A 56,604-nucleotide genomic window follows, 5' to 3' on the forward strand; every position below is an offset into this window, starting at 1 on the left:
TTTTTTTTTTTTTTTTCTCTTACTCGACCATGTAGGAAGGACTATTGCCCAATCAATGTATATGAATCCGCTGTGTTCATTAAACAGTTACGTGTGATACCATAGTGTGACGGCGAACAGGTATTTTGAGAGTTCTTAAATACGCACGTCAATATTTCTTGTGAGAACTGAGATGGGGTCGGGTGAATCTACCTCTTGCAGACTGTTTTTCAAAAGTCATGACCATGACGAAATGTGAGCATTTCCCCTTCTTCATTAAACAGCCTGGAAAAAACGCTACTGAGTTTGGGTTGGTTTACGTTTAATAAATGAAACCACGAAAGGGCTTGTAAACGCACCGGCAACAAAAAAACAAAAAGGCCATAAGCAAGGGCAAATAAAAACCCAAGACAATCTTGTGCAGCCACCAGGGCAAACAATGGATTAAGAAGAGAAAGGGATTAATCTAGATTGTCTAGATCTGTCTTCCAGATTGTCCTCCACCACTCCAGCCCCACCTAGGAGATACTGTCAAAGCGATCCCTGGCAGCTCCATCCACCCTTCAATTCGCTCCTGCCTCCAGAGGGGCTCGGAAAGAGGCGGGGCTGTGTGGGCGGGACGGGGAGCGGTGGGCGGAACTAAATCTGAGGGGCGTGTCTAGTAGGCGGGGCCGTGGCGCCGAAGGCTTCACTGAGGCTCCCGCTGGGGGCGTGGTTATACTAGGGGCGGAGCTATGTCGGGGCGGGGCCCGCAGTGAATGGGTGTGGAGGGGGCGGAGCTGTGCGGGCTCGAGAAAGAGGGGCCGAGATTGAGGTCACCAGGGCCCGGCTTGATCTGGGAAACCCGAGGGCGGGGCGAGGGCGGGGCGAGGGCGGGGCGGACAGGGTTTCCTGCGGCCGGCTGGGCGCGCTAGTGCTCTGGTCCGGCGGTCCTGAGGCTCGCGCTCGTGCGGGTCAATCGGTCGTCTGGGCCTGCGCGGGGCCCGGGCCCATGGCGGCGTCAGCGGCTCTGTCAGCGGCGGCGGCGGCGGCGGCCCTGTCTGGCCTGGCGGTGCGTCTGTCGCGCTCGGCGGCGGCCCGCGGCTCGTACGGCGCCTTCTGCAAGGGGCTCACGCGCACGTTGCTCACCTTCTTCGACCTGGCCTGGCGGCTGCGCATGAACTTCCCCTACTTTTACATCGTGGCCTCGGTGATGCTCAACGTCCGCCTGCAGGTGCGGATTGAGTGAGCGGCGGCAGACGCCCGGCTGGAGGGGCGCCCTTGTCCCCGCCCGCCCCCGGCCGGGTCCCAGGCATGAAGGACAGCTGGGCCGCGGCGGGGGGCGGGGGCGGGGCAGCAAGGGCTCCTGGACTCTAGACCTCCGCCGCCCCAGCACGACCGCCCAGCCCTGGCCCTGGCCCCGGGGCCCAGCCCCGGCTTCAGCCCGGGGGGTACCGGATCGCGCAGAAACGCACTGAACAGGCCCCTGCCATCGGGCTCCAGAAACTACCTGGGCTCGGCCGACCTGTTGCCTCACATTGGCCAAAGAGGGGGAAACCGGAAGGAGGGAATTCTGCTGCGGCGACTTGACTTTCCAGGCCCCGAGCAGAAAGGTAGGAGGCGACAGGTTGGAATGAGGGAGGGGCGGTGGCTCTGCCCTCCAGATGTCTGGGCACCTTGGCGGTCAGGGGGAAATATGAAAGGTACCGAGGCAAACCAGCCCGAAGAGCTGTGGAGCCCAGCTGGGGAAAGGAAAGGCAGCCGCAGGCTCTCCTCTCCTCCCCAGTCACGATTCCAGGATAGGGTGAGGGGCGGCCCCCTCCCACCCAGGCCCCAGTGCCCGCCTCCCTTTCCGCACAGGCCTGGAGGGTATCCCCTGAACCCTGGGGAATGGAGGGGAATGGGCGGGGGGTGGCCCAGGGAAGGACCTAAAAAAGCAACGATGTCTCCACCCTTCTCCTCCCCCAATTCGGTGGGCATAGGGAGGTCAGTTCTCTTCTAGGCCAAGTCCCACGTCTGTTCTCTTAGCCATCAGCCCTGGGGCTCTCTGCAGCTCCTGCACAGCCCTTGGTCAAACTGCCTCCTGTCCTGTCTTTGAGGCCAGAGGACTGGTCTGTGCCTGCTCCTGCTGTCCCTCGTGTTCCCCTGCCCCTCCCTGAGTGCACCCCCCAAGCTCTGCATTTGGAAACAGGGAAGAGTGGGAGAGACTCATTCCTACCGTCCCCTCCCCCACAGTCTTGCTCTTCCGCCATGTCAGCCCATGCTCCCTAAGGCCCTTAGCAAGGCCCTCCCAGGGCCAGAGTCCCATCCTCCTGCCCCAGACGGCCTCTAGAAGCCCACTGTGTACTGAAGTGATCTGAGAAAAGGAGACCTGTCTGAGCACACAGCGGGTCTCAGCCTGGGCTGGGCAGAGCAGATGGAGGAGGGGCTTGCAGAGGACGCCATTCCTGGGGGAAGCAAGGACCTCTCTGGTGGCCAGGCAACTCAGGTCCCCATCTGTCTCTTTTTTTCTCTTTCAGGCATTGGCGTTTGTAGACCGTGACCCGCCCCTTCTCCGGCCTTGCCTGGGGGTACCTCTGGCCCTGGACCTGCCTGGGCAGAGGCCGAGTGAAGGGCCTGAACGGGAGGAGAGGAAGGGCCTAGTTCCTAGGAGAGGCACAGCACGGACAAAGGCTCATGGGGTGGGGGTGCCCAGTGATCCAGTCCTGGCTCGGGAAGGGAGGCCCGAGTTCCCTGGGAACTGAAATCTGCTAGCAGCACTGTGAAGGAGTGCATTTCCCCCTCCTAATGACAGAGGAAACTGAGGCTTCGGGGAGGTTGGGGATTTGCCCTTGACACGCAGATAGGAGGAGGAGGAATTGAGCGTGTCCCTGGGCCTGCAGGCCCCCACACCCCTCCCCAGTCTTCTACAAGACCTGGCATGGTGGGAGGAGAGAGGGGGAAGCAGAGAGGAAGCATAGGGCTCCTAGGGCACCAAGGGAGACAGGCGCCCGGGGGAGGGAATCTGGGGGTCTAGCTTTCCTTGGAGCAGTACGGAAGGTAACAGGGAAGATCAGGAGGACAGACAGCTGAGATGGGAGACCAGAGAGATGGGCTCCAGGACCCCTGGGGAGCCAAGCTCTCCCCCACAGAACCTAGCTTCCCCACCCCACCTGGAGCTTCACCAAGGGCTCCTCAGCAGTGAAGTGGCCCAAGCCTCCCAGTTTGGTGGCCGAGTGGAGGTGGTGGTGGTGTCGTGGCTCCTGGAGACACGACATAACCAGGAGGTGAGAAGGGATAAACCAGGGGTGGGCCTGGGCTGGGACTCATGGCATGACCCCAATTCTCTCTCCTGAAGCTCGACCCACCATCCCCAGGATCACACAGGAGAATCTCATCCTCACAGCTTGGATTGGTCCTGGGGGCCCCCTGGTGTGCTGCTAACTGGTGTACCACAATGGTCAGGAGCAGCCCAGAGGGGAGCCAGAAGAGACCCTTGCCCTCACCTTCTATCCCCATTTCTGCATCTTTTGCACTGGTATCCCGGGGTCCACATTCCCAGTTCCTGGGACTGAAAACCGCAGCAGTCCAGCCAGCTCCAGGGACAGAGTGGCCCAGCCACCTACCATGTACCCTCCTCAGCTGCCCACTGGACCCAGGTCCTGAATGAAGCTGTCCACCTGCCTCACCCCAGAAGAGGCTGGACGGTGGCTGCCTCGTGCCCCCTGCAGTCTCCCACAGCTAGGGCCTGATGGCGTGCCTCCTTGTGCTAAGTCTCCTGGGAACCCCTGACCCTGCTGGCCCCTCTCATCCACCCCTACCCTGTCCACCCTGGACACCCTCTGGGGACCTGTCAGCCTGCTGGTTCCCCCCACAGATCTCTAGGGGGCAGCCTCCGTGGGACAAGAGTGGCACAGTGCTGGAGGAGAGGAATGAGGGGCCTTCTGGTGTCTGATGCACAGATGTGGCCCTTTCAAACCCTGGTGTCACCCTCTGGGTGACTGGATCCCCAGCGCCAGCCTCTTCCTGGTCCAGTGAGGAAGGGTGGAGGAAAGCTCTTCTCTGAGTGCATGCGTGGGAGTTGGGGGGTGCCTGAGCCTTCCCCGTGCAAGGGGCTCCGCTTGGGACCCTGGAAACTGCTTCCCTACTGGGAGAAATGCGTGTTGGAGTCACAGGGGTCCCTACCCTCAGAGATCCCCCTCCCACTGCAGGGAGCCCCACCCCATAAGAGGGGCACGGAAGTCCACGTCTGCCCACCCCCGGTGGCCTCTGCTGTGGCTGTATTGGCCTAGAGGGGCTGGTTGGGGAGGGGCAGGGCTGAGCCCTCAGCATCTGCTCCTGTCCCTGCTTTTTCACTTCTGCTGCCTGAAGTGGTAGCCCCGCCTGCTGCTCCTCCACTCCCTCCCTTTCTCTTCTCTCCCCAACGGGGTCCATGCTGTGTGACAGGGTCTCCATGCACTTTATTTATTTGCAGTCTGTTTTCCAGGCAGCAGAGCTTCTACAAATGCAGACACCGACCGGAATGACTTATGCTTTTCTGTGTGTGATTTACTGTATACTGGTCAGCACAGGCTGGCCAGAGAGATGTTCTTGTTTCTGGTGTTGTCACAAGATGTTCTTGTTTCTGGTGATGTTCTTGTTTCTGGTGTTTTAACTTTTCTCTAAGTTAAAAAAAAAAAAAAAAGTCCTTGATTTAATACACTAAAATCCCAACTGGAGGCCTGTGTCTGGTGGGGGATGCAGTGGCCCCAGATGGAGAGAGGCCCCATGGTGAGGTCACCGGCTCCCCTGTCCAGGAGCTGGCAGGGAGAAGCCTCCGAGAGGGAGGGCTTGGGAAGGCTGTGGCAGGGACCGAGGATGTGCTGATACTGGACTTGACCGGGACCACTGCCCCATGAGAAGTTGGCAGCAGCCTAGCCTGGTCCTGAAAGGTGGCTTGTCCCATTGACAATCTCTGTTCAAACGACCCAAAATGTAAGTCCTCTTCCATTTTAGAGTCTAGGGATCAAAAGTGCCTAAGTCAGTGGAATCCCGAGGGTTGACTAGAGTAAAGTCAAATGAAGCAGCAGACTCCACGCAGGTCATTTTGTGTAGTGCTGAGACCCCCCCCCCGCCCCGCCCGAGGCCAACTCCCACTGCCTCCCTACCAGCCAGGTTACTGCAGAATCTTGGAGAAGATAAAGGACCTGGTCCCGGAAGCCTGCTTCCCTTCCCTGACCTTGGAGGCAAACTGTCCCATCAGAGCCCTCCTCCCTAGTGACTCCCACAGGAGAGAGAGCTCCCTAGTGGCTGCTGTAGGGGTTGGCAAGTAGGCAGAAGGCGAGGGAGGGAGGGCTGAGGGCAGTATTAGAGGAAGGCCCACAGGACCCCAGGAGGGAGGCATCAGAGGACACAGGGAGGTGGCAAAGACTCAGGAGTGCAGCCTGGGTTTAGGGGCCCTGGGGGCACTCCTGTTGCTAAGGGCTACCCAGGGGTCAGAGCACCCTGACAAGGAGGACCCCTCCAAAAGCACTGGTGCCAACACCCTATGGCATCTGCCACCATGGGAGAAATGGGCCCCAGTCCCTGAGCTTCCCACCCCTTTGTCTAGATGGTCCTCTTCAGTCCCTGATGGTCCCACTCCCCCTCCAGGGAACAAGTGACTTGGCAAACCAAGATGGGGGATGATCCTCCCAGAGCCTGGCTCCAAGGCCTCCTGAAGAGGGAGGACCACCCCTCCCATCCCTGCCACAGAGGAAGGGAAGGTGGGAAGGCCAGTTCTGCTCCGATGGGAGCCCAGGAGAACTGAGCCCTAAGCCCTGAGCCCAGCTCTTCCTACTGTGTGGTACCAGACAAACTGTGCACAACCTCGAGTAAGGCTCCTTTGGGATGCTTGTAAGCAGCGAATATGATGATGGCTGTTCAATGTTTATCATCAGATCTCGTCTGGAGCAGCCTTGTTACTGTGGGGAAAAGGAACCAAGTGAAGGTAACGGACCTCTGATGAGAGCCTGCCATGTGCCAGATGCCGTTCTAGGTGCTTTGCATTCTAATCTCATGATAATCCCACAACCACCTAATCATTATCCCCATTTTAAAGAGAAACCAAGGACAGGAACCAAGTCTGAAATAGAACCCCAAGCAGAAGCTCTTTTCCTGAGCTCCCAATCCCCCCTGGAGAGGCAGGGAATTGGGCTGGAGTAGTGATGAAATGGAATAGCAAAGATGTAAGATGAGCCTGTCCTTTTTGGGTGGGGTTCATGAGGCAGAAAAGAAATCCAAGGCTTGGATGAGGGGTATATTTGGGAGCTTTCTCCAAATGGAGCTCCCCAGTGGGAGCAGCTGGGGTCATCCTGAGATAGTCCCACCTGTCTTCCCTCCATTCCACCTCCAGAGATTGATTGGGACCTAAGAGACTGAGTCAGTAAAGGGCCAGAAAGCAGCCAAGTAGGCAGTTCCGGGGGCACCAGAGCAAATACACTGAGAAATGGGAAATATAAACAGCATGCAAAAACCCATCCTACTCCTACCCACCCCGCCTTCAAGGTAAATTGCTGGGTTTTGGACAAATTTTCACTTTGTGTGCATCTTTTACGTGTATAAAACTATAAACATACTACTTTGAAATCGGATTCCACTATTTCATGTTTGTCTTACCATGTTGTTATGTATTTTCCTACATCCAAAGCTACCTCGTAACTCTTTTGTATGAAGGTTTCATCATGTATCCCCCAGTCACTCTTGGTTGTTTTCCTTTGTTGTCATTTATTTGGAGGGTGGGGGTTGGTTTGCTTTCTGTTGTTATTTTTCCTTGTTTTCGTAAGTGACAGATGCCATTGTGGATAAATACTGTGGCGTAGTTATGATCAATTCCTTGATATATATTCCTAGAACGTGCACAAAAGGGTATGCATGGCTTAGGGCTTTTGAAACTCTCCAGCGTTGGGGTACCAAGTTACACCACTCACTCCAGTCAGGATGACAGTTTTTTTGAGACGATGGTGGCAATTCTGATTAAATAGATTAAAAACTTCATTACTGCCTTTCATTGCCTCAAGCTGGTTGCATCTCTCTTTCTTCAAGATCAATACAATATTTAACCCATCACTTCTGTAAAGTGTTTCCTTTTTTTCAAAAAAGCCTACAGCACCTGGTATTCCTGGATAGTCTCCCCTCCAAGTACTAACCAGGCCCAACCCTGCTTAGCTTCCAAGATCAGATGAGATTGGGCACATTCAGGGTGGTATGGCTATAGATGCATGTTTCCTTCTTAATCATCTCTATTTTAAGGCTAGAGCTAACTCTGTTTCCTAGGAGAGGGAACTTGATCCTTTCCTTCTACTCCCCTTTACCTATCCCTGAGTCTAACGACAGGTTTGTCAGTCTCTCAATTTGATAGGTTAAAATAGTTTATTTTGATCTTTTATGTTGTATTCCTTTGAATACATAATCAGGATTAAATATTTTCATATTCCTATTGCTTAGTTGTACTTCTGTTTTCAACTATAGGGAGTAATTTTTTTAAAAAAAGAGGAAATGAGGTGGGGCATGGTGGCTCATGCCTGTAATCCCAGCCCTTTGGGAGGCCGAGGCGGGTGGGTCACGAGGTCAGCAGTTCAAGACCAGCCTAGCCAAGATGGTGAAACCCCGTCTCTACTAAAAATACAAAATTTAGCCAGGCATGGTTGTGCGTGCATGTAATCTCAGCTACTCAGGAGGCTGAGGGAGGGAATTGCTTGAACCCGGGAGGCGGAGTTTGCAGTGAGCCGAGATCGTGCCACTGCACTCCAGCCTGGGCGACAGAGCAAGACTCTGTCTCAAAAAAAATGAAAAATAAATAAAAATAAAAGGAAATGAGATGTGCCTTTTATCATTCAGTAATGGGTAGCAACTTCGGGTCAGGAGGTCAGTTTGAACTAACTCTGAAAGAACATCACCCTAACCCATTGCTTCCCTACCTTCTTTTCCAAACACACCATAACAATGGACAGCATATTTTTAAAATAGTAGCCACTCTCAAAAGTAAAACAGGAAACCTCTAAGACCCAGAAGCAGAAGGAATGCAGAGCAGTAAATGGGACCTGATGCTTCACTGCCTTGGAGGCTAGCAAGGGAAACAGGTCTGAGAAGCTAGGAGAGCGATCTAAACTGTAGGCAGGCACTGCATGTGGTAAGGAGCCAGAACTAGGTGTTCTGTATGGATCTAGGAGGTATAAAAATGTTTCCAACATGAATAAAAATCAGAATATCTTGTGTCTTTTACTTCTTGTCTCCACACTAGCAGAGAGGGACTCACTGGACCCTGTAGGGCTGGACCCTACAGAAAGAAACAGGAAAATGTGGCACATTCAAAGGAAAAAATAAATCAACCAACAAAAACAGTCCCTGATCTAGTAGATATGACAGCAGAGCTACTAGACAAAGACTGTAAAACAACTCTCCTAAAAATGCTCAAGAAAGATGTGGATAAAATCAAGAAAGTCATGTATGAACAAAATGGAAATATCAAGAAAGAGATGGAAAGCCTAAGAAAGAAACCAAAAATAAACTGTGGCATTGAAAAGTACAAAATCTGAAATAAAAATTTCAGCAGAGGGGTTTAAAGGCAGAGTTGAGCAGCCAAAAGAAAGAATCAGCAATCTTGAAGATAGGACAATGGAAATTACCAAGTCTGAGGAACAGGTAGATAAAAGATTGAAAGAAGGATGAACAGATCCTAAGGGACCTGTGGACACCACCAAGCCAATCAGCATATGCACTGGAGAAGTCCAAAAAGGAAAAGAGACAGAGAAAGGGGCAAATAAAATATCTGAAGAAATAATGGCTAAAAACTTACCAAATTTTATGAAAGACATGAATATAAACCTCCAAGAATCTCAGTGAATGCCAAATAAGATGAGCTGACAGATACCCAAACCAGGGCACCTTATTATGCAACTTTCAATAGACAAAGACAGAAGAATTTTGAAAGCAGCAAGAGAAAAATGATTCATCACATACAAGTGATCCTCAATGAAACTGTCAGTTAATTTCTTTTTGGAAACTTTAGATGCCAGAAGGCTGTGGGCTGATATAGTCAAAGTACTAAAAATATGTTGACCAAGAATGCTATATCTGGCAACACTGTTCCTCAAAAGTGAGGGAGAAATTAAGATATTCCCAGATAAACAAAAGCTAATCGTTTGTTAGCACTACACCTGACCTGCAAGAACTGCTCAAGAGAGTTCTGCAAAATGAAATGAAAGGATACCAGATAGGAACTCAAAGCTGTATGAAGAAATAAAAATTCCCCCAACTCCTTTCCTCCTCATTCCCTCTTCTCTCTCCTCCCTCCCTTTCTCTACCTTCTCCTCCCCTCACCTTCATCCTTCCTCTTCCTTCTTCTTCCCTCGGCTACGCCCTGCCTCTCCTTCCCTTCTCTCCTGTCCTTGCCCATCCCCTCCCCGCTCAGCCCCCATCCTGCTCCTCCCATCACTGTGGTCACATGGGCGCACCGCTGGATTTAAACTTAATCTACCTGGTGCTCAACACAGTAGCTTGGCTGTGGGGCGTGCTGACTGAGCTAGTCTTGGGGTCCTGGAGAAGGGGGCTGGAGGGGTGCCCACAGCCACCCTCCCCGAATTAGTTTGGGGCTGGTGGGGACACAGGAGGCCCAGCTGACACTGGAAACAGTTATCCAGACACTGGAGAGCAAAGTCCTGTGCCAGGAGAAGTGCTTGGTCACGTGGGACCTGGCCCAGGACATTGAGCCGGTCAGCCTGCCTGCCTGCATTAGGGAGATTGTCACTCGTAACCTCTCCCGGCCTGAGATCCCAGTACCACTGCAGGCCACAGAGATGACACCACTGCTGTCTCTGCAGGAGGAGAACCAGCTGATGCATCAACAGGAGCTGTCCCACCTGGAGGACCTGCTGGCCCAGAGCCGAGCCAAGCGATGAGCTTGCCATTATGTACAATGTGCTGGAGTCTGGGGAGCTGGAGATGCAGGAGCCTAGGGGACTGGCAGGGTAGAGCGTGGAGTTGTGGAGGCAGCTGCAGGAGGAGCAGGCCTCTTACAGGCACAAGCTGCAGGCCTACCAGGAGGGCCAACAGCGACAGGCCCAGCTTGTGCAGCGGCTGCAGGCCAAGATTCTCCAGTACAAGAAGAGGTGCAAGGAGCTGGAGCAGCAGCTGCTGGAGAGGTCCAGAGAGCTGGAGCAGCAGCGGCTGAGGGGCACAGAGCACAGCCAATACCTGGAGAGGGCCCTCATCTGGCTAGAAGAGGAGCAGCAGAGGAGTGCCAGCCTAGCCCAGGTGAATGCCATGCTCTGACAGCAGCTGGACCAGGCAGGCTTAGCCAACCAGGCTCCGAGTGAGGACATACGAAAGGTGACCAGTGGTTGGACACATGCAGCCACAAGGAGCTGGAGCAGCGGGAGGTGGCATGGAGGCTCAAGGAGGAGTCCTTCAACGCTTACTTTTGCAACGAGCACAGCTGCATGCTACTCCTCTGAAGCCAGTGGTGGGGATCCGGTGGCTGGTCAGCAAGGTGAGGATGTCCACTGAGAGAGACCTGCTGCAGCTAAGAAGGGGGCTGGCTGGGCTATCATGCCCTGTCCAGTAGGCGGGCCTGCTACTGAGCACCAACCTGTGGCCGGCGGAGAGCTGGCCCAAAGCCACCTTGGAGAAGCAGGCCCTGCTGCAGGCCCAGCTGGAGGAGCAGTTAAGGGACAGGGTGCTCTGCTAGAAGGACAGACCAGCAGCAGACACAAAGTGACCTGGACAAGGACAACCTCAGTGCCAGAGTGACAGAGCTGGCCCTGGTAGTGGAGCCTCTTTGGAAGCAGAATCTGGAGAGGGATCAGGTTAACAAGGCCCTCACCAAGAAGCCTGAGGCCCTGGAATCCCTGCGGCAACAGGAGCAGGTGGCCCTGGAGACAGAGGACGGAGAGGGCCTGCAGAAGACCCTGAGGGACCTGGCACAGGCAGTCCTGTTGGACACTGAGAGCGGAGTCCAGCTGAGCGGCTACAAGCACACCGCGGATGCGTTGGAAGGCAGCCTGCAGAAGCTCTCAGGGCAGCAGATCCCATCCCCACCACAGCGCTCCTCGCTGGGCTGCAGCCATTAGGCCCGCTGAGGCCAGTCTCTGGCCAGGTCAAACTCCTCCTTGCTCGCCCTGATCCACTCCGCCCTGCACAAGCGCCAACTGCAGGTGCAGGACACGTGTGGGCGCTATGAGACAAGCCAGGACCTGCTGGGCACCCTGGGGAAGCAGCTTAGGGACAGTGAGGGTGAGCAGCGGGCCCCAGAGGAACAGCTGCACCACCTGTGGGACAAGACCAGTGGTGCCATGCAGGCCCACAAGGACACCCAGTGCAAGGTACAGCGGCTGCGGAGCACCAATGAGCTCCTGAGCAGGAAGAAGAGCACCCTGGTCTACCGCCTGCAGGTGGCCCAGCAGCAGTCCCAGGAGCTGCAGCAGGAGCAGGAGAAGCTGCAGGCTGCCCAGGAAGAGCTGTGGCGCTGGACCGGGTGGAGGAGGAGCAGGAGCGCACGATGCAGTATGGTGCAAGGGTGCGCCAGGAGCTTGAGCGCACCATAAACAACTAGAGCAGCTGGAAGAGAAGCGCTCAGGCCTGGCCAAGGAGCTGGTTGGGGTGAGGGAGACGCTGAGCTGCGTCACACTGCAGTGAGACATGCTGCAGGCTGAGAAGGTCGAGGTGGCTGAGGCGCTGACCAAGGCTGAGGCTGGCCGCATGGAGCTCGAGCTCTCCTTGATCAAGCTGACGGCAGAGGGGGCCTCCATGCAGGACTCCCTGTCCAAGCTGAGAGCCCTCAACGAGAGCCTCACTCAGGACAAATTGGATCTGAACAGCCTTGTCACCCAGCTGAAGGAAGAAAGGGCAGCCCTGCAGGGCCGGCAGCAGCAGGCGGAGCAGGAGGCCACAGTGGCGCAGGAAGAGCAGGAGGCGGCTGGAGGAGCTGCGGTTGGAGCAGGAGGTGGCGGGACAGGGCCTGAAGGGCTCCCTACGAGTGGCGGAGCAGGTCCAGGAAGCTCTGGAACAGCAGCTCCCCACGCTGCATCATAAACGTAGCCGGCTGCAGGAGCAGCTACCCCAGCTCTCCCGGCAGCTGAGCCTGCGGGAGCAGGAGCTGGAGCAAGCCCGGCGGGAGGCACAGCGGCAGGCGGAGGCGCTGGAGCGAGCGGCCTGTGAGAAGGAGGCGCTAGCCAAGGAGCTTACTGGCCCGGCCATGCAACTGGCGGCCGTGGAGCGCGAAGGCAGGACCGTGTCAGAGAAGGTCACAGGACTGCGCTTGGAGAAGGAAGCCCTGGAGGGCAGCCTGTTTGAGGTGCAACGGCAGCTGGCTCAGCTCGAGGCCTGCCGGGAGCAGCTGGAAGCCGATGGGCAGGCCCTGCTGCTGGCCAAGGGGACCCTGACTGCGGAGCTGGCGGGTCTGTGGCAGCAAGTAACAGCTACACAGGAGAAAGTCAATCTAGACAAGGAGCTGATGGCCCAGAAGCTGGTGCAGGCTGAGGAGGAGGCCCAGGCTCCTCTGCAGGAGCAGCGGGCAGCCCACGCAAAGGACTTGCAGCGACTCCAGCATGAAAAGGAGGCAGCATGGCAGGAGCTGGAGGCCGAGCGGGCCCAGCTGCAGAGTCACCTGCAGCACCAATAGGAGGAGCTGTTGTCCTGGCTGGAGGCGAAGAAGGAAGAGGTGAGCGAGAAGATCTCTGTCCTGCAGCAGGAGCACGACGAGGGCCTGACCTAGAGCAAGAAGCAGCAGGCCTTATCTCTGAAGGAGTCCCAGAAGGCGGTGCTGTCAGAGAAGTTGATGGGTACACGGCACAGCCTGGCCACCGTCCTCTGGAGATGGAGTGGCAGAAACCAGATGCCCAGAGCCGGCAGTAGACCGGAGCACCGTGAACGCTATGATGTCCAGGACGTACGGACCCATCTGAAGGAGGCTGCTGTGACCCACGCCCAGGAGGTGAGGAGGCTGCAAGAGCAGGCGAGACCTGGGTAAGCAGCCGGACTCCTGTCTTCGCGAGGCAGAAGAGCTTCAGACCCAGTTGTGCCTGCTGGAGGATGCCCGTGACCGGCTTCGGCAGGAGATTCTAGAGGCCCAGTGCAAGCTGCGTGAGAGCCAGGAGGGCCGCGAGGTGCAGTGCCAGGAGTCAGGCAAGCTGTGGCGCAGCCTGGGCTAGGGCACCGAAAAGCGTGAGGCTTTACGGTGCTCCAATGAATAGCTGAGGGTCGCGGTGAAGCAGGCAGAGAGAGAACGCATCAGCCTAAAGTTTGCCAATGAGGACAAGGAGCAGAAGCTGGCCCTCCGAGAGGAGGCACAGGCAGCCGTGGGCAAGGAGGACTGGGAGCTGCGGACTGGGCTGCAGGAGGTGCAGCGCTCACAGTTGGAGGCTCAGTGGGAGCTGCAGGAGCTCTGGCGTCAGATGAAGATGCTGGACAGTGAGAACACCAGGCTGCGCCGGGAGCAGGCGGAGCTGCAAAGCCGCCTGTCGCTGGGCTAGTGGATAGAGGAGAGCCGACGGGAGACCCTGGGCCTCCCACAGAGGCTGCTGCAGGGCGAGGCCAGCCTGGAGGCGATGCGGGAGAAGCTCCAGGTACCCCAGTGGAAGCTGCAGGAACAAGAAGGCGAGTTGCACACCCGTGAGCCAGGCTTGCTGGGCTCCCTGGAGGAGGCGCACAGCACCGAAAAACAGCAGCTGGACCACACCCGCGGCCTGGAGCTGAAGGTGGAGTTGGCGCGGGCCCAGGCTACGGAGCCAGGCCTTCGACTGAGCGTGCCTGAGGACCGGGCACAAGGCCTGGAGGCCGAGCTGGCCCGCGTGGAGGCGCAGTGGCACGCGGTGGAGGCCTGGCTGGGCGGCCTGTGCTCGGCTGGCTCTGTGCTGGGGCCTCGGCCTTGATCTCACGCCCAGCCCAGCCCCGCGACGGATGCCCGGCTCCCCAGCCTGGGACGCGCCCCGCCGGAGGAAGTGGGAAGGGCTCAGCAGCCTCAGCACCTTACAATGCAGCCCTGGGTCCCGGCCACCATCTCCAGGATCTACCACCTCCCGGGATCCTCCACACCTGGTCCGAGAGGCAGTGCTCGGGGCCCTCCGAGAATTCCTCCAGTAGCTGCGGAGTGCCCAGAAAGAACCGGACAAACTGCAGACCCAGACCAGTACCCTAAATCGCCAGCTGGCCGAGATGGAGGCCGAGAGGGCCAGGCAGCTAGAGAAGGCAGTGGCTGAGAATGAGGAAGCCCGGCGCAGTGTGGATGGGCTGCTGAGCAGGGTCCAGGCGGAGCTGGTGCTGCAGGAGGAGTGTGCGGCACAGTGAGCTGGAGCGCCGGGCCACACTGGACCAGGTGGCCACACTGGAGAGAAGCCTGCAGCCACCGAGAGCGAGCTCCAGGCCAGCCAGGAGAAGATTAGCAAGATGAAGGCCAAGGAGACGAAGCTGGAGGGCGACAAGCTGTGCATGAAGGAGGTGCTGGACGCCTCCGTAAGCCGCACCGTCAGGCTGGAGCTGCAGCGGCCCTCGCTTGAGGGGGAACTGCAGCGTAGCTTCCTGGTCCTGAGAAACCGGGAGGCCAGGGACCACGCCCTCCAGGATTGGGTGGAGTCCCTGCAGAGACAGGTAGCAGACAGCGAGGTGAGGGCAGGGACCCTGCAGCTGACAGCGGAGCGGCTGAACCGGGCCCTGGCACAGGTGGAGGAAAGCAAGGGGGCCCGGTGGGTCAAGGTGCCGGGCCTGACAGAGGCCCTGGCCCAGAGCAGCGCCAGCCTCAATAGCACCCAGGACAAGAACCTGCATCTACAGAAGGCTCTGACTGCCTGTGAACATGAGCGCCCAAGTGCTCCAGAAATGGCTGGACGCTGTTGGGCAGGCACTGTCTGATGCACGGAAGCAGAGCAGCTCCCTGGGTGAGCAGATGCAGACGTTTCCAGGCGAGGGGGCTGACCTGAAGCTGCCGCGGGCAGAGCTGGAGGGCCAGCTACAACAGTTTCAGAAGGTGCTGTGGCAGTGGCAGGAGGGCAAGGCTGCAGCCCTGCACACAGTCCGGAAGCTGCAGGACAAGCGGAGGCTGCTGCAGGAACCGCTGGGCAGCCTGCAGTGCGCCCTGGCTCAGCTGGAAGCCAAGAAGCAGGAGGTGGAGCGATCAGCCCTGCAGCTGAAGAAGGACCTCCTGGCCCTCAGGAGGACACTAGACAAGGTGGAGTGAGAGAAGCTTTGCAGCCATGAGGACACAGTGCGACTGAGCTCAGAGAAGGGCAGCGTGGACTGGACCCTCACAGGGGCTGAGCTGAAGCTGGCCAAGGCCCAGAGGCAGATCCAGCCGCTGGAGGCACAGGTGGTGGCCCCAGCTTGAGGTGGAAGCACAGCAGCAGCTGGAGCTGCAGCAGGAGGTGGAGGCTTGTGCCGTGCCCAGGCACAGGCTGAACACACCCTAGAGGCACGAGAGCCCAGCCACCACCAGAGGATGCACAGGCTGGAGGAGCCGGTGTCCACACTGAAGGGACAGTTGCCGCAGGAGCTTCGAAGTCACTCAGCATCCTTCTCCCCACCCTTTGGCCCCCCAGAGAAATGAGCCCCTACTGGTAACTGGTGAATGGCCCTGTGCCCGGGACAGAGGAGGGCCCTCCTCTTGGACAGCCCACCCAGAGCCTGGTCCCTTGGGGGCCTCGAGCTAGGGTGGGATGAAGAGGAAACCTGCTGGCAGTGCTGAGGAGGGGTACCCCAGCTCCAGGCCTGGAGAGGCTTCCCAGCATCGCCTGTGGGCCCTACCTGAGGTCAGCCCCCCTCTTCCAGGACGAACTACTGTGGATCATACAAGGTCCTCCTTGAGAGGCTGAGCTGTAGCCAGGGTTAGGGAGAGCTTGTCTCTGGTCAGCCCTGGAGCATGGGCTCATGGGAAAGAGGAGGGGGACCAGGCCCAGGACAAGAGTCAGAGGCCCAGACTTCCAGAGATCTCTCCGCCTTAGTTCAGAATATGTGTCAGGAAATTCCTCAGAGAGCTCAGAGTCCCTGTCCTGTATTTTTACACCTTTTTACAGTGTTAACCGTTCAGAACTGTTTTCTGTAACAAGAAGACTTCCTTTTCTAAAAACAAACGAACAAACAGAAAACACAACTCAATAAGTACATGGGCAATTATAAAAGATAGCATTATTGTAACAATTTGTAACTCTACTTTTTGAATTGTGCCTGACTTAAAAGACTAATACATTTTTAAAATTAGTAGCCTAAAAGTCTAAAAGCTTGTAACTTTGGTTTGTAACTCCACACTTTGTTTCCTACTTAACTTTAAGAAATGAATGAACTTAAAAGTATTATTAGTTTATGTTCTTGGGAATACAATGTGTAAGGATGTAAGTGTCATATTAACAACTGAAAGGAGTGAAAACAAAGTTGTAAATACACAGAGTTTTTATATGTTATTGAGGTTAAATGGGTATACATTCAAATTAGTGTTATAACTTTAGGATGTTAAATGTATTCCCCACGGTAAGCACAAAGAAAGTAACTTTACTACATGTACAAAAGGAAATAAGAAAAGAATCTAAACTGCTCACTACAAAAGAATCAGCACAAAAGAAGACAGTAATGCAAGCAATGAGCCCCCTCAAAAAACTATAAAGAATATTAAAAAAGAGTGCCAAAATATCAGAAGTCTTTCCTTATTCTTAATTACTTGAAATGTAAATTGATTATGCTCTCCAATCAAAAGGCAGAGGTTAGCAAGCTGGATAAAAACACATGATCCAAATATATTCTTTCTACTATCAACAGAGTAAACAGACAACATACATAATGGGAGAAAATATTTGCAAACTATGTATCCAAAAAGATCCAATATCCAGAATCTATAAGGAACTTAAACAAATCAACAAGCAAAAGCCAAACAACCTTATGAAACATGGGCAAAGGACACAAACAGACATTTCTCAAAATAAGACATACGAGTGGCCAAGAAGCATACAAAAAATGTTCAATATTATAATCATTAAGGAAATGCAAATTAAAACCACAATGAGATACCATCTCACACCAGTCAGAATGACTATTATCACAAAGTCAAAAAATAACAGATGCTGGGCTGGGCACAGTGCCTCAGGCCTGTAATCCCAGCACTTTGGGAGGCCGAGGCAGGCGGATCACAAGGTCAAGAGATCAAGACCATCCTGGTCAACATGGTGAAACCTCGTCTCTACTAAAAATACAAAAATTAGCCGGGCGTGGTGGTGCATGCCTGTAATCCCAGCTACTTGGGAGACTGAGGCAGGAGAATCATTTGAACCCAGGAGACGGAGGTTGCAGTGAGATGAGATCACACCACTGCACTCCAGCCTGATGACAAAGTGAGACACTGTATCAATAAAATAAAATAAATAAAATAAAATAAAATAAAATAACAGATGCTGGTGAGGATGCAGAGTAAAGGGAATGCTTATATACTGCTGGTGGGAATATAAATTAGTTCAGCAACTGTGGAAAGCAGTCTGAAGATTTCTCAAAGAACTTAAAATAGAACTGCCATTTGATCCAGCAATCCCATTACTGGCTATGTACCCAAAGGAATATAAATCGTTCTACCATAAAGACACATGTATGGGTATGCTCACTCCAGCACTATTCACCATAGCAAAGACATGGTATCAACCTAAATGCCCATCAATGGTAGACTGGATAAAGAAAATGTGGTACATTGGCACCATGGAATACTACACAGCTGTAAAAAGAATGGCATCATTGCCCTTTGCAGCAACATGGATGGATCTGGAGGCCATTATCCTAAGTGAATTAATACAAGAACAGAAAACCAAATACTGCAGGTTCTCATTTATAAGTGGGTGCTGGACATTGAGTACACATGGACACAAAGAAGGGAATGATAGACATTGGGGCTTATTTGAGAATAGATAATGGGAGCAGGGTGATGATCAAAATCTACCTATGAGGAGTTATGCTGATTACCTCGGTGAAAAAATTAGCTGTGCACCAAACCCCTGTGACACACAATTTACTCATGTAAAATACCTGAACACATACCCCTTGAACCTAAAATAAAAGTTGAAAACTATATGTATGTATGTATGTAATCTATCTATATATATACAGATGCATAAAATATGTATATATATATGTGTGTGTGTGTGTCTACTTTCTAAAAGAGACTCATTTTGGATCCAAAGACACAAATGGATTGAAAGTGAAAGGATGGAAAACTATATGACATGCAAATAGTGAACAAAAGAGAGCAGGAGTGATTATATTAATATCACATAAAATAGACTTTAAATCAAAAAAGGATTCAAGAGACAAAACCATTATATATACATAAATGGTTCAGTACAGCAAGAAGATATGACAATTGTGTACACATTTACATACCTAATAACAGACCATCAAAATATATGAAGCAGATATTGAAGGAATTGAAGCGTTCCTGTATTTTCATGGCATTTCTTTCTCACATGTAGTAAATACACTTTTAACCCATCCTACTGCTTTCCTGCTCCTGGGATTCCTGCACCATTTAGGAAGACCAGCATGTTGTTTCACTGAGGGTGAGGTGATTAAGAACCCTGCATTTGAAATTATGGCAACAAGCCTCAAGGTTGACATTTCCATGAAGCAAATATTCAAAGTGTAGTACTGCTGGACCAGCCCTAGAAAAGCAAATTGATTCTGGACTTTGCTATTTAAAAGGATGAAAGAAAATTATTCACCTGTGCAACCACTGCACCCCAGGTGTAGAAGTAATGCACTCATTTCGGTGAGGATGTCTGTGAAACACTAGCTATGATTGAATCACCACCTGACTAGGCTTACCATAATTCACTGTTACTCTCAAAGAACATTCTTCTACATCAACCAAAGCGGAGGATTAAATGGGGAGATGGTAGAACCCATGACCCATGCATCTCTCAAGTCCAAAGGTAGCCTTCTCTGTAATTCCCACAGCTTATGGGGCTGCTTTTGAATGATGACTTTCACAGGGACCTGGAGCTGCCACAGTGAAAGCCTAAAATCTACAGGATACTCACACCTACTATGTTCCTGTAGAATGGAAAACTAACCACTGGATGCTTGAAAGGTGTAAGTAGACTTGTAAAGCAATTTAAGAACCAAACTTTGTTTGTTCACTGAGCAGATTATGGGAGAATTATGAACCCCAGGACTGGAAGGGAGCTCACAGATACTTTCCAGTGATGCCTGAAGATCTGAATACATCCCTTCCCCTACGTTACAGTTATCTGGCTAAGTCTCTGTTTGAGGAAGAAAGGAAAATGTTTCATCAGGTGTATTAGTAGGATTTTAGTACCATCGTAGCCCATGGGTAAGTAGCTTCCCCTTCCTTCAGAGGGCTCTGATTTACCCCCTAATTCATGTATGGAGTTGGACTGCACTTCTCCCAAAAGTAGATCTTCAGCCACTTTCACGCTTATGTGTACCAGATCTGGAGACGTGCTTGGTAAGCTATCAAGTGAAATCTTAATGGATTGCTCAACAATTTTATTCCTAGAAAACAAGTCATGAATTACCCACACTTAAGCATTATTGTTGGCCAGATCACCCGTTCATTGAATTTAACAACATTTAATCTGCCCTTAATATATGCCAGGCACTTTTCTAAGTGCTTTGTGATGCATTAAGGAGAAAAACAGACCCAAATAAGTCCTGGCATAACAAATTATATAGGTAAATATAAGATGAAAAATAAAAACAGTGTAAGGGGGACTCAAAATTGAAGTCACATTGTAACTTTAAATCATGCTTTTAACACGTTGGCTCTGCTGCTTCTTCAGTTAAATTCTTTGCCTCTGATGGTGCCTTCAGGGCTGCCCCAGGCCTCTGCCATCTTATAATTCACTCACGGTAATAAAAAACAAGGAATTAAGGTTAGTTGTTGTGTCGTTTCCAAGAATTCCCTACCTACAGTCACTTGCCAGCTTTAGCACACTTTATCATTGATAAGGCACTTCACTAAAGTGGCTTCATGGTCCAAGTGAACTAGCCAGTGTCTTAATTAAATTTACCAGAAAAGTCATGTGTAAAATATTGTTAGGTTTACTAAGCTAAGCTCTTCAATTAAACTAGGCCCTTTACTGCCCACAGAAGAGAAGATGAACCAAGAATAAGTGTTTTATTATGACAACCTTTGCACTGGGGTAATAGAAACTGCTCTCCAAATACAGCAGGTTTGAATGCTCTCAACCATGACCACATTGACAATATCGTATCTTTGAGGTATGTATCCATCAGGAAGTTTCAGAGAATCCAAGGTGAAAAGGATACTATCGTCTATCACCCCATTTCTTCCATGTAGACTAGTAATGCAGACCTGTAGTTATAAATGGTGGAAATGATTATGTAAAAGCATAGTATACTTTAACTGGCCCTGAACCTCCTCACTCTGGCTCTAATCTTCAAGTCACTCCATCTCCATCAATGATTCCCAAGATGTTTGGCACACTGGCAACACCAGGGGTACTTTGTAAAAATAATTATACCCAGATCGCATTTTAAGCCAATTAAATCAGAATCTCTGGGAATGGGGCCTAGGTCTCTGTTGAGAAGCTCTGCTCTGAATACTACACACAATGTCCATAAAGCTCTGTAGTTAAGGTTGAGACAGTGAAAGGGGTTGAATGAGAAAGGAATATGGCAGTAAGTAGACTATCATTTTTTCCCTGATTCCTGTGTCACATTCCAAGCTCCCTATTTCATCTGTACCTTTGTTCAAAATGAATTTCTTTCTCATTTTCAGGCTTCACTACCGAAATCATACCCAGCATTTACTGGAAAGCTCAAATCCCACAACCCACTCCATTCATTCTTTCCCAGCAATTTTCTGGCATACAGAGTTTTCTGGATTACAGTTTTTCTTCCTATTGTTCTCAGAACATCCTAATAACATTAAAATACCAAATATACTATATAACTTAGAACTTACTTATGTACATGGTCTACATGATTTTCTAATTATTTTCTTTTTGGAGTCCTGCCATTTCAATAAGAAAACAGGCTACTTTTGGTAAAAAACAAATATGTTTTCTCATATTTTCTAGATTTCCCAGCACACCCAACAGACTTCTGAGCATAAAAATTATCACTAAAGGAAGGTTTCAAAGAAACTAATGACAAGTGCAACATGGAAACAAATTACCTCATCCACATGCTTACAGCTCATGGGCTCCACTGAGCATGGCTTGATGATTCAGGTGCCTCAACTTCTAATCAGTCCCCCATATAAGGCACAAAACCTAAAGCAGCCATGAGAAATTTGAGTGTCATTATATATTAATTGAAGTTATGTTAAATGTCACACATTACTCTGGGACATTGTAATACCCTAAAATAGCTTTTAGTAGATCCAAGGTACATTTTGCACATGTTTAAACAGACACCTTGTAAATCTGTCAGAAAAGAAGTTGATAATCCTTTAGACATTGATTCTCCTTTACTGATTTAACAAAGTTAAATGGAGAAAAAGTGTGAACTTTTCATCACAGCCAATCTAAGGGAGAAACACAGGAGTTATTAAACAATTGGTTATGTTCACAAGTCCTTAGTAAGAGGCAGTCAAGTACATAGGTAAGAGCAAAAGTTTGAACTTGGCTACCTGTGTTAAAGTCTTGACACTGCCACTTACTCAGTTTGCAAATAGTCAAGGCACTTAATTTCTCTGTTCCTCAGTTTCTTCATCTATAAAATGAGAAGCAGAATAATAGTCCTCATGACATAGAAGTATTGTGATAATTAATTGGTATGTTTAGAGCTCATAGAATAATGCCTGGCACTAGTAACCACCTAATAAATGTTGAATGGTATTAGTGGTAGAAAAATTACGTAAAATCATAGTACACTGTAACTCGCTGTGCACCTCCTCACTCTGGCTCTAAGCTATTACTAGGAAATATTGCCACTGCAAGAATAAATCAATTCCCTAGGTGTTTTGTTCAGTTGATAAACTCTTTTTTTTTCTTTTGAGTTGGAATTTCGCTCTTGTTGCCCAGGCTGGAGTGCAATGGTGCAATCTCAGCTCATGGCAACCTCTGCCTCCTGGGTTCAAGCGATTCTCTTGCCTCAGCTTACCAAGTACCCAGGATTACAGGCGCCTGCCACAACACCCGTCTAATTTTTTGTATATATATATATTTTTAGTAGAGACGGGGTTTCACCATGTTGACCAGGCTGGTCTCGAACTCCTGACCTCAGGCGATCCACCCACCTCAGCCTCCTAAAGTGCTGGGATTATAGGCATGAGCCACTGCGCCTGCCCTGAACTCTTAAATATGTATATTACACTACATTTATAAACAAGTAGTTTCAAATGGAATTTTACAATAAGTTAAAAGTGAGTTGCAGGATATAAACACCAAAGATCTGGAGGAACTAGAAATCTTAAACACTGCAGGTGGGAGCGGAAATGGTCACACCATTTTGGAAAACTGGCAACATCCACAATGTTAAACATTTCCTTACCTTACTACCAAGCATTATAAATGACACAAGACACGTGTCTTGGACCATTTCTCTTTTTCTCTTTTAATATACATACATTTTTAATATAATATCTTAGGGATAACTTCAAAATGTGTATACCTCTGGCACTAACTAACCTCAGAATCAATTACCCACATGTCTACACAAATTTAACACGACTAAAGCTGAGTTCTTGCTATTCTTCTTATGCACCCAATTTGTCTCCTCTCAGTTTTCCACATCTCAAATTGGCACTTCCATCCTTACCACTTCTCACACCAAGAACTTTGCAGTTACTGGCAGGAATGAGTGACATCAGCAAGACAGCATAGTAGGAGATCCCAGCCTTTTTTTCCTCCAAAAAAGAACAACAACTGGACAGCCATTCATGAACAAAAATAGCTCCAAAAGAGCACAAGAGTCCACTTAAGAAGCTCTAGCAGCACAGTTGAAGAAAAAAAAAACTGAGAATAGTTGCATTAAAAAGGTAGGATGTGCTGGGCGCGGTGGCTCATGCCTATAATCCCAGCACTTTGGAAGGCCAAGGCAGGCGGATCAAGGGGTCAGGAGTTCAAGACCGGTTACCTGGCCAACATGGTGAAACCTCATCTCTACTAACCATACAAAAATTAGCCAGGTATGGTGACACATGCTTGTAACCCCAGCTACTTGGGAGGCTGAGGCAGGAGAATCACTTTAACCCAGAAGGCGGAGGTTGCAGTGAGCCGAGATCACGCCATTGCACTTGAGCCTGGGTGACAGAGTGAGTCTCTGTCTCAAAAAAAAAGGTAGGAAGGACAGTGACAGTTTCATTTTACCTGCATCATCCCATCCCTCAGCTGACAGAGAGAGAATATTCCCAAGCTCGTGAGTTCCTCTTACAGGGCAGGATGAGCATTTGGCTTTCTCAGCCCTCATGACACTCTGTGGGACTGATCTGCTTCAGTTTCACCCCACTCTGAATGTTGGGGAAACCGGCAGTTTAGATGCCTGGAGATGGTTAGGAACAAACAAAATGGGTAGGGGTTATCAGTGTCTAGATGTTGGAGGAGCCACTGTGGTGCCCAGTAGTCTGCTTTGCACAGGACTCCAGCGGCCTTCTTTAATGAAGACCTTAACAGCCCTTGAAGCCTTTTGCTGCTGAGGAAACTCAGCATTGCTGCAGTGGACAACGATTGCCTCGAGGGCTGTGAAGTTTTTTACCTTCGCAATCCCCAGCTGCCAGAGTCACCTCCCTTCTTCTCCCCCTACTCCTGGAACATCCCCAGCTGCTGCTGCTGTGGGCACTCCAGCCCAGTGACCCCACACATCCACCTTGCATGTGTGCACAATCAGCCTGGGCCTGTGCTACTGCATGTGTGTCTGACTGACTCTGTAGTTGTATGTGTTCATGCACAGCTGGCCCTGACTCCAGTTGCCAACCCCTACCATCACATTCATGTCTGCAGCTGGTTCCTGCAACACGTGTACAACACCAAAAGCTCTCGTGGTCCCTGCAGCTGTGCATGTGCACACAGCTGACCAACCCCTGTTGCCAGGCTGCACAGTCCTACACATGCCTATAGCTGACCCATGGAATTGTGCGTGTACTGGCCACCTTTTGTGGTCTCCATTGCTGTGCGTACACAAGAAACCAGCCTTGACTCCTGACTCCTGTCTCCAGCCCTTACTGTCATGCTCACATCCACAGATAACCCCTGCAGCAGTGTACATGAATGCTGCCAGCTCTGGTTCTGTGCAGCTGTGCATGTGCACACGTCAACCCAACCTCCATCACTGGCCACCCATCATACTTGTGCCCGCAGATGGCTCCTGCAGCTGCACACATGCTCTCCAACAGCACTGGCCTGCAGCTATGCATGCACTTGCAGCTGGCTCCACCAGCTGGTGCCTGCCCTCACTACCATGCTTACACATGCAACAAGTCCCTGCAACCATGCACAGGCATGCCACCAGACCCAAATCCTGTACCTGTGCACATGCAAGCCACCAGCCCTCACCACCACATGAGTACCTGCAGTCAGACTCTGCTGCCATGCATGTGCCTGCAGCAGAGCATGTGTACACCATCAGTCCTGGACCTCACCACCTCCTACCCTAGTCTCTTGCCACTGAACGCAAAGCTCCACTGAGAACCCAAACAGCCTTTACAACCACCAAGGACCATGCAGTTACCAAAGCTGTAGACCCTAGCTTCCCAAGCCAATGAGACCCTGTATCCTCTTCTGAACCACAAGCAACTAAGCAAAAATAAACATCAAACTACAAATTTCTACACAGCAAAAGAATCAAACAGTAAAGTTAGAAGGCAACCTATGGAACGGGACAAAGTATTTATAAACCATATATTTGATATGGGGTTAATATCCAAAATTCATAAGGAATTGAAATAACTCAATAGCAAAAAAATAGTAATAACTCAATAAAAATGGACAAAAGACTTGAATTTCTCACAAAAGACATACAAATATCCAACAGATATATGAAAAGATGCTCAACATCACTAATCATCAAGGAAATACAAATCAAAACTACAATGAGATGTCACCCCACACCAGTTAGAAAGGATATTTTTTTGAATGTCAAAAGATAACTAGTGTTGGCAAGGATGGGGAGAGAAAAAACACTTTTCCATCATTGGTGGGAAAGTAAACTGGCACAGCCATTATGGAAAATTCTATGGAGGGTCCTCCAATAAATTAAAAATAGAATTACCATATAATCCAGCAATCCTACTTCTGGGTATATACCCAAAGGGAATGAAATCAGTATGCCGAAAAGATATCTGCGTGACCATGATCTTGCATATTTTTCATTGTGTTTAGCGCAATATCATAAACCTTGAATAACACAATGGGATCCATACGAAGTGTGACTAGTGATTCTGGAAGTGCTCCCAACAAGCAGAAAAGCCATGATATTACAAGAAAAAAATATAATTGCTTGATCTGTACGGTAGACTGAGGTCTGCAGCTGTAGTTGCCCACCATTTCAAACAGATGATTCCTCTCATAAACAGAAAATATAAATTCACAGTATTTTGAGAAATATAGTACAATGCTGTAAGTGTATTTTCTCTTCATTATGATTTTCTTAATAACACTGCCTTTTCACTAGCTTACTTTATTGTAAGTATACAGTTTATAATACATATACAAAATATGTTATTCAATTATTTGTGTTATTGGTAAAGCTTCTGGTCAACAGTAGGCTATTAGTAATTAAGATTTGGGGGCATCAAGTTATATCCAGATTTTCAACCGTGCAGGAGGCCAGCATCCCTAACCCCTGTGTTGCTGTGCAATGGTCAATTGTATAGCTCTGGGTTATATAGCTTATATATATGTTACACCTTATAGCATATCTGCTAACTACAAATAGAATTCAACAATGGACACACACATACACAAAGAAGAGTACAAGGCTATCTCCAGAAATCTAACTTTGAAGCATCTGAAGTACTTTAAAAGTAGTAATCCTACACAATTGTAGTATTTTTTAGTTTATTCAAAATTAAATACTTATATAAATGAAAAAATGCCCAAATGAAAGAGTACTGACTGCATTCAAAAAATGAATGCATGATATGTGATAGCATGAGTTTTTAGACATATGACCTATTCATACCTATATTGTCCACTATTTTCAATTCAAAAGGTCCACCATTGAAGAGCCACTGACTGGAGCCAAGTACATTCTAGAAGTAGTTCTAGTACCAGAATCCTCTCAAGAAAAGAGCATTACATGCTTTTAGAAATATAAATCATACCTGGATAGGGATCCAAGATGGCCAAATAGGAAGAGCTCTGGAGTGCAGTTCCCAGCAAGAACAATGCAGAGGGTGAGTGATCACCACATTTCCAAATGAGTTATTACTGCCCACAGACTAGGAGATTCTCAGATTGAAAAGCCCCACGAGTTTCCAGCATGACTGTTTCAGCTGGCACAGTGCGTCTCTGCACAAAAAGCTCACACAAATCTGGGCAGCTGTTTCAACTGGCACCTGGAATGCCTGGGAGACAGAGCTGCCCATTCAACTGAAAAGAAGGGGGCTGAAACAGGGAGCCAGGAAATCTGGCTCAGTGGGTCACATCCCCACAAAGACTAGCAATCTGAAATGCTCTGGATTGAGAGTTTTGCAGCAAGTGCAGCTGGACCCAGGATGGCCCAGCTCTGTTGGGGGAATGGCATCCGCCATTACGGAGGCAGTCCACCACTACCGAGGCAGTCCACAATTACCGAGGCAGTCCACCATTACTGAGGCAGTCGCCATTACCGAGGCAGTCTGCCATTACAGAGGCAGTCTGCCATTACTAAGGCAGACCACCATTACTGAGGCAGTTCTAACTATGCCTCTATAAACAAAACTGCAAGGAAGTTCACACAGCAGTTGAGCAGAGCCCACAACAGCTCAGCAATGCCTCTGCTGGCAGACTGTAACTAGGCTACCTCATTACTGGGCAGGGCAGTTCAGAAAAAAGGCAGCAGCATGTCAGGAACTTATAAATAAAGCCCCAAATTCCCAGGACAGAGCACCTGGGAAAAAAGGCGATTATGAGTTCAGCTGCAACAGACAAAAACGTGCCTGCCCAGCAGCTCTGAAGAGAAGAGCTCAGCACTTGAGCTCCTATAAGGGACAGACTGTCTCCTCTAGCAGCTCCCTGACCCCCGTATATATCCAAAGAATCACCTCATAAAGAAGAGCTCAGGCTGACACCTGGCAGGTATCCTTTTGGGATGAAGATAAACAGAAGAAGAAACTGGCAGCAACCCTTAGTGTCCTGTAGCCACCACAGGTGATCCCCAAGCAAGCAGGATCAGGAGTCCTACAGCAGAGAGGACTGACTATTAGAAGGAAAACTAAAAAAATAAAAATTAAAAAAAAATAACTTAATCATCAACAAAAATAACTTAATCATCAACAAAAATAACATCCACTCAGAGACCCAATCTGAAAATCACCAACTGCAAAGACCACAGGTAGCTAAAGCCACAAACATAGAAAGAAACCAGCACAAAAATGATGAAAACATCCAAAGCCAGAATGCCTCTCCTCCTCCAAGGGATCACAACTCATCGCCAGCAAAGGAACCAAGCTGGATGGAGAAAAAGTCTGATTAATTGACAGAAACAGGCTTCACAAAGTGGGTAATAACAAACTTCTCTGAGCTAAAAGAACATGTTCTAACCCAATGCAAAGAAACTAAAAACCTTTAAAAAAGGTTTGACAAAATGCTAATGAGAATAAACAGCTTAGAGAAGAATATAAATGTATTGACGGAGCTGAAAAACACAACACGAGAACTTCGTGAACCATACAAAAGTTTCAATAGCCGAATTGACCAAGCAGAAGAAAGGGTATCAGAGATAGAAGATCAACTGAATGAAATAAAAAAAGAAGGCAAGATTAGAGAGAAAAGAGGGAAAAAAATGAACAAAGCCTCCAAGAAATATGGGATTACGTGAAAAGACCTAATCTATGTTTGATAGGCGTACCTGAATGTGATGGAGAGAATGAATCCAAACTGGAAAATACTCTTCAGGATATTATCCAGGAGAACTTCCCCAACCTAGCAAGCCAGGCCAACATTCAAGTCCAGGAAATACAGAGAACACCACGAAGATATTCCTTAAGAAAAGCAACCCCAAGGCACATAATTGTCAGATTCACCAGGGTTGAAATGAAGGAAAAAATGCTAAGGGCAACCAGAGAGAAAAGTTGGGTTATCCACAAAGGGAAGGCCATCAGACTCACAGTGGATCTCTCAGCAGAAACCCTACAAGCCAGAAAAGAGTGGGGGCCAATATTCAACATCCTTAAAGAAAAGAACTTTCAATCTAGAATTTCATATCCAGCCAAACTAAGCTTCATAAGTGAAGGACAAAGAAAATCCTTTACAAACAAGCAATTGCTGAGAGATTTCATCACCACCAGGCCAGCATCAAAACAGTAGGATCAAAATCACACATAACAATATTAACCTTAAATGTAAATGGTCTAAATGCCCCAATCAAAAGACACAGACTGGCAAATTGGATAAAATGTCAAAATCCATCGGTGTGCTGTATCCAGGAAACCCATCTCACATACAAGGACCCACATAGGCTCAAAATAAAGGGATGGAGGAAGATTTACCAAGCAAATGGAGAACAAAGAAAAGCAGGAGTTGCAATCCTAGTCTCTGATAAAATGGACTTTAAACCAACAGAGATCAAAAGAGACAAAAAAGGGCATTACATAATGGTAAAAGGATCAATGCAACAAGAAGAGCTAACGATCCTAAATATATACGCACCCAATACAGAAGCACCCAGGTCCATGGAGCAAGTTCTTAACACCCTACAAAGAAACTTAGACTCCCACACAGTAACAGTGTGGGAGTCTAGACTTTAACACTCCACTGTCAATATTAGATGGATCAATGAGACAGAAAATTAACAAGGATATCCAGGACTTGAACTCAGATCTGGACCAAACACACCTAATAGACATCTACAGAACTCTCCACCCCAAATTCAGAGAATATACATTCTTCTCAGCACCACATCACACCTACTCGAAAATTGACCACATAATTGGAAGTAAATCACTCTTCAGCAAATACAAAAGAATGGAAATCATAACGAACAGTCTCTCAGACCAAAGTGCGATCAAATTAGAACTCAGGATTAAGAAACTCACTCAGGACCGCACAACTTCATGGAAACTGAACAACTGGCTCTTGAATGTTGACTGGATAAATAATGAAATGAAGGCAGAAATAAAGATGTTCTTCGAAACCAATGAGAATGAAGACACAATGTACCAGAATCTCTGGGACACATTTAAAGCAGTGTCTGGAGGAAAATTTATAACAATAAGTTCCCACATGAGAAGCAAGGAAAAATCTAAAATTGACACTCTATGGTCAAAATTGAAGGAGCTAGAGGAGCAAGATTAAAAAAACTCAAAAGCTAGCAGAAGACAATAAATAACTAAGATCAGAGCAGAACTGAAGGAGATAGAGACACCAAAAAACCTTCAAAAATCAATAAACCCAGGAATTGTTTTTTTGAAAATATCAACAAAATACACAGACCACTAGCCAGATTATAAAAAAGAAACAAGAGAAGAATCAAATAGATGCAATAAAAAATGATAAAGGGGATATCACCACTGATTCCACAGAAATACAAACTACCATCTGAGATTACTATAAAGAACTCTATGCAGACAAACCAGTAAACCTGGAAGAAATGGATAAATTCCTGGACACTTGCCTCCTCCCAAGCCTAAACCAGGAAGAAGTTGAAACCCTGAATAGACCAGTAACAAGAGCTGAAGTTGAGGCAGCAATTAATAGCCTACCAACCAAAAAAACCCCAGGTCCAGATGGGTTCGCAGCCAAATTCTACCAGAAATACAGAAGAGCTGGTACCATTCCTTCTGAAACTATTCCAAACAACCCAAAAAGAGAGAATCCTTCCCAAATCATTTTATGAAACCAAAATCATCCTGATACCAAAACCCGGCAGAGACTCAACAAAAAAAGAAAGCTTCAGGCCAATATCCATGATGAACACAGATGCAAAAATCTTCAATAAAATACTGGCAAACTGATTGCAACAGCATATCAAAAAGCTTATCCATCATGATCAAGTAGGCTTCATCCCAGGGATGCAAGGCTGGTTCAACATATGCAAGTCTATAAACGTAATTCACCACATAAACAGAACCAAAGACAAAAACCACATGATTACCTCAATTGATGCAGAGAAGGCCTTTGACAAAATTCAACAGTCCTTTATGCTAAAAACTCTCAATAAACTAAGTATCGATGGAACGTGTCTCAAAATAATAAAAGCTATTTATGACAAACCCACAGCCAATATCATACTGAATGGGCAAAAACTGCAAGCATTCCCATTGAAATCTGGCACTAGACAAGGTTGCCCTCTCTCACCACTCCTATTCAATTTAGTGTTGGAAGTTCTAGCCAGAGCAATCAGGCAAGAAAAAGAAATAAAGTGTATTCAATTAGGAAAGAAGGAAGTCAAATTGTCTCTATCTGCAGATGACATGATTGTATATTCAGAAGACCCACCATCTCAGCCCAAAATCTCCTGAAACTGATAAGCAACTTCAGCAAAGTCTCAGGATACAAAATCAATGTGCAGAAATCACAAGCATTCCTATACACCAATAACAGTCTTAAAGAGAGCCAAATCAAGAACAAACTGCCATTCACAATTGCTACAAAGAGAATAAAAAACCTAGGAATACAGCTAACAAGGAACGTAAAGGACATCTTCAAGGAGAACTACAAGCCGCTGCTCAATGAAATAAGAGAGGACATAAACAGATGGAGAAACATTCCATGTTCATGGTTAAGAAGAATCAATATCGTGAAAATGGCCATACTGCCCAAAGTAATTTACAGTTTCAATGCTATCCCCATCAAGCTACCAATGACCTTCTTCACAGAACTGGAAAAAACCACCTTAAACTTCATATGGAACCAAAAGAGAACCTGCATAGCCAAGTCAATTCTAAGCGAAAAGAACAAAGCAGGAGGCATCACACTACCGGACTTCAAACTATACCACAAGGCTACAGTAATCAAAACAGCATGGTACTGGTACCAAAACAGAGATACAGACCAATGGAACAGAACAGAGTCCTCGGAGGCAACACAACATATCTACAACCATCTGATCTTTGACAAACCTGACAAAAACAAGCAATGGGGAAAGGGTTCCCCGTTTAATAAATGGTGTTGGGAAAAGTGGCTAGCCATGTGCAGAAAGCAGAAACTGGACCCCTTCCTGACACCTTACACTAAAATTAACTCCAGATGGATTAAAGACTTAAGCATAAGACCTAACACCATAAAAGCCCTAGAAGAAAATCTAGGCAAAACCATTCAGGACATAGGCGCAGGCAAGGACTTCATGACCAAAACACCAAAAGCATTGGTAACAAAAGCCAAAATAGACAAATGAGACCTAATCAAACTCCACAGCTTCTGCACAGCAAAAGAAACAGTCATTAGAGTGAATCAGCAACCAACAGAATGGGAAAAAATTTTTGCAGTTTACCCATCAGACAAAGGGCAGATATCCAGAATTTACAAAGAGCTAAAACAGATTTACAAGAAAAAAACAAACAAGCCCATTCAAAAGTGAATGAAGGATATGAACAGACACTTTACAAAAGAAGACATACATGAGGCCAACAAACATATGAAAAAATGCTCATCATCTCTGGTCATTAGAGAAATGCAAATCAAAAGTACATTGAGGTACCATCTCACGCCAGTTAGAATGGTGATCATTATGGGGAGGAAGGCAGCAAATCACACTGCCACGTGTGTTCCTATGCAACAATTTTGCATGTTCTTCACATGTACCCCAAAACCTAAAATGCAATAAAATAAATAAAGGGGGAAAAAAAAAGAATGGTGATCATTAAAAAATCTGGAGACAACAGATGCTGGAGAGGATGTGGAGAAATAGGAACAGTTTTACACTGTTGATGGGAGCGTAAATTAGTTCAACCATTGTGGAAGACAGTGTGGCGATTCCTCAAGGACCTAGAAATAGAAATTCCATTTGACCCAGCAATCCCATTACTGGGTATATATCCAAAGGATTATAAATCATTCTACTATAAGGACATGCGCACACAAATGTTCATTGCAGCACTGTTTACAATAGCAAAGACCTGGAACCAGCCCAAATGCCCATCGATGATAGGCTGGACAGGGAAAATGTGGCGCATATATACCATGAAGTATTATGCAACCATCAAAAACGATGAGTTCATGTCCTTTGTAGGGACATGGATGAACCTGGAAACCATTATTCTCAGCAAACTGACACAAGAGCAGAAGATCAAACACCACATGTTCTCACTCATAGGCAGGTGTTGAGCAATGAGAACACATGGACACAGGAAGGGGAGCATTGGGGTCTGTTGGAGGAAATGGGGAGGGACAGCGGGGTGTGGGGAGTTGGGGAGAGATAGCATGGGGAGAAATGCCAGATGTAGGTGATGGGGAGGAAGGCAGCAAATCACACTGCCAGGTGTGTACGTATGCAACAATCTTGCATGTTCTTCACATATACTCCAAAGCCCTAAAATGCAATAAAACAAACAAAAAAAAAGAATCGCTTGAACCCGCGAAGCAGAAGTTGCAGTGAGCCGAGATCAAACCACTGCACTCCAAGCTGGGGGACAGAGTGAAACTCTATCTCAAAAAAAAAGAAAAATAATAATTGTAACTATTCTTGCCCTGTAGGACTTCATGATGTAACAACAATAAAAGAGAAAAATTACAAGTTTTAAATAAGCTGTGATAAAGGATATAAAACAAGTTCAAAAATTGGATTTCCTGAAGGGAGAAAATTTCAGACTTAGAGAAAAGAAGGGCTTTTCTTGGAGGAAGTCAGATTTGAGCTGGGTTGCGAAAGAAGAGAAAGATTTAACCTGGCAAATGTGGGGTTTGGGCAAGAGCGGACAGAAAGAAAGGAAAAACAACACAATTAAAGGGAAAAAGAAATGAAACCATAACATTCAAGATCCAGGCCTGCAGAGCAAACATGAGATAAAGTTATAAAAATAACCTCAACCGGGAAAAGACTCTAAAAATATCAAGTCAAATTAGGGCTTTAATTTATCTATGATAGGGAGGCATACAAACCTTTTTGCTTATTGGAAGTATAATAGTCCTTATTTGATAATTTATAATTATAAGCACAATGCTTAATCTAAAGACAACCATTGACCACATTTTCATATTTACCCTGCTCTAGGTGTTTTTTTCTGTGTAAAAGTATATACGCCTTGTTATAAAACCAAAATTTAACATTGTATATAGTATTCAAATAACACATAGTGATCACAAACATTTTTATAGAACAGAAGACTATTGAAAGGGAAATACATCATCTCAAAGAATGATTGTGCCATAATTTATAGATCTAATTTCACCTTGTTGAGCATTTAGGTTTTATCCAAATACATTGCTTACTTGCTTGATTTTATTTCTGTAGGATAAACTTCTAAGAGTGAAACTTCTTGTTCAAAGATTTTTGGTGGAAATGAGCTATTGAGCTGTAAATCAGCTTTCATGTTTTTTAAATACCTATTTTAAATACCTATTCACTGATATTCGTTTCTCAATTGGCATCTTCCAGCTGTCAATACCTGTGCCATTCTCATGGTTACTTCCCTCTCACTCACTTTCATGAAGGAATGAAGCACCAGGCTCCCATCTGTCTTTCCAATACCGCTTCTGTCAGCATTCAAGTAGATGATCCATAGTGATCTCTGACCTCTCTTCCCTGACTCCAAACTAGTATACAACCATACGCAGACTAAACCTTACCCCACGTTCCATGTCAAACTCCCACTCTCCCAATTCTGTTTATTTTCCTTCACAAATAGGATCCAACACAATAGTGCAGACAGATTAAAATGCTTGTGAGAATGTATTGCATAATAGAAGGCATTTTGGTACAATAGGGACAAAGTGGATTATAAACTAGATATAGATCCCTCTCTCAGTTTGTGCACCTCAATCAATTACAGGTAGAATGAAAGTTTAGATCTAAATAAATAATAACTTCCATAGGAAAGTCTAAATGAATACTGATGTAAATTATGAATTGGAATAAGAATTCTTAACCCAAAAGCCACAAAGACAAAATGGACATATTTAATACAAAAAAATTGAACAGCATGAAACAAAGCTAAAAGACTACTGTGAAAATAACTGCAAAATATTTATATACTAATTTTCCTAATAAAGTGTTAATTTCCCTAACATAAAAGTAACTGTAATGCCCTAACATGTAAATAGTTGTAAGAAAATAAAAGTTGCAGTGATCTCATCAAGACTTAAAGAAATTCCAAATAAAATTATGAGACTGCTTTTTACTACTAACATTGGCAAAGATTTCAGATTGATCATATTCCTATCCTTGCTAATACTGGCAAACAGGCAGTCTTGCAGCCTGCTGCTGAGAGTGTCAATTAGTACAATTCAGCCAAAAGATAATTTGATAATACCCATCAAAACGGTAAATATCTGGACTGTGATGATGGTTACATGACTCTGTAAATCTACCAAAAAGTCAATGAATTATACCCTTAAAATGAGAAAATTTATGGTATGTAAATTATACCTCAATAAAGCTTTATTTTAAAAAAAAGTTTAAAATGCACATGTTTTGAGAAATAGCAATTCTATGTCTATGAATGCATAATATTAGAAAATGGTGGGTGTTTTTAACCTGAAAAAGGAAGTTACACGATTATATAGAGTTCAATAATTATCAATGTTAACCATATTGTTTAAACGGTGGAAGAACAAATATACAATTTTTACTCTTTTCTTTCTTTCTTTCCTTCCCTCCTTCCTTCCTTCCTTCTTTCTCTTTCTTTCCTTCCTTCCTTCTTCTCTTTCTTTCTTTCTTCTTTCTTTCTCCTTTCTTTCTTTCCTTCCTTCCTTCTTTCTTTCTTTTCTTTTTCCTTCCTTCCTTCCTTCCTTCCTTCTTTCTTTCTTTCTTTCTTTCTTTCTTTCTTTCTTTCTTTCTTTCTTTCTTTCTTTCTTTCTTTCTTTCTTTCTTCTTTCTTTCTTTCTTTCTTCCTTTCTTTCTTTCTTTCTGTTAGAGATATTTCAGTCTTGTTGCCCAGGCTGCAGTGCACTGGTATGATCTCAGCTCATTGTACCCATCACCTCCTGGGTTCAAGTGATTCTCCTGCCTCAGCCTCCCAAGTAGCTGGGATTACAGGCACCCACCAGCTAATTTTTGTATTTTTAGTAGAGACAGTATTTTGCTATGTTGGCCAAGCTGGTCTTGAACTCCTGACCTCAACAATTTTTACTCTTAGCCACATAAATATTGATATTAGAACAAGAGAACCTGCACAGTCAGGAGAGTAGGATTTCAAATTTCACTGTACATCTACTCTACAGATCGCATTAGAGAGGCTAGATTAATATAAGTAAAGCAAAATTGAAAGCCCACAAGGATAAGAGATTATCCCCAAACTAATGCAAATCTTACTTTGATAGCTTTCAATCCATGAGATGGTTTATCTTCTTTTGCAACTGCAGTAACTTTTTGTCCAACTTTCAGAGCCACATTGTCAGTGACAATATCACTACTGCTGTAGTTCAACTCATTAATCAAGCCGTAATTACTAGAGACATTTGTCACAAATCCCTGCACAGTTTTCAATGTGGTGCCACCTATGGGATTAGCAAACAACAGTTTATATTATTAATCTCAAAAGCAAACACCCATTACAAATAAGCCCTACGAGAGGAAAATATGATAGACAACCATGTACTTCTAGGAATAGAATGACCTGGATTTGAGATACAGATCACAGAAGAGCCTAATAATCAGCTATGCAGGATTCTGGAGGCAGAGTGCCCAGGTTCACATTCTGGACCACCACTTCTCTGTATGGCACAGTGGCCTCACACCACAGGCATTAGGGGGTCATAGTTAAGAACACTGAGTCTGGATCCAGACCGCTTGGGTTTCAGTTCCTACATGTACGATCTGCATAAGCCTGCATACATCTCTTAACCTCTCTGACCCTGTTTTCCTCTGTCAAACAAAGATAGTTAACAATTTCTGCATGATTTCTGCAGTGAGGGTTAATGGACACATACATATCAACTGCTTAGAACTGTGAGTGCCTTGCATAGGTTAGAATGTAAATGCTGTTGCTATCATTATATCTGCATATGAAGAGTCCTTAAATTACCACTATTATTATATAACTTCATCATTATCATCAACACAATGAGCAGCATCATCTGCAGATTCTTAAACATCTCACCAGAGCACTAAAAGATATCAGGAATTTAAGTCTAGCCCCATAGTGCATCTGAATCAACAACTATGTTGTTGTTGTTGTTGTTGCTTTTCTGAACAAGCATAGCTGGTAGGTGATATTTGGGGATCTAACCCCAGGCAGTCTGCCTGCAGAATCTGAGCTCTGAACCATAATGCCACAACTGCCTATCCCACAACTTAGGTAAATTGACAGAATGCCTGGGAAAATTTGTGATTATACAAGATTATAAAAACAGAAATCAAGAAAACCTGACAATTTTTTTTAATGGGTCAAACTTGTTTGTTACATCATATTACAGAAGCAAGAGGGAGAGCAATGGAAGCAACCGCCACTCAGACACGTGAAGGTTTGTTGAAGAGCCTTCCATGTGTCCCTGTTGGCACAAATAGAGCTAATAGTGAATCAATGCTGCAGTGAGAAATTTCAGCCAAAAGCTAAGAAACAGTCTTCTCTGAACAAACTTTGCTAAGACTTAGCCACCTCAGCAGGGGTTCAAACTCAGCTAGCAGAGAAGCTACAGGGAGATTCTAGCACCAGGAAAGCAGGTCCCTGCTAACGGAATACTACTTACCAAAGAAGAGGCTGTCATATGCCATCCTCTTGAAGATATCGTGATTCTACTCTTGTGGCAGGAGGTGCCTTCAGAGGTGGGGAGCTTAGAGGATAACAAATGGCTGCTGGACCCGAACGTCTGTGTCTGTCTATGTCTCCCTGACTCAGTTATAAAATGAGCATGACGACACTAGGACTTCCATCACTGGAATTTTCATGAGAATTAAATGAGATGAATGACCGTTAGCTTGGGGCCTGGCACATGCAAGCATTCAACAAAAAGTAGAATTAATATAATTCAGAGCAGGGATGCGATCCACTCCCGCAAACCTTCTCACGTGTTATGGACTCACACTCGCCAAATGCAAATGCCATCACACATCTCCCTTGAATGTCCACTCAGTGCTGGGATTTTAGGATACAAAGGAGAATAAGTTAAATGTGGCTCACGACCTCCTATGGGCAACAGATATATGACTCATCCATTTGGCTTCAAATGCATGCCCTTTTTGGATACATGGCCAAATTCACCCTCAAATTAGGGGATTTCATGCCTATTTTAAATATCAAAAGAAATCTGCTGCAGGAAGCACGTGGGAAAACTTGGGGTCAGGGAGATGCAGGTGAGTGGGAGGGTGGAGAGGGAGGTACAGCCCCCATAGCCTTCCCTGTCAATAACTTCCTGCTTTGGACTGACAAGAGAGTTTGGGGTTTAGGTCGATGCAAGCCTAGTTCTCAGGGGCTTGTTGGGGACTCGGGACACATCCCCCAGTCCGATGCACACACACACACAATATGGAGCCACCTCCATGGGCAGTGCCTGCTTAAGTCTCCACAGCTCCTTTCCAGGGGTGAGGAGAGCCCCTATTGGGAGGCTTCTGGGGTGCGACGTAAGGGGACACACAGAGGAATACCTTGTGGGAGCCCCTGTTGCTGTGGGCCCTGCCGCTGTGTGGGGTCTGCCTTCCTCTGGAAGAAGGCCAAAGCCTGTCTCAGAAGCCTGAGCATGGTCCTGACTGGCCTGGGCACTGTTTGTGATAGATGACACACAAGGTCTTTTTGGTCGAGAACTCTCAGGTCACCACGTCTCCTCAGGGACTCACATCCTCAGCCTCTGTGGTAGGGGACCCAATTATTAGTGAGCAGTCCTTAAGAGAGCCAGGGTTCCTCTCTCTGAGCATATGTTCCTCAGGACCTGCCTCTACCACTGTCCAGCCGATGGGCATGCAGTGGGTGGGTGGGCAGGTTCCTGTGGCCAGTAAGAGGTGGTGGGTGGGAACATTGTGGCTCCTTCCATCAAGGCTGAGGGAGTCATTAGGATGGCCCGGGGGAAATGGCTTGGGGGCTTGGGTTCTGCATGTACTCAAAGGGTACAGGGGCTCTTCTGTGGGATTCCCTGGGAGGACGGGTGTCTGAAACACAGGCTGTGCAACCAAAAAATCCAGCTCTTACCCTTGTGTTCATGGTGCTTAACATAAAGACTAACCACATAGTAGGTGGTCAATAGTTACTCCTCAGCAGGGATCATGTGTACGTGTGCGTGTGTGTGTGTGTGTGTGTGTGTGTTCATGTGGGTATGTAACATTTTAGGGATGGCAAGTCCTTCTCTTTTGTATTATGATAAAAAATATTATATTATAAATTATCATATTATGATATAAAAGAGAAGGACTTGCCATCCCTAAAATGTTAACAATTATGGTTCATAATTATAATTTATCACAGAATTATTTGAATATCATTGCTATCACTTATTCATTGCTTACCTAACGATGCCAATCATTCTGCTGTATGTATTACATTTATTCATTCATTTAATGAATATTTGTTTAGCACTGACTATGAGGCAAACACTGTTCTTGGCACTTGTAATTAATCAGTGAATAAAAGATACAAGTATCTTGGCCCTGTGGAGGTAATTTTCTTACGAAAGGAGAGTAAGGGAGAAACCAAAACTAAAAAATAACAAAACACGTGATACATTAGGAGGCAATAAATGCTATGGAAAAATTTAGCAAGGCAAGGGGGATCCACAGTGCTGGGGAGGGGCATTGGCTGGCATTTTACATTAGGATAGTCAGAGTAGGCTTCATTGGAGGGCAATAGTCAAACAAATACTGAGGAAGATGTTGGAGTTAGCCAGGCAGCTATTTCAGGAGGAGTTATCCAGGCAAAGGGAGCAGCCTGTGGCCTGTGTGAAGATTGTGTGGCAAGAGTATGCCTGATGTGTTCAAGGGAAAACTTAGTGGTTGGAGCAGAGGAAGTGAGAGCAAGAACTGGAAATGTAATCAGAGAGGTAATAGACTTGTGAGGACTTGTAGAGCAGTGAAAGTTCTTTGGCTTTTACTCTCCATAATGTGTGCAGTCTGTGAAGGGTTTGGAGCCTTCCAGGGATACCTCCAGCTGCTTGGTTATGAACAGGCTGGAAGGGGCCAAAGCATGAAGCAGGAAAAACAGTTAGGGGCGTCCTGCTGTAATCCATGGTTGCCATGGATGAAACCTGATTGTCCTTCCTCTCCTGCAGAGAAAACAGGCAAGAGAGCTGCAAAAGATAATCATCTGATGGAGGAGACGGGCAAGGAGGGACTCAAGAACCAGGTGGGAGCAATGCTGGGGCATCAAGAGGAGATCTGCGAAGAGGGGGACAGGAGTGCCCTGAGCGGTGGGCTGGAATTGTGTTCATTGGATTTCAGGGATTACTGTGGGGAGTGGCTCATGGGAATGATTTAGGGCGGCTATAGGTCATGAAGAAAGCTTTGAGTGTGGCCTGTCCTTTCAACAGACATCTGCATGAAACACATGAGACAAGAAGGAGAGTAAAGTGAGCACTGGACTTTGCCTTGGACCTTAACACTGGGTCTTCCCTCAGTAGAAGGTAGTGCCAGAAAGACCCTGATGGTCCAAGACTCCAGACTCACCTCAGCATCAGGCTGACACCCACAGCCCCACAACCACATGGATGTAGGTTCCAGGCCTGCCCAGCGCCAGGTCAGCTTCTGTGGGCTCATGTTTCAGGCCAATAACCGTGGACTGAGCCTCCCAGCCTGCCCAGTGCCAGGTAGAATTCTGCAGCCCCAGGTTCCAGGCCTGCCCCAACATCAGGCCAACCCCACTGGCCCCAGGCTCCAGACTGGTCCTAGAAGCCCTGGGCTCTGGACCGGCGCAGCACCAAGCTAGTCCCCACAGCCCTAGGCTTTAGGACCTCCTAAGTACCAGGCTGTGGCCCCCAGTGTTAATCATCAGGTCTGTACTCGCAGACCCAGCTTCTAGGCCAGCCCCTGAAGATACAAGATCCAGGCCCACCCAGTACCAAGCTAGCCCCTGTGACTCTAGGCTTCAGGCTGGCCTCAGTGCCAAGTCAGTACCCCGGCCTCACACACCTGGTGTGCATCTGTAAACACAGACTCCAGCCCCATCTAGTGGTGAGTCAGTCCCTGCAGCATCACACTCCAGACTGGTCCCTATGGCCTTATGCGGTGGACCTAGAGTCCAGTTCTGCTTGAGCAGACCCAGTGTCCACACCTGTCCCAGTAGAGACCAGCATTGGACCAGCCCCCATGAAACCAGGCTTCAAGACTGCTCCTGTGTACCTAAGCCCCAAGCCAGACTCTAAGATCCCAGGACTTAGGCCGGCCCTCACAGACCTAGACTCTAGTCTAGCACCTGCATACCCAGCTTCCAGGCAGGCACCACTGGACATAGGCTTCAGGCCGGTCCTCATGGTCCCAGCCTCCAGACCAGTCCCAGTGGCTCCAGGCACCAAGCCAGTGCTGGCAATCTTAGAGTCCAGACCCAGCCACTGCAGACCCAGACTTCATGCTGGTCCCTAAACCAGGATGGTCCCATGTTCCAGTCCATTTCCCCCATATCCCAAGGCTGTAGAGGACTCAGAGTCCAGGACTACCCAATAAGATCGTAGTACCAGACCAGACTTCATGGACTGAGATTCCAAGACCACCAATGCAGATCCAGGCCCAGGCCAGTCCCTGTGATTTCAGGCTATAGGCCCATGTCAGTAGTTTCAGGCACTAGGCCTGTTCTAACACGAGGCCAATCCCTTTGGACTGGGGCTCCAGGTACATCCCAGTGGACCCACCCAGATGTCAAGACTGTTCCAGCACCTGGCCAGCCCCTGCAGAGTCAGACTCAAGGTCTAGTCCAGAACCAGGTCAGTTCTTGTGGACCCAAGCTTCAGACCAGCCCCCATGGCATATGAAGGTGCAGCAATACACCCAAGTCCCAGCAATGAGGTCAAAGCAGGGGCAGGGTTGGGGGAGTGTTTTCTTGTCCTTCTTGACCAACCTAGTCACTCATGGCAGGGCATTCACTTGCATTTTCTACAACTTGAAGAAGAGACAGCATTCATCACACAATATGTGACCCAAAAACCATAAAGGAAGCAGGACAGCCAGGAGAATATTTAATAACAAAATAGAGGGCAGCTATTAATTCTAGAGAAGGGTAGAAGGTAGTACTTTATTCTGTGAAGCCAAGAGCAAATGGGCAGCAATCCTCTCCAGCTCAGGGATAAGAGCAGCAGCAGGACACAGAAGGTTCCAGTATGTTTCTATCTTTTGAAGGTACTGCTGTAACAGAGAATAATAGGGCACGTATGAAGCAGAGAATTATTCTTCATCTTTGATCCCATATTAAGTTGAACAATAGGGGCAGCTGTCAATTTCTGTATCTGGATTTTTCTCAGCACCACTGCCAGACACACCTATTTTATGCAGCTAGTTTGAAAATGAAAAAACTATCCTGAATCTACCCTGGTAGTGAGTTTTGCCTTTGGGTCAGGACTTTTCTTTCTGCAACATATTTGCTGATGTTTTATTGTTTCGCCACTGGGCCTCGTGTTAGTCTGTTTTGCATTGCTATAATGAAGTACCTGAGGCTGGGTAATTTGTAAAGAAAAGAGGCTTATTTGGCTCATGGTTCTGAAGACTGTACAAGCATGGCACCAGCATCTGCTCAGCTTCTGGTGAGGCCTCAGGAAGATTTTACTCATGGTAGAAGGTGAAGGGGGAGCAGGCATGTCATATGGCAAGAGAGGGAGCAAGATAATTGTCAGGTTCTTTTAAGCAATCAGCTCTCACACGAACTAATAGAGTGAGAACTCGCTTATTACTGTGAACACAGTATCAAGCCATTCATGAAGGATCTTCCCCCATGGCCCAAACACTTCCCACCAGGTCCCACATCCAGCATTGGGGATCACATGTTAACATGAGATTTGGAGAAGACAAACATCCAAACTATACCAGGCCTCTTCCATAGATGAACGACTCTATTGGCCTTTCTTTCAATCCCCTACAGCCCTTGCCCCACCACTGTGATATTAAAAGTTCACAAAAGTAGCCACATCCTATTAATTCCCAAGCAATCCTAGCCTTCAATTATTTCCCTATTAGGTGGTTCAGAGTGGGGATCTCCAGTGAATAATCAGGTCATCCAGGACTGATCCAGCCACATTCCTCAACTGCCTGCCCAGTGGAGAACATCAGACTTCTTCATTCTCCCTCCTGGCCTCATGCTTTGGAGAATAATCAGGGCATTCCTCTCCCATCCAGGAGACTCACTCACATTGCCCTTGGGCTGGGCTTTTGGCTCTGACCATGGAGCCTTCTGTTTGGATACAGATGTCCTGGCCTTGTGGGTACATTGGATGCCACAAACACATGAATGCCTGCTCCCGGGCCCAACCCTACATCATCTCACATTCTCAGTTCCCCCCAGGAAGAGGATCAGAGGGGCAAACAGGACCCCAGACAGCAGCCAAGGGGGCTTCGTCACTTGCCACAACATTCCAAATATGACCTCATGGAGAGCAGACATTGAGTCTTACAAGCAGGGTGACCAAACTCTCAGAGATTCAGTGGGACCAACAGGCTGGAACTTCTAAGGGTTTGCTCCCTGGGCCCTGAGACTGGGAGACAGTCTTGCTGCATGCTGTACCCCGTGAACTCTTCTCTCATTGCCATGCTGATGGTGGCACACACAACAGTCACTATTGCCATCTGTTCTACTCAGCCACCTAGAAACCAGGCTGAACCTCGAGCCCTCTCCCAGTTCTGCAGAGCAGTCCCCCAGGTCCCCTGAGGCTGAATTGACCCCAGCTCTGCCACCAGCCCTTTCTCAGCAGGCTCCCTCTGTGGCCGTCATGGCAGCACACTCCCTCTCCCTGTCCACCAGAGTCCATCTGTAACAACCACAGCTGCTTTTCCACTCACAACAACCCCTCCCACAGATATCAGGGGTCCTCTCGTTAACCAAATCTCCCTTTTTCCCCTACCCACACAAACACACACCAATTCATGTCACATACCTCCAGCACTCAGAAATTCAGAAGAGCTCTGTGCTCCAGGAAAGGCCTTCAGGACACCCTGACAATGGACTCCTGGCCTATTCCCTGGTCCCTTCTTACATCTGACACTGCAGTGGACCCCAGGCACAGATTCTCTGTGGGCAGTTAAAGGAGGAGCGCAGGACCAGGTGACTGCTGAGTAGGAGCCAAGGTGAGCATGTGGGCTCAGACAGCAGGAATGCAAATCCCCTACCCAGGAAGTAGTATGGGTTATAGGTGCTGTCATTACCTCCAGGGCAAAGGTTAACTCAGAAAAACTGGATTTCCCAGACCTGTGGAGCTACAAGATGGCCTTCCCAGTTCCCTGAGACCAGTACTCAAAGATTTCTTTTCTCAAATTATGAACGTTAAAAATAAATCCCAGCACTGTGGAAGGCCAAGGCAGGTGGATCACGAGGTGAGGAGTTCGAAACCAGCCTGGCCAACATGATGAAACCCCATCTCTACTAAAAATACAAAAATTAGCTGGGCGTGGTGATGGGCGACTGTAATTCCAGCTATTCTGGGGGCTAAGACAGGAGAGTCACTTGAACCTGGGAAGCAGAGGTTGCAGTGAGCCAAGATCATGCCACTGCACTCCAGCCTGGGCAACAAGGGCAAAACTCACCTCAAAAATAAAAAATTGTCAGGGGACATGCAGCAAGAACCACAGTGCACACACCAGACATCGTGGCTGGAAAGTGCTTCCACTTATACTCTAGAAGTGTACTGAATGAAATTTCTCTGGATTGTCTTTTGTAAAGGTCTTTCCATGAGAATACCATGGCAAATCTGAGCACTGGTTAAAGCCGTTTTTGCTCAGATGTGATGCGAAGCCTCACCCCAGACCCTCTGTGTGTTTCTCATACTCCTTTTCCCACTTCCCTCTTCTGTAGGCTTTTGCCCATGAAAGTGCAGAGGGTAGAGACCAGCCTGGGAGCTCAAAGCGTGGCTTGGGGTTCAGCTCCTGGCTCACCAGCTCTAGGAACATGGGCAAGTCATTGCGCCCCTCTGCACCTGCCTCCCTCTCTACCACATGGGCGAAGCAGTGCATGAGGGGGAAGCAATGTTCACAGTGCCTGTCAACATTTGAAACTGGCAGACTCGTCTTTCTTACACTTCCTAGTTTCTCACTTTCTATGACATTTCCAGGTGACAGCAACTCTCCACATTCATACCACCTAGGAATCACTGCAGGTCCAATGTCAAATGTAATAAAATATCAGATCACATTATCCAGGGAATCACAGCAAAACGGTTAAAGCTGAGGCTCTGCAGCCTTACTCCCTTGCTGGCCTCGTAGCCTTTCTTCTCTTTGCCTTATCAAAGCCTGAGGTACAGTGGTGACTGTGTCTCTTGCTGAAAGCCTTAGCTATACCCTCCCAAGGGTCTTCAGATGTAGTTACAGGAAGTGACCAAGAGATGATGCTATTCCTGTTAGTGCAAGCCAGATGAGCTGGGAAAAAGAGCATTTCACCCAACAGCTTTGACAAAATTAGCCTTCTGTAGTTGAACAAATCATAAGAATGAGATAAATGGGTTTTCAAAAGTTATACGAGGTGCTTGATGTTAAGCAAATAAGCACCTATGAGGTAGTTATGCGCTTTTGATTCCTACACACACTACAGCACAGATTTGCAAACAAGACTGGAGACCCAGATACCCAGACAAGGCACAAGGTCCAATGTCAAATGTAATAAAATACCGGATTTTATTACAGTGTTTACTTCTCAGGACACCAGTAAACACTGAGACACAGTCAACCCCATGCTTTACCTAGGCACCCTGCAGTTCGAGCAGGCTTTGAAGGGAGAAACCAGCTGGGCTCAAATCCTGGCTTTTCAGGTTATGAGCTGGGTGACATTGGGCAGGTCACTCACACTCTCTCTTCCCAGCTTCTGGTGACTGCCAGCAGTCATTAGTGATCCTTGGCTTATAGGCATCACTCCAATTGCTGCTTCCATCATCACACGGCCTTCTTCCCTGTGTGTCTCTGTGTCTTTGTTCTTATGAGAACAGCAGTCACATTAGATTCAGGGCCCACTGTAATCCAGTATGACCTCATTTAAATGTAACTAATTACATTTTAAAGACTCTATTTTCAAGTAAGGTCATATTCTGAGGTTGCAGGTGGACATTGACTTTGGGGTCACACTATTCAGCACAGAGCAGTGTTTGACACATGGAAGTGGTCAGTAAACCAGTTCTAGTCTTTATTATTTTTATTACCTTTTAGTTTTACTTGTAGCTGTTCACACTGCATCTTGGGGACATCAAACAGGCATCCACCCTGCAGCCTGCCATGACAATCAAGTACAGCCATGCTTATACAAGTGTCTGGTACACAGGGAGGGCTGCATACATGGAATCGGCTGTGGTCATATGCAAAACAGAAGCGCCACTGTGAATGCTCCTGTCTGTGAAAACAACTGACGTTTATCCAGCCTTGTCTGCACCTTGTTCACTTATTTGTTACCTGCTAGCTGTCAGTTGCAGAGAAGGGAAGGGGTGGCAGACACAGAAGGTTTAAGAAAAAGAAGATAAAGGGCCAGGCATGGTGGCTCACGCTGGTAATCCCAGCACTTTGGGAGGCCAAGGTGGGCAGATCACGAAATCAGGAGTTCGAGACCAGCCTGGCCAACAGAGTGAAACCCGTCTCTACTAAAAATATAAAAATTAGCCAGGTGTGGTGGCGCACACCTATAATCCCAGCTACTGGGGGGAGCTGAGGCAGGATAATTGCTTGAACCCAGGAGGCGGAGGTTGCAGTGAGCCGAGATCTCGCCACTGCACTCCAGCCTGGGCAACAGAGTGAGACTCCATCTCAACGAAAAAAAAAGAGAGAGAGAAAATAAAACAAAAACAGAAAATGGGGAGAAGTCTACCCGGCAGCATTATTTTCTGGTTTTGGAAATGATAGCCATTGTCTGACTTTGGTGGTTGTACTCCAGCTGAAATCAGCAGTGAGGCTTCCTAAAGTTCACAGCCTTCCTCTGCTGTTCCCCAGTTCTGTCTGTGTGTGCCTGAACCTTTGGCTTCCCGCAGTCACTGAAGCAAGTGTCTTGCTGCTCTCTCTCCTCACAAATTCCTCCAGGAGGAGAAGAGCTTGGCCACATTCCTGCCCCCACTCCATTCGTTCCTGTGACTTCAACTTTTCTCCTGCCACAGAGAAGGGCTTGGAATGATTTGTGCTGTTTCCTGTCCTTACTTCCTGGTAACTCCCTAAACCAGGTCCATTTATTCCCCACTAGTAAGTTCAGCCCTGCCAGCGAGGCTCTGGAGCCAGGCTTTCTTTGTAGTGGGAAGAATTTTGAATCCCAGCATTTCAAAGTGCAAAGATAACCTGCATGCTTCTTCTTGTTTTTTTTTTTAAGTTCTTATCAGGTGGCTATAAAGGGAAATGTACATGTGCTTATCAAAGTTGGGTAGTGCATACATGGGAGTTGGTTATACTTTTGAATTTGGTGTATATTTTAAATTCTCAATAATAAAATTTAAAGTATTCCCCCCTCCCTGACAAAGTGCTATAATCCATTGCTTTTAAGCTCTTTTTATTTTTCAAATAAAATCTTAGGTGGAACCCTAAAATGTAAAACAAATCAAAGGCAAGCTACTCTTACTAAAGCGGGGGAGGGGGTGACGACTTCTAACCTTCCATCCCCACCAGCAGAGAGGCACCGAAGCCACTTCTGTGGTCCTCTATGCTTGCCTGCTACTCAAAGTGTGGTCCAGAGACCAGCAGAACACAGTCATCTAGAAGCATGTGAGAAATGCAGACTCTGAGGGCCCCACCGCAGACCTCCTGAACCAAGACCTGCATTTTGACAAGATCTCCCAGTGATTCATGTATACATTAAAGTTTGAAAGGCATGGCCCTGTAGTAGGTCAGGGCTCTAGAGGCTGAAACCCACTGACATAAGTGAATTTCTTTATTTTACAAGTGAACTAAGTAAGACTCATAATGCTGCGCACAAAGCCATACAACTTCTGAGTGGGAGAGCCAAGGCTAATAGCCAAGTTGCCTGGCTTTAGCTTCATGGATTTCTGCCCTATTCTTGTTGATTACACCCTGTGGCAGATCCTCTTCTGGTCCCAGAGGTCGGGATCACACTTCATTTCTAGGACAAAGCCCCAGGTTTATCCCTGATGTCCACAACAGGGCCCCTCTCTCATGTAAATCCATGACTTACTTCCTTATTGTCTTAGTCAGCTGAGGCTGCTATAACAAATTACCATAGACTGAGAGGTTTAAACAACAAGCATTTCTCACAGTTCTGGAGGCTGGAAGTCCCAGACTAGAGTACCAGCACGGTCGTCCTCTGGTGAGAGACCTCCTCCTGGTTCGTAGATGGCTGCCTTCACCTTCTTGCTGAATTGTCACATGGTGGAGAGAGAAAAAAAGAAAGCTTTTTCATGTCTCTTCTTGTAATACTCTAATACCATTCATGGGGGCTCCACTCTCATGACGCAACACAAACACCTTCCAAGGACCCCACCTCTTCATACTATCACATTGGGGGTTGGGATTTCAACATATGAATTTGGAGGGACACAAATATTTAGACTGTAGAACTTACCTAACACCAAGTTCCACTAGAATTGGAGTCAAACCTTGTCTCCACTCCTTATTTCCCTACTGTCAACACATTCCTCACCCCTGTCCTTGCTAGAAACTGTTTTTGATGAGTCTGACATCCTAAAGGGAAAATATCTAGGAAGATAGGCACTTGGCATCAGAAAGTCTCAAGGCTGGTTGGAGTTCAAGGTTGGGATTCCAGTATCCAGAAAGGACTAGGATAAGCCATGTGGAGACTGCTGTCCACTGTTCCTGCTTCTAGGTTAGAGTACTCTTTGGACATATAATCACCAACTTCTGCTTCTGCCAAAGCTGTGAGGCAAGGTAGCTACCAGCAACAATAGACATTTCCAACTTGTTCTTTCTCAAGACCATTTTAAAACATAATAGAAAATAGAATACTTTAAAATAGAAAGCCTTATTTTCTTGACTCCTGACCCCCAGAATCACTCACACTGAGGCCAGGAATGCTTCATGTAGCCTTTGTGTTGGGTCACACTGACTTGGGTGACAAAAGGAGCAGAGGGTCATGGTAGGTATGATATGGCCCAACCCAGGACTGCAAGAGGATGCCTCTATAAATTCCTGGCACCCTGTGGCCAGCAGCAGACTGGCACTAAATGTGTAACTGGGCTCCATGCACATCTGAAGTGCATCTACCAGCATATGGGGGTGAGGAAGGAAGGAAACAAATCCCAGAACTTCTTATACCCTCCTAGGTGTCATTCTATGAAATCTCAACATCTAAGTCATGATAGCCTTGCCTCAGGACTCTCAGCATCCGGTGAGTAGGAGAGGCTTGGAGGAGCCTCCAGCTAGTACCAGACATTTTTCCAAGCATAAATGGGATGCAAGTGTGTATCAGGAGAGGAGCACACTACGTTATAAAATAACTTGAAGCTTTTTAAGACATGATTTGGTGGAAATCAGTAATTTACGTTAAAGAACTGCTTTGGCATTTCCAAAGCTCAAGTTCATGCATTTCTTCAATTGTGAAAGTAACAAAGAAGGCTGACAAAACAGGCCGGGCGCGGTGGCTCAAGCCTGTAATCCCAGCACTTTGGGAGGCCGAGGCGGGTAGATCACGAGGTCAAGAGATCAAGACCATCCTGGTCAACATGGTGAAACCCCGTCTCTACTAAAAATACAAAACATTAGCTGCGCATGGTGGCACGTGCCTGTAATCCCAGCTACTCGGGAGGCTGAGGCAGGAGAATTGCCTGAACCCAGGAGGCGGAGGTTGCGGTGAGCCGAGATTACGCCATTGCACTCCAGCCTGGGTAACAAGAGCGAAACTCCGTCTAAAAAAAAAAAAAAAAAAAAAAAAAGAAGGCTGACAAAACATATATATAATATATATGTCCCAAACAAGACAGAATCCATGAACACAAGATGCATTACATTGCTGAAAAGAAGGCTGTGGTTCTTAGGGTGGTGAGATTACCTCGAGTAGGTTATCACTAGTTACCATTGCTGCCAATCAGCAGAAAAAAAAAAAGCCTTCATCTGTCTGGTGAAGTTTTAAGAATTTGAGATAAATCCAATGTGATCTCAAGTGTTCCTGCTAGATTTCCATACACAAGGCAGAGTGTGATTTGGGACATGAATGGCTTAGAGTTGTTTGTGTCCCTTAATGTCTGTATCAAGTTATTAGAATAACATGGAAGTGACTGCTGAAATCTCTGTAGCTCTGGGTGAAGCTGAAGAACAATGACACCTGAACAAGAATAATTTCTCCAGGCCTCTGTAAATTATGTGGAGCCGCTAATATCCCAAGGCTCATGTGGGGAAGTAAGTGCTACTCTAGGGGGGGAAATTATTTCCTTACCACTTGACCACTTTCCAACAAATTCTAGGATTGAAAGACTTCTGGTTTCCATAGACCCGAGAAGAGATTTATGAAAATTGACTCCATTATTGCAAAGCACCATAAATGTTTTGGATTACAGTTATCAGTTTTGAACTAGGGCCTTAGTAGGGAAAGTGATGTACCAAGGATAAGAAGAACAAGGGTCAGGAGTCTGAGAACAGGTTAGCTGGGTCCTGTGCCTTGGATCTAACCCAGGCTGGTCAAGTTGCTGGTCAAGGCTGCAATTTTCATTTAAGGTTGAGTGTCCCCTTCAAAACTTACAGATTGTTGACAAAATTTATTTCCTTGTGGTTTTAGGACTGAGGTCCCTGTTTTCTTACTGGCTATCAGCTGGGGGTCACTTTCAGCTCCTAGAGGTCACCCACAGTTCCTTGCCACATTGCCTCCATAGACATTCACAGCAGGGCTGTCTGCTTCCTTCTAGGTCAGCAGGAACAAGTGTCTCTGAGCTTCATTTTCTTTTGAAGACTACTCTGGTTAGGTCAAGCCCACCTAGGATAATCTCCTTTTGATTAACTCAAAGTCAACTGATTAGTGACCCAATCACTGGAGCGACATCTCATATATTCACAGGTTTTTGTCCACATGCAAGAGGATGGCGTTATACAAGGTATGAATACCAGGAGCGGGGACAGGAATCTTGGGCGTTGTTTCAGAATTCTGACAACCCCACTGATGCAACCCAAATTTGGAAAGTTCTAAAAGCTAGACAAGGATGGATTGTTCCTTCCACCTTGGGGAACATAAAGAGCTCATGACCTGTCAGTGAGGTTCTCATTTGCATAATATCCCAATGCTTCTAGTAGGGGTCACCTCTAAGGACCTGGAGGGACAACTCTCAAAATGAGAAAAAGTCTTATCCTAGGTGGATTGGTAGCAGTTCCTCAATTAAAAAGGACACACAGCAATTTATCTACCCTAACATTAATTAGAGTAAACAAGCCTGGACCCTGTCCTGTAAACATTCAAGCATGAACAACTATGGATACTGTACACTTCTATACTGTTGCCATAGTATCCTCGGTGATCTTTTAAAGAAATTGCTCATACCTCTTGGCTCCTGTGACTAGTGCTGCTGTGAACATGGACGTGTAAATATTTCTTGAAGACCCAGTGCTATGGTCTGAACGTGCCTCTCCCCAATTCGTCCGTTAAAACTTAATTACCAAGGTGATAGTATTAAGAGGTGGGGCCTTGGGTGATTAAGCCATAAGGGTAGAACCCTCATGAACGAGATTAGGGCCCTTGTGAAAGAGCTTGGAGAATTGATTCACTTCCTATCATTCCTTCTGTCATGTGAGGACACAGCGTTTGTCCTTCCAGAGGATGTACCAACAAGGTGCCATGGTAGAAGTAGAGACCAGGTCCTTTGTATCAGACATCAAATCCTGATATCTTCTTGAACTTAGCTTCCAGAACTATGAGAAATAAAGTTCTGTTATTTATAGATTACCCAGTCTCAGGCATTTTGTTACAGCAGCACAAACAGACTAAGACACCCAGCTTTTAATTATTTCAGCTATATATCCAGAATTGGGATTGCTGGCTAACATGGTCATTCTATTGTTAATTTTTTGAGAAATGTTCATACTGTTTTCCACAGCAGTTGCCCCATTTTTCAATCCTGCCATCAGAGTACAGGGTTCGAATTTCTCTTTATCAATACTTGTTATTTTCTGGCTTTAAAAAAATAGTAGCCATCTAGGCTGGGCACGGTAGTTCATGCCTGTAATCCCAGCACTATGGGAGGCCAACACGGGCAGATCACTCGAGGCCAGGAGTTCAAGACCAGCCTGGACAACATGGTGAAATCCCATCTCTACTAAAATTATAAAAATTAGTCAGGCGTGGTGGCACATGTCTATAATCCCAGCTTCTTGGGAGGCTGAGGCACCGGCTCTGTCTCAAAAATAAATAAATAAATAAAAAGTAGCCGTCTAAATGGGTGTTACTCTCATAAGTCATTTTTGAAGTACTTTACAAAACTATTTGTTTATACTGGATTGAAAATCGAAAAGCCTGGCTCTTTGTCACAGGTAGTTTGCGGAGAAGCATTGCTATCAAGTCTAGTACTGGGAAGTCTTGGAACAGTCGCTATGTAAAATATGTAAAATTTCAGGCACAAAACAGCTTAGGCAAAGTCAGAACCGAATTCTTGAGTCCCAGCACATTAATGCTTCTTTCCAAACTACTGAATTCTGTGTTACCACCTTAACATGGCTAAACTTCTTAAAATAATGAACTTGAATCCATTCCACATTCACATGTTTTCTCAGTCCTAAACATTAAGCTCTTCATCTTCCCTGGCCTTCAGAATTGTTCCTGTTGTCATTCCATTGGCTCTGGAGGATTGTATATCTCTAAAACTCATCTGTGAATACTGTGACTACCTGACTATTCTCACCATGGCTTTGCTGTGCCTGCCTGACACTGTCTTCTCCCCTTCTGACCCAGACCAGCAAATTTTTAAGACATTTAGAAAGGCAGGCAACAAAAACTTTCAATCCTAAATACCCATTTTCTATGTTTGTACTTAAAATTATGGGATCAATGACAGATATTGGTATTTGTTTCTTCAGCTATGGAGCAAGGTGCTAATGACCACTGTAGTCATGGGGGACTGTGCCTTTGACACAGTCTTTGGTACAACAGCAGTTGTTGTCAGCACCAAGAGACATGGATGACCGCAGCGAGGGGAAGCTGAAGCTGAAGAGAACTGTTCTTCAGAACACACATGAGAAATCCGTGAGGTAAACCCAAAAGTACTTAGGAGGTGTTAGGGAGGGGATATGGGTCTTCATCAAAGCAGGTTCAGTCAGAAAAGCACTGATTTGAGCCTATTATTACTATGACCCTATCTTTATCTCTATGCTGGTGTCCTGATGAACACAGGTATATTAGGTGGTTCTTGCATTGCTGTAAAGAAATATCCGAGACTGGGTAATTTATAAAGAAAAGCAATTTAATTGGCTCACAGTTCTGCAAGCTGTACAGGAAGCATGGTGCTGGCAACTGCTTGGCTTCTGGGAAGGCCTCAGAGAGTTTTTATTCATGGTGGAAGATGAAGTGGGAGCAGGCATGTCACATGGCCAGGGCAGGAGCAAGAGAGAGATTTGTGGGGAGGGGTAGGCGCCATACACTTGTAAACAACCAGATCTCATGAGAGCTAATTCATTATTGCAATGACAGCACCAAGTCATGAAGGATCTACCCCATGACCCAAACACCTACCAAGCTCTACCTCCAACATTGGGGATTACAATTCAACATGAGATTCGAAGGGTACATATATTCAAACTACATCCACAGGTTACATTTTAGGAGCCTAATTAATTAAAATATTTTAAGGAAGTCATGTTTCTTTCCATATCTGCTCAGCTGCTAAACTACTAGAAGGGTGCCTTAGGAAACAGACTTACTTCTCACAGGCTGTGAAGGTCTTTGCGGCACCATTAAGAATGCCTTTTTTCCCACTCTGTGGGTTGTCTATTTACTCTGCTGACTATTCCTTTTGCCGTGCAAAAGCTCTTGTTTAACTAAGTCCCAACTACTTACCTTTGTTTTTATTGTGTTTGCTTTGGGGTTCTTGGTCATGAAATGATTGCCTAAGTCAATGTCTAGAAGGATTTTTCCAATGTCATCTTCTAGAATTTTTATAGAAAATCTTCACAATCTATACATCTGACAAAGGAATCTAATATCAAGAATATATATCAAACTCAAACAAATCAGTAAGAAAGAAAACCAATCCAATCAAAAAGCGGGCTAAGGGCTTGAATAGACAGTTCTCAAAAGAAGATATACAAATGGCCAGCAAACATATGAAAAATGCTCAACATCACTAATGATCAAGGAAATGCAAATCAAAACCACAATCCAATACCACCTTACTTCTGCAAGAATGGCCATAATAAAAAATTTTAAAAAGTAGATGTTGGCATGGATGTGGTGATCAGGGAACACTTCTACACCCTGGTGGGAATGTAAACTAGTACAGCCTCTATGAATACCAGTGTGGAGATTTCTTAAAGAACTCAAAGTAGAACTACCATCAATCCCACTGCTAGGTATCTACCCAGAGGAAAATAAGGGATTATATGAAAAAGATACTTGCACACACATGTTTATAGCAGCACAACTCGCAACTGCAAATTCATAGAACCAACCCAAATGCCCAACAATCAGCGAGTGGATAATGAAACTGTGGTATATATATATACACACACAATGGAATACCACTCAGCATAAAAAGGAATGAATTAACGGCATTTTCAGTGATGAGATTAGAGTCTATTATTCTAAGCGAATTAACTCAGGAATGGAAAAACAAACATTGTATGTTCTCACTGATATGTGAGAGCTAAGCTATGAGGACACAAAGGTATAAGAAAAATACAGTGGACTTTGGGGACTTGGAGGGAAGAGTAGGAGGACACGAGGGATACAAGACTACAAACAGGGTGCAGTGTATGGTGCTTGGGTGATGAGTGCACCAAAATCTCACAAATCACCCTAAAAAACTTACTCATGTAACCAGCTACCACCTGTACCCCCAAAATTTGTGGAAAAATAAAAATAAAATAAAAAGAATGCCTTTTTCAAGGAAAACAATGCACTCATGAAAAACCTGAAGCACTCCAGCTTTTGATACAGCTTTTGTTTCTAAGGCTCCAGCAAAACCCTACACCCAAGTTATCACCAACATGTACAGTCATTCCTGTGTTTGAAACTTAATAATTGGAGAGTAGGTAAACGCTAAAATGAACAAATTACCTGATGTATCTAGAAGCCAAACCATCACAGAAGCTTTCTTCCCAAATCACTTCCCAAAAGCGTTCAGTTTGTGACTGAACACTTCAGCCACAAACAGTGCATGTGCTCAAATGTTTTGCTCAATATATTTTGAGTCTAGTTCCATATATTACTGCTAAACATTTCCAGAAGATTGCAAAAGTTCATCTTTATCCACAGGTGATTGGAATTCAGTGACACCGCTGCTGCACTGCAGTGTGTGCAAAGATCAAGTCAAAGTAATAAATACGATATTCTTGACTATTTCCCTGTAAAACTGGGTTTCTAGCCTGGGCCCATGTCCTCACACTTGCTGAAACAAGTTCACCTTCTGCACCATTGCTGCCAGATAGAACTCCCTGTGACACGAGAAACATGTTTCTGTACTTTCTACGCGGTAGCCACTCACCATATATGGCTCCTGAGCACATGAAGTGTGGCTGGAGCTGGGGAGGGCTGAAGACTTAGTTCTATTTGAGTTTCAACAGGCCCGTATGGCAAGTGGCTACTTGCAGAGCAGGTACCACCTGGAAGGTGAGATGGCAGGAACAACATGAAAACATCCTCCATGCCACTGCAAAAATGTCTGCCTATATGTCTTTCTTAGAGGAAGACATGTTCAGCATGAACAGCATTACAAGTATGGTAGAAAAATCAAAGCTGCCGCTGCTACAGGTTAATACATTCCCTTCAACGTGAAGATAAAATGCTTCCAGCACTTCCTCTCTGCCCCATAGTCTCTCACTTGAGCTAATGATCTGCACAGCTTCTCTTCAACCAGTAGGGGGCACAGACACCACGCAAGACCCTATGCTCAGTGATACAGAATGCTCTATAGCCCAGGAGACCATTCCATCCACTGAGCTGAGCTGATCAGACCTAACTAATATCATATTTTCCTTCTTAAAGGGAGATGCCAGGATGAGGAGGGAACAAGTAAAAACTGCTTTTGCTGTTTCAGGGTTGTGAGAGGCACTACCAACTGCCAAGGTCAGCAACTCAAAGCTACCTTGCGCGGCCTCGACTTCTTTGTTTCTGGCCCAGGTGGGGGACTTCTCCAGCTGCTGCTGCAGTCTTTCCTCTTTCTTCTTCAGCTATAAGGTCATGTTATCAAAGATGGCCTTGTAGAGACTGCTGAAGCTGGCATCTGTGATGGTGGAACCTTCCAGCATGGCCCAGTTCCCATGAAGAGCACTGGAGACTGCTTTTCTGACACAGTGCATTCAGAAACAGACTGCCAGTGGCCACCCACAGGCCTGCAGAGCACCAGGGGAGTTTCCTGGTGGTCCTGCAGCACCCGCAGCCCCTCGGTCTTGGTACTAGAATGACATATGCTGCCTGTACACTAAGTTAGCTGTCTGAGAGCATCAAGCTGGAAGATGTAGATTACAGGAATATAGTTGCACAGAAGCGCCATGTAGTTCACCTGGCACCAGAACGTGATCCTGGATATGAGAACCCTCTGAGGGCCCCCAGGGTCCATCTGCCCTTGCAGACTGGCTAGGTGACAGCAGTGCAGTTGATGGCCACTTCTGTACTCCCAGAGCCTAAGAGTGCAGTCCATGGAGGAGAACAAGAAACAGTTTGGGCTGTGTGGGCACCACAGAGATGTGGCTCGCAAAATCTGCGTGTCCGAGGCAGAAGGGGACTCAATACTGTAAAGCACCGTGGCCTAGCTGGCCTGGATCTTCTCATCCCAGTTGGCAGGGAAGATGAAGCAGTTATCAGGACTTACAGTCACCTCTATCAACATTGACAAGTGTGCCAGGTCAAGTCTGCCACATCTGTGTGGCTCTAAAACCAAAAAGGAGTGCACATCTCCAGATTTGTTTGCCACCAAGACTTTATCTTCATAGGCTGTAAGGTCAGGGCCATACACCTCCTCACCATGGTCCTGACACTCAGACATTGCTATAGTTTTGTATGGAAAAGAATCAGAAACTTGCAGTCATCTTTTAAAGCAAAATAGCCGCCAAACTTGGAGGTGGATGTCAGAATCATGCCACTCCCCAGGCCAAGGGCAGCCTGCCCTCCCCTTTATTTTCTTGTGACAGTTCTGCAGCACCACAGTCATAGATGAAGAGGATGTTGTCATCACTGTTTGCCGCAGAAGTGGCCAGGAAAAACCTAAAGACTCCACAAGAAAACTATTAGAACTGGCAAACAAATTGAGTAAATTTGAAGAACACGAAATCAACATACAAAACTCAGTATCACTTCTA

At 46.7% G+C, this 56,604-nt stretch overlaps 2 protein-coding genes, 1 non-coding gene and 2 pseudogenes across 4 annotated transcripts; 2 read left to right on the forward strand and 3 right to left on the reverse strand.

Annotated features, from left to right (window-relative positions):
• The first annotated feature begins 764 nt into the window (after window positions 1-764).
• Window positions 765-4,463, forward strand: SMIM10L2A (small integral membrane protein 10 like 2A). Its single transcript, XM_032264019.1, has 2 exons — window positions 765-1,571; window positions 2,478-4,463. The coding sequence occupies exon 1, from the start codon at window positions 971-973 to the stop codon at window positions 1,205-1,207; it is 237 nt and encodes a 78-aa protein (XP_032119910.1). The 5' UTR covers window positions 765-970; the 3' UTR covers window positions 1,208-1,571; window positions 2,478-4,463.
• Window positions 4,464-5,824: 1,361 nt separating this feature from the next.
• On the forward strand, window positions 5,825-15,490 carry LOC116540534 (annotated as a pseudogene). The gene is made up of 2 exons (XR_004264487.1): window positions 5,825-5,905; window positions 9,483-15,490. The product of XR_004264487.1 is annotated as a rootletin pseudogene (transcript).
• LOC116540547 lies at window positions 7,055-7,173 on the reverse strand. Its single transcript, XR_004264491.1, has one exon. It is a non-coding gene; the product is annotated as a 5S ribosomal RNA (ribosomal RNA).
• A 5,877-nt stretch (window positions 15,491-21,367) lies between the features above and the next one.
• On the reverse strand, window positions 21,368-37,810 carry LOC116540535 (cancer/testis antigen 55-like). The gene is made up of 3 exons (XM_032264074.1): window positions 37,717-37,810; window positions 35,446-35,630; window positions 21,368-21,424 (listed from the first exon to the last, which is right to left on the reverse strand). The coding sequence occupies exons 1-3, from the start codon at window positions 37,808-37,810 to the stop codon at window positions 21,368-21,370; spliced, it is 336 nt and encodes a 111-aa protein (XP_032119965.1).
• A 17,345-nt stretch (window positions 37,811-55,155) lies between these two features.
• On the reverse strand, window positions 55,156-56,499 carry LOC116540536 (annotated as a pseudogene).
• Window positions 56,500-56,604: the final 105 nt, after the last annotated feature.

This window comes from Sapajus apella, unplaced genomic scaffold, assembly GCF_009761245.1.
Source record: "Sapajus apella isolate SASKATOON/1434 unplaced genomic scaffold, GSC_monkey_1.0 scaffold141, whole genome shotgun sequence".
In the NCBI taxonomy this organism is placed as follows: domain Eukaryota; kingdom Metazoa; phylum Chordata; class Mammalia; order Primates; family Cebidae; genus Sapajus; species Sapajus apella.

Coding starts and splice junctions, on each gene's coding strand:
- SMIM10L2A (XM_032264019.1), top strand. CDS start 971: ATGGCGGCGTCAGCGGCTCTGTCAGCGGCGGCGGCGGCGGCGGCCCTG.
- LOC116540535 (XM_032264074.1), bottom strand. CDS start 37,810: ATGCTCAGGCTTCTGAGACAGGCTTTGGCCTTCTTCCAGAGGAAGGCA. Junction 35,631..37,716: donor GCAACAGGGGCTCCCACAAG/GTATTCCTCTGT, acceptor CTAATCCCATAG/GTGGCACCACATTGAAAACT. Junction 21,425..35,445: donor ATGGATTGAAAGCTATCAAA/GTAAGATTTGCA, acceptor TTTCTCCCTTAG/ATTGGCTGTGATGAAAAGTT.